The sequence below is a fragment of the Pollachius pollachius genome, assembly GCF_949987615.1.
Source record: "Pollachius pollachius genome assembly, chromosome: 9".
NCBI classification, from domain to species: domain Eukaryota; kingdom Metazoa; phylum Chordata; class Actinopteri; order Gadiformes; family Gadidae; genus Pollachius; species Pollachius pollachius.
The window spans coordinates 1,272,335-1,329,834 of NC_136942.1; the positions used below are offsets into that span (position 1 = coordinate 1,272,335).

The following is a 57,500-nucleotide window of genomic DNA, read 5'->3' on the forward strand; positions in this document are numbered from 1 at the left end:
GTCGGTATGTGTGTGAAATTACCATTAAATACATAAACAGTAACGCACACACACACACACACACACACACACACACACACACACACACACACACACACACACAAAAACACATCCAAACTGGCCTGTGTTTTGCCTCATGCTCTGTAGTAACTCCCTGTTGTTAAAGCCTGCCCTTGCTTATTTTTTATTGTTTGTTGCATTGTAGTTTGTTATGTTCTTATTTTTCACTATTTTATTTCTGGGAAGAACTTTCTGATCTTGCTGTATGAAATGTGCTATACTAAATAAAATTTAGCTTTATTTAACTTTACTCACACACAGATAAACAAACACACACACACACACACACACATACACACACACACACACACACACATACAGAAAATCACACACATTCACAAGCATACACACTTACAGATCTACAAAACACAAACATACAAATAAAAAAACAATTGTGCAATCTGATCTGCTGCCCGTTGCGACTGAAATCCACAGAATCCACATTCTGCCACGAGCCAGGAATAGCGTTCATATTCATACAAAGCAGCCTTGTCAAATCTATTCCCACAACTGTGTTGCAATTACCTCTGGGATTTTAAAATCAGCTATGAGTTATTCAATGGGAGAGACAAAGTAAACAAACACACACACACACACACACACATTGGATGCATGGACAGCCCTGGAGGCATCATGCTGGCGTTGTCCCGGTGGGGAGGACACACCGCAGACTGCCTGCGAGCTGCTCAGAGGAAATACCTCTCAATAATTGAGTTTTAACTTGCTGAGAAATATGAGCTTGGACTTTCAAACATGTTATTGGGTTTCACGGCTCAGTTAAGATTGATCAGCCAGGATTGGGATGTTTTCCGAAGTGTGTGCGTGTGTGTCCATGTGTGTGTCCATTTGTGTGTCCATGAATGTGCACTCGTTAAACTGTGTGTTTGTGTGTGTGTGTGTGTGTGTGTGTGTGTGTGTTCGCTAGTGTGTGTGTGTGTGTGTGTGTGTGTGTGTGTGTGCGTGTGTGTGTGTGTGTGTGTGCGTGTGTGTGTGTGCTGTGTATGCTTTTTAAAGTATAGTATGTGTTGTATATGTGTTCATACGCATATGTGTCATGTAAGTGTAACAGAGACCCTTCGCCTGGTCTCTGGAGACAGGCCTGTGAAACAGGCTAAGAATAGACGTCGGTATATCACCACAAAGAGGAGAGGAGGGAGGAGAGACAGGAGAGGAGAGGAGACAGGAGAGGAGAGGAGAGAGAGGAGGAATGAGGAAAAAGGAGAGAGGAGAGACAGGAGAGGAGAGAGGAGAGAGAGAGGAGAAATGACTAAAGAGGAGATAGGAGAGAGAAGAGACAGGAGAGGAGACAGGAGAGGAGAGGAGAGGAGGGAGGAGAGACAGGAGAGGAGAGGAGGGAGGAGAGACAGGAGAGGAGAGGAGGAGAGAGAGGAGAGAGACACAGGAGAGGAGGGAGGAGAGACAGGAGAGGAGAGGAGAAGAGAGAGAGGAGAGAGGAGAGACAGGAGAGGAGAGGAGGGAGGAGAGACAGGAGAGGAGAGGAGGAGAGAGAGGAGAGACAGGAGAGGAGAGGAGACAGGAGAGGAGAGGAGACAGGAGAGGAAAGGAGGGAGAGGAGGAACGACTAAAGAGGACAGAGGAGAGAGAAGGAGAGACAGAGACAAGGAGAGATGGGAGTGGAGAGAGGGAACAGAAAATATGGAGGGGGGAGGGAGGGAGAGGAAGGAGGAGACGGGAGAGTAGGGGGCAGGAGGGGGCATGAAACAATGAATCTCACCAGGAGACATACTGCCGGATATCTCTATTACCTGTCACATTAACACACACACACACACACACACACTTTGGAGACTTGCGAGGGGGATGGCTCTGGGGGGGCGGGCACCCCCTTTTTTAGAACGGGGCGTCAACAGGGCGGGAGCTTCGGATGTCACTCATCAGTGGGGGGCAGGAAGAGAGGAGGAGGAGGAAGGACGGAAGGAGGGAGGAGTAAAGAGGAGGTGAAGGAAGAGTGATGTATGGGGGCGGGGGGGGTAAGGAGGTAAAGTCATCAACATGCTTGACACATTCTTGAGTGTAGATTCATGAGGGAGCGAGGGGCTGCAGCTCCACGATTACAGGACGGTGGTCCCGTTTCCTGGTGAGTCACTGCTGCCACGGTATTCTCTTACCTGCCGGGGGTCTTTCTAAAGGCCCCTCTGAAGTCCAGGGGAGATGGATGGGCGAGAATAGCACAGAGGAGCCACGAAGACCACATATCAACGGACGGGAACAGGGTGACCTTCACGTCTCATGTGTCCCACCACGTCAGACACACACACACACACACACAAACAGACACACACAAACGTGCATACTTATGCACACGCATACACAGACACACACACACACGTAAGCGTATGCATGAACAGACACACACATACGTGCATATTTATGCACACGCAAACACACACAAACACACACACACACACACACACACACAAGGCTGCCCAAACAAACACACACACATATATCCACACGGAGAAGCATCCGAAAACATACACGTATAATGTATTCACACATTAACACACACACATACATACACACAGGGAATCTGGTAAGTCTAAGAGTGTCAAACGTGTGGGTGTAGACAGGTGTGTGTGTACTTGTCACCAGGACAACGGCAACATGAATAGCTTCATTCAGAGCGGCAGGAGACTCAAGAGGCCTGGCGATGGTGGTGGTGGTGGTGGTGGTGGTGGTGGTGGTGATGGTGGCGATGGTGGTGGTGATGGTGGTGGTGGTGGCGGTGGTGGTGGCGGTGGTGGCGGTGGTGGTGGCGGTGGTGGCGGTGGCGGTGGTGGTGGCGGTGGCGGTGGCGGTGGTGGTGGTGGTGGTGGTGGTGATGGTGGTGGTGGTGGCGGTGGTGGTGGTGGTGGTGGCGATGGTGGTGGCGGTGGTGGTGGCGGTGGTGGTGGCGGTGGCGGTGGTGGTCGGGAGGTGTGAGTGATGAGGTCTGATAATTGCTCCTCGTTGGAGATAATTGGGTAATTGGATAATGGGCCCCACCGGCGTCCTCTCTCGCCGGCAAAAACAAGTACTGGACACCACATACGGCGCCTGGGCCATCGGTAGTGTAATGGCATAATGGCGGAAACTACTACACCGGGGGGACTATTAGGAAACTACAGTAGTCCACTCCTCAAATGGACGTTCTCGTTTAAAAAGGAGGATGTTTTCATTCCAGAGGGCGTCACACAACATTAAGACTAAAGAAGAGGAAGGAGGGAAAGAAGGACTGAGCCAGGCAGTGAGGATGTGTTGCTGTGGAACAAAAAAGATTCCGGGCGTAGCACACACACACACACACACACACACACACACACACACACACACACACAGACACACAAAGCTCTGGACCCTAATGTTAATGTGGAGGATCGAGGGTTCTTCAAAGAGGAACTGAGCGAGCAGGGAGAGAGAGAGAGAGAGAGATACGTGGACTGCATTAAATATCAACCTGGCATCAAGGTCCCTCTGCCATTATGGATTTAATGACATCCTGGGTGGGTGGGATGCGCTGCATTTAACCTACTCATCTGCATAATAAACTCACTGCTGCCGTGGATACACTGTGGCAGGACGAATCCTTCCGGCCGATCAATCCCTCCCTCTCTCTCTATTGCGTGTTGATCTCTCTCGGCCGCTCACACGCACAAAAACGCACACAAACGCACACGTACGCACTCATACACTGCCATTTCCACTACTCACACACGTTCACAAGTCGGACTGAACATTAGCATACACTTAGCGTGGAAAAGGCACCCATCCGCAAATGGTGATGGGATGACATTAGCGCACGGAGCGTAGCAAATAAAGCAGCCAGTAATGGAACACACCTCTGTCATAAAATACCGTGTCCTCTAGGTTATAGTACTATTCATTTCAGATAACTACATTCAATTAGATGCTGTAACTATACGGCTGTTTGCGTTTGTGTGTGTGAGTGTGTGTGTGTGTGTGTGTGTGTGTGTGTTTGTGTGTGTGTGTGTGTGTGTGCATGTCCTCGTGCGGGTGGGTGAGGAGACAATCTAGCATCTGGCTAATGCTAGCTCCAGCAGGGTTGGGTGTTGGTAAGTGGGTCAGCCCGGTGGGGGGTCACATCGTCCAGGCACAGGGGCCAGACGGGCTCCTGGACACCGTGCACTGCGTGGACCCCAGACCCCTACGACTTAAACAGTTTGAGCCTTGAATCCAATGGATGCTACGGAACAACTGGAGACGCAGTCATGAGCCTTAAAAGGTGTAGTGTGTTTAAATGAGTGGCATGTAGCGGAACAGAAATCAAATATATTATTCATAAATATGCTTCCATTTGTATATATTATCCCATGATAATAATAATGGTGCTTTTGCTACCTTAGAATGACCCTTTATGTCTTCATAGGGAGCAGCTCCTCTTCCATGAAGGCCGCCATGTTGCTCCCCTGTTTTCTACAGGAGCCATGAATGGACAGACGGCTGAGAGAGAGCACACGTTTTCAAATCAATCAAAAATATGCTTTTTTGGCTGAGAGTTCAAGGAAGGAAGTGGGATGTGTGATCCCCATGGTTAAGACTATTTTTGATACTTTTTTTAATACTGTGCTGTTTAGGATGAGGGGGATTCTGATGATTCTTTCTTTCATACATCCATGCTTTGACACCATTCGTTTTTTTGAGGTTGTTTCGCTGACTGATGCCTAAAACTAAAACTTTCACTCTTTCAGAGGAAGTTGGTATGCAAAACTAAACTGTTGCGACACCACTGACAGGCCAGTACAGGCTACGGTAGTTGTTGGAAGGGGTGTGTGTGGGGGGGGGGGAAGCACTGGACCTTCAAGAAATGAGGCGAGTGGTGAAAGCTTCACTATTCATCAACCACATGTCTTTTCTCCGTATTTCCTTCTCTTTCATTCTTTACTTCATCCTTCTGCCATTCCCATTGTTCTCTTCTTCTATGGTACACACACACACACACTAAATGAAGGGTAGGAAATTGATCCCCCCCCCCTCCCTCCATCAAACGCCTCTCTGTTTTGATGTGACCTCTGAAGAGAGAGCAGTGAATTATACAGTGCGCCGTTCCTCCACACACTTCATCCATTAGCTCTCGCTGGACTCCAGAGGCACCAAGGCAGCGCCGCGGTGAATGTGGTCATTCGTCACCTCCAGAAGGCTACTGAAGCACCTTCATGCTGGGGGGTGCGGCTCACGCCTTGCACTGCTGTCACTACTGCGGTCTGGCTGATGCCCATTTCATTGACGAATAGAATCCGGGGAAAAGCACTGCAATGGAAGTCGTCACGCCAAATAGCTCCGAATGAAATGCGGGGACCAGGTCTGTGACGGACATCGCTCACTTGTTCACTCATTCCCTGATCCCTATATCGGGAACACTAGGAGACGATTTAGGGAACAAGTGAGGCAGGAAATAGGGGGAATTCAGACACTAATTACACACCGGATTTCTGTCGGCGTGACACATACTGGTTGCATTAACAAGACAACGCTTGTTAAATGTCACCACATGAATCTGATGGAAACCGCTATGTATTATGGGATGTGGAGGCGGAATATGTGTACATCAGTATTACACTTTATTTACGGTGCATCATGGGCGTTAAGAAGAGCAAAAAATTGGGAACAAGATTTGTATACAAAGTGGTGATTCAAATCACTATATAGTAATAGTGAACATGATTTTGGCAGAGCTCAGGTGTAGATTATAATCAAAGATCAAATAAAGAAAAATATAGAAAGAAAGAAGGACACAAACAGAAAAAAACAAAAGAAATATAGGAAATATATTGTTCTAATTCCTTTGTGAACCAGCAGGCAATAAATATAGTAAACAAAGTAGTATCTAGTCAATCTTTGCCAACTGCTCACTGCAAAAAGTCTATCTATTGCCTTGGTTCCACTTAGTACATGGAACACTATGGAAACGTAAACACATTTTATAGTAAGCCATCTTAAATTCAAATTACCTAGGCAAATAGTTTGACCCTGACGATTCGTTCGAATCCTAATGTTCCTAAAAGGATCCTAAAAGGTGAGCGTCTATTACAAATTCCCGGTTTCTTTCTGTCATCAATTATCAAAGCATACACAATGAACTCTTCCACAGCAATTCAGTATTGAATGTTGATACTTGTGGCGAATTCTTGTGGCAGCCATCATGAACTCATGAAGGTGAAGTTCAGTAAACTGACTGAAAAGCAAGAAAGTCACCATGACAACTCATCATAGCACATGGAACTGGCCCGGCTTCAAAGGCCGGACCATATGGGTAGGATTTCCCTGAGCATTAGAGGTGAACATTGGTAGAGGGAGAGAGGGAGAGACATAAGGACTGAATAAGAGAGACAAAGGAGAATGGGTTGGAAGAACAGAAGCATTCCGATGATAAATCAATTAATAGAAATGTATAAAAAACACAAAGAAATTAGCCCGGTTCAAATTAAATGACAATAAAAGCAATGGTGGCGTGTGTCTGGCGGAAAGAAGAATTCTTCGAATTAGAATAAACAAAAGACGAACTGGGGCTGTTGGCCAATTGAAAAAACCTTGAAGACATATTTGACACAATGATGAATCAATAATAAACAGTCTAAATTATTTCATAACGTCCTCCTGACCCATTAGTCATCAATGATGACGGAACATGTTTCGGTCGTCACGTCAGTGACGTCGTCCGTTATTTTGGAGTATTAAAATGGGCAGTATGAATGTAAAAGTTGGTGAAAAGGTTGGTGACAGGTAGAATAGATGTCTGCAATTACTGCTGTTTACACCTAGTTTCATATTGAAGTAAAAGGTGATGACAGTGAAAATGTAGGTATAGCGGTTTGTTCATGTGCGTTCCTTATTTCCCAATCTCAAGTTACACCTTCAAAATGATTTCTTCCATTTCCACGGTGGTTGTTTCGGTTGGAACCTGAATTGTGCCTTTGTTTCGATTTGATCATGACGGCAAAAGACTCTTAATTAATCATTTTTTGTACAAAGACAGCTCTGTTTGAGGCGTTTCACAGTGAAACCAGACCGAACATTGTGTATTTTTTTTTGACAGAACCACAGATTATTAACAGAACAACCAGGGTTGACATTGTACATTGAGGCTTAAGAACGAGTTTCCAAATATCTGTTATAATGGTGCCCTTTGAGCAGCCAGCAGAGATGTGTGTGAGGTAAGGTGAGCTACAGCACGGAGTGGGAATCCGAGGCCATGAGTCTTCCATAGTGATAAGTATTACAACTAAGCCCTTGATCTCACTCTGTGGGGGGTCCACCCCAACTCACACGTCTGGAATACACAGCACATAACACACGCACACCCATGTCCGCCCGTGCACACACACAGACACACGCACATGGAAGCACGCAAGCACACACACAAACACACTTAAACAAACACACACACACAATCTAACGGTTCTAAACCCATGTATCTACTTACAAAGGTTTCTGCAACCTTTTTTTTCCAATATTTTATTCAACCATGTTGAACCAGGTTAGTCTTATTGAGTAGACGTCTATTAAACAAGAGAGACCTGCCCGAGACAGCAGCAGCATACAATAAAACATGTATGTGTTATGATAAAAATCAGGATTAATTCCTCTCACTATCTGGCAGACAAGATAGATAGAGAGAGAGAGAGAGAGAGAGAGAGAGTGAGAGAGAGAGAGAGAGAGAGAGAGAGAGAGAGAGAGAGAGAGAGAGAGAGAGAGAGAGAGATAGATAGATAGATAGATAGATAGATAGATAGATAGATAGATAGATAGATAGATAGATAGATAGATAGATAGATATATAGATAGATAGATAGATAGATAGATAGATAGATAGATAGATAGATAGATAGATAGATAGATAGATAGATAGGTAGATGGATGGATATATGGGGTTCTGATTGTGTGCAAAAGGTCAGGAATTGACACTGGCTTGCTGCTCTAATCTCCCCCCTGGTTTGTTAGACCCTGAAGCATCTCAAGGCTTTGGTGGTTCCGAGCCAAGGCAGCTCCTAGCTGGTGACACCATGGGAGGGAACAGATGGAGGCTCAGAAGGTATAAATCTTCGTCCAGTAAGATGGCTTTGGGGACTGCTAATGGACTGCACTGTCTCAACGTTGCCAAATTCTAAAATTATACACACACTCGCACACACATTTGTGCTGAAGATTCATTAGGAGCTAAATGTATAAATAAATAATAACGATATTTTTACAATGTGATTTAATGTTATTTCATTTTCTATTATTTCCCAATTATGTGCGCTGTGCGGGACTGGTTTGCCCAGCAGTCATCTCAGGAGGAATCCATTATGTAAGTCTGACTTATGCTCTTCAGAATGAGGGCAGGGTCCCCCAATGAGCTAGCACGGCCCTATCGGAAAGAAGGTAGAATATGTGACCAATTGGAAAAACAGATTTAAAGGCTGAAGGTCAATGAGGTGTGGCATCCAACTGAAATGAGCCTCGTCTCCATTTCACAGCTTCCCCCTGGGATGGCTGGATGCCAGCAGCAATATGAGACATGCATCAATAGGTGCAGGAACTTGTGAATACACACACACACACACACACACACACACACACACACACATACATGCACATGTGCACCAATATGCAAATGCACACATACACACAGACAAACAGACACACACAGAAATAGATTGAGACTGAATTGTCCCTCTATGTGGGGAGCATTCACACACTGGTTTATCAATCCTTTCCGGATCGATAATGGTTGACTGACAATGGTTTTATGTTGACAGATTGTGATAACAATACAACTAGTCTTTACTTGTATTGTGCTGCACAGCTCAGCATTATCACAGCAAATACGCACGTTGACTTCGCTATGCACACTCACATGCAAACATTTTGTGTTTGTCATACATTTGCGACGAGCGACTTCTACTAACTGTTTTGGTTCCAAAAACATGTTGGAAGATATGAAATACATATATATATATATATATATTCTATCATATTCTAAATCTTAATTTACAGGGCAGATCATTTGTGTTAACAGTACGACACCATTTTCTCCTGCAAATCATTGTTGTGCAGATAAAGAGCAGCTCAGGAATCTCTTTGCCACGGAGAGAGAACTGCTGATCATGGGATCTAGTTGCCATGGTGAAAGCCTTTGGATTGGTAGTTCCATGGCAAAATGATTTTGCCTTTGTCCAAGTCTTACAGCATCCCATATGCTGTAACATACAAGTGGCGTGGTGACTTCAGTGAGCAAGCAAAGCAATGATGCCATTATTTAGAGGACTCCAGCTTACTGGTTTAGCTTAACCGGAGCAAACCAGATTCAAAATGTAAAAAGAACAAACTTTTCACTGAGAAATAATCATATAGAACTTGTGTTCAAGAAAGTGAAAAACCATAGAGAAGTGAGGTGTTTTATGACAAAAATACTCATACAGCAGTGTATGTGAGCTGACTATACACAGTGAACGTCACGCGTAATGGATGGAACGCTGTGGAAAATCCTCCAAGGCTTGTCAGATTTCCATGTTTGCTGAGTTCGTAATCCCCGAAATAGCAGAATAGGTTTTCTCAAGTATGTTTGTTTCCACAAGCTAGTCCAAACGCAGGCTCACACATTTTTTAACTGGACAGCTTTCCGTCTCTCTCTCTCTATGTGTTTGTCTCTGCATACGCACCACACACCTTCACTTTTAAAACCTCTATCAGTTGTTATGACCATCCAAAGGTGCTGTTACGATCGAATTAAGATACATCAAGCATTAAGTCTTTATGTATCATGGAAACAAGGACAGGAGAGGATGAGAAGCAGGGAATGGATGATTTAGTGGCAGAAGAGAAGAGATGGCAGATGATATTGGAGTATAAACTACTTGGAAAGACTTTTACTTCTAGCTTTTTCAGTAAGCTTGTTCAAGATCCTTACCAAGATCTGTTTTTGTCAAGATAAACAGCCCTATATTTGATTTGAGGAGTACACAAATCAGATGATTTGTATATATATATAAAATAATAATGGTATACAATACATCTTCAAGTATGGCCGTATGCGTTATAAATAAAAAGTTTGTGTTGTTGCAGGTGTTAAAAGTTCTGCTACTGTTTATACAGCTGGACAAATCTTTGGAAATAAATCACATCACAAAAATTAGCCAGCAAAATATTGATGGTTGAAATGCAGCTTTTGCCTATTTTTGTGGTTGAATAGCAGATTATCCAAATCACTATTTTGACTTTTGGGACTGCAAAGAAAACCTGTTTTCATATTCAGCTTCATGACAGATAAAAAAGGTGTGAAATACAACCCTTAAAAACACACTAACAGGAGGTCATTTCACACAGCTTTTAAATGTGTCTATGTGGATCGTAAGGGAAATATTTTCAATAGCGAGCAAATCCCATAAAAACAAACGCCTGCTGCTATGATTGATAAGCCCTGTGGTAAGACCGAACTTTCTGGCACTCAGGTTTGATTTAAAATGTGTCACATGATCTAAGCATGTGAATTCTTGAAGTGATCCAAGAACGCAGAAAAAATATATAACGTCTTGCTAAAATAAATAACGTTTTTAGCAGAATGCCTTCGAAAGTAACTCCTTTTCACAGTAGCAGACCCTCTGTCTCTCATTTCATGTTGTTTCAAAAAAAGGTTTGTTTAAAAACACTGTGGTTGTGTTCTCATTGAATTCAATGATGCAACTTTAATGTAAATGTACAGAATAGAAACATGTTTATCAAATCCCTGTCAATTCCTCCAAATCGATGTTGACATTTATATATGAAAATATTTTCTTGTCCGAGTTTTTTTCAGATGAATACAATTAAAAACGTAAAATAAAAAGACAAAAGCAAGCATACGTGAACTATCTACTAGTATATCAACTCATCTGTATGTGAAGTCTCAAAAACACATACCAATCTCTGTGAAGAAAACTCAAAACTATGGTCTGTTACCATGTGCAGCATCAACATTACCTCAGGCTGATATGTTGCACTAGGCCATGCAATGTCTTTAACGCAACAATTACATTTCAAATTAACAGGTAGAGGTTACACTAGATCACGAGACTGACAGACAGACAGCAACATGATGTTAAAATGGTAATAGACTCTGACACACACGATTCACATAAATATTCAACAGTTGTTATTTTAGCATATTCCCTTCCCTGCACACGCATTAACATACCAGTGTGTTTTGGCATGATCCTAAAGATCACAAGTTTTTACCAATGCCTGTACCATTACTTGGCCCTTGACATCATAATGGCGCCGTGACGCCTTGCTATGCCTCAGCCAATCAGACACTGTTTTGATCCAAGGGACATCTGAAACCCTTCTGAGGAACAGCTCTCTGTGACCCCCTGACCTCTAATGAGAGGAACATGGGGTCTGATCAGAAGCTCCGGGGAAACCAGATCTGTTTAGAAGCACAACACCCCTGTGATACCCAACACCCATTCTGCAGTGGTGACCTCACAGCTTAGGTTGAGCATTATGCACATACTCAGAGGTTCAGACACGTGGAAACTGACTTCCTCTGTGGCGTCAAGACGTATCTTCACGGACAATCCTAAAGTAAGAAAAATAACGCAATCCCCCGGTTTTTAATATTGGCCTACAATCTACGTCTCTACAGAATACAAGAATTTCCCAAAAATTTTGATCATCCATGAACTTGCATTGAGCAGCATAAAAATATGTTTTCAAGATTCAATTTTCCATAGACTATGTATTTACTTTATTCTTTGACAGGCATATTAAAAGGTTATGAAATTAGCGTTTGTTTGTGACGCATGTTTATTAATTCTGTATTCTGCTTTACCATCCAATGATTATGGTTGTGTTGTGAGTTCAGTTTGCCTAACCCTATCCAACCCCAACCAAGATATTTTCTTACTTGGTATTTCATTCCATTTACAATGGAAATAGCTGCAGCAATCTGATCCGTAGCAATTTGTTCTGAACATTTTCTGAAAAATGTGTATATATATAAAGATATATTTATATATTCTTAAAATACCAACGCAGGCCGCAAAACCACCGGACCAACCTATGAAATGTTAGGAAATAATGGTGAAATAAATGTAAAGGTAGGACATACAATAAACTGTGTGTTCGTTTTTTGTTCATCTTTGGTGGTCGCCAATGTGCATACACTTGTGTTTTGACAGCCCAACACCTGTCTTCATTGCTATCTTTATTGCATTTCTGTGTGTGTGTGTGTGTGTGTGTGTGTGTGTGTGTGTGTGTGTGTGTGTGTGTGTGTGTGTGTGTGTGATAGCCTCCACATCCTGCGTGTCCTGACACACACATCCTCCTCCATTCGAAGAGAGACGGCGTACGTCAACCAGGGAATCAGGAGAGGAGTGTGCAGGTACTCATTAAAGCAGGGGGGGGAACAACTGTTCTGAGCTCCTTTAACCATAAATCCAGACCTCGAACACCCTTCTCCCCTCCAGGGCAGCTGTCTATATCCCTCTGGTCTGGACAGGTCCCGTGCAACACAGACGTGTTCACTAGTTCACTGTCAACGCCGGGCTAACACAGACACATCTGCAACCCCGCAACTACCCTGTAATAAAGGCCCCAACGCCCTGCTGTACGGTGACATCTCAATCCCACATTCTGTTTCTTTGCTCTTTCGCCTGTAACTAACTGGTTTGATTTGTTGGACTTTTGGATAACACAGCTGCTGTCAATTCTTCCAAACTTTTTCTCCAAACTGAGCGCACTACTTTCTGATTAGTCTTTCACCTCAACATAACAGACACACAGACGGTTACGTTATATTCAAATATAATCGCCACATTTGTGTATTTATTGAAACCGGTGAGTAGATGTTAAGTGACTTGGTTAAAACCAACATTAAACGAACGCTGAACCAACCAGTTCAGTCTAATTGTGCTCACTAATTCCCATGTGCCTCCTTGATGCAATGTGAGTTTCCCTCAGCGACCCAGGGGGGCTATTGACCTGCTCCAGCTCATTACTCTAATCAGATCAAACACACGTTACCTCCGACTCCCCCCCCGCTGGGCCCGTCTGCGTGTCTCTCTCCGGGTCGGTTCTCGGTAGCCCTCCTGACTCATCGCCTCACCCCCCTCCCAGGAACCCCAGCGTGAGGCCCAGGTTGACGTTGCTTCAAACGCACTTTGTCCTGGGCTTTGGTCACGCACAGAGCAGAGGCGCGCCGTCCGCACCGCCTGACCTGCAGAGCATCCCATGAGCCGTTGTGACGCCAAGGAAAAAATCCCAGCGCATAATGGCTCCCTTATGCCAGGGGATACAGGGCGACCGTAGGTGCCCTCTTGTGCTCGTCCTTTTGTGCAATGGGGCTGACAAGGTTGCATCACCCAGGGGTGGTTTGCAAGGCAACCGAAGGGAAGGGGAAAGTGTGGTCTGTCTGTGTGTTTTAGTGCAAGCTCTTGTTGGAAGCGTTATCATTTATGGAGTCAATTCTCAAAAATGACTGATCTATTCAACAAGGAATTCCCATTCACCTCATAAGGACTCACCTCCTCTTAATGGGATGAATGTGCTTTAAGGTGAGCAGTGTGCAGCCATGTCAGCGAGACATGTGTGATTGGCGTTTCAAATTGTGATGCGGTTTTGTGCGTGCAGGGTTGTGGTGGTGGTCTTGATGTGCTGATTGAAACAATGTTATCCCTGTCTGATGGGCAGGACCAATGGCTGCCGTACAGCACGCACACACACACACACACACACACACACACACACAGTTCAATGTAGCAGAGCCACTGCACACACATAGGAATCAGGCCTATGGCAATATGCAAATTCATTTTTTTTATATACAGTATGTTTCCTTATTTGGGTTAAGTGGAGTTAGTTTTGTGTATCGCTATAATGAATAAACAATGAGCATTTTCAAGCAGTCTGAAATATTCATCCTTCTTTGTCACACAAAGCTGTACAAGTAGAACATTACAGAATTGGCAGAATAATTTAACTTTGGCATTCTCATTTTTGCCATCTCAGTCCTCAATACAATGCAGCAGTGTGTAACCTCAGGTTATTGTTCCCATGATCTATGAACTATGACCAGCTTTTTTACAGCCTTCGTTGGATTTCCTTGAAAAAGGAGACACAGATATCCTTGTGGCATTAAGGTTAAGGGCTGTGCAGCATCATGAGGGGAACACTGGAGATCCCCTGATTACAGAGCATCCAGAATGCTCGTCAATCAGTTCTCAGAAACGATGACGCTGGACCTCTGGCAGTGTGCTCAGCATTGGTGCATTCTATAAATTGTAGATTTGGCCTAAAGAATATTTCTTGACGAAAGAGTGACACAGTTGTTTTTTGCTTGTGTTTTTGGTTTTCATTTTAAAACAGTAATTTTACAGTAACGAACCGTGCTCTACAAATGCTGTCATAAATAAAAAAGAATTAACAGATAGAAAGAAACAACTACAAAACGTAACAATACTACAAGAGTTTTTATAAAAATATCACTTTGTTTACCCACACATATAATATATCATGATAGTCATACAAAAGTCAAACATGTCCCAAATTGGCCTACATTGAGCAAGCTGCATCTCCTGTACAGACTCAATAAATATTTACAGATATTCAACATGAATGCGTCTCACATTACTAAATAACAGTTTTACCATCCAATCGTTTCATAGGTGACATATGTTTATAAAATGACCCCTGTGCTGACTTTACTCAGTGCAACTGGAGGGAAGGTCATCGGTCTCACTGAATATAATTCTGAAAACGGGTATTATTCAGTTAATATGTGACTTTAAGGTGTGCTCGAAAAGCTTGACCTTTTAAATTTCTTTCTCCTGAAGTTTCCTCTTCCAGAATGTGAACCATTATGTTCCGTCTTTGTTTCACTTTAGTTATCAACTGTTCTGAGCCTTGCCCATAATACTGCTGCCTTCCCTGAACCAGCCCAGATCCCCCCCCGCGGCCCTCTGCCTACGCTGCCTCCTACAAGTGGTGCCTCCTGTTCCTGCTCTTCTTCAACTCCTGGATGTGCTTCCATTTACCCGCCCCCATGGCCCGCCCCCGGGCCATGATTGGCTGCTTCTTCCCCGGCAGCGTGGCGCAGTACTCCTCCAGCGAGCCCAGCGGGGAGTTCATCACCCGGAGGTAGTCCTTGTAGCGCTGCCGGGACTCCGCCCCGCCGCGTGGCTCCGCCCCGGGGTCCTCGCCCGGCCTGGGCCGACCCTCCAGGTGCCCGTGCGGCACCAGGCGCAGCGCGAGCCGCAGGAGGGTGCGCGTGAAGTGGGCGCGCTCCTCGGCCACGCAGGAGTACAGCCCGGCGTCGGCGGGCCGCAGCGAGCGGATCAGGAGCCCCCGGCCCGTGTGCACCACGCGCTCGTCTGGTACCACCTACAGGGGCCGCACGGCGGGCCAACGAGAACAGACCCCGGCTTTAGCACACAGGAATAATGCATGAAGCGTAGCCGCAGAGGGCGTGGCGGAGGCACCGTGACGGGTGAAAGACTCCCAGAATACACCCCCCCGCGCCCCAGCGACCAGCCCCGCAAGAAGAGCTCGCCGTCGGGCTGAAACCTTCAGCCGATCAGAGCGGCAGACCAATGAGCTCAGTGTCCTCCGACGAGGCCCTCCCCCCCCACCGTAGCCTGCGTTCACCCGTGTGTGTTTTCATGGCTGGTTTGAGGCCGAGGTGTGAAACCAGATAAGCTTAGAGGGGGGGTTGCTAAGGTCGTTGAGCGGTGTTGAGGTGTTTAGAAGCATGGGTCACTGTTTCAGTGTTAAGCTTTGGCAAAGAAAAGGCACATCACTCCATGCCTGCGATAGGCGCTCTTGGGGGGTCTGCGCGATTGTCTACCATGTGTGCGTGAGGTTTGGCTCGGAGGTGAGGAGAGGGTTAACGTTTAGGAACTCTTTCCGCTCCGTGCACGTGCACGTGCACATCGCCCGCGATTTATCAGGTGTCATTGGATGATGTCAGGAACTGAAAAAACACAGCTGGGTTCACATGGTCATTATATTGAACATGCGTGTCTGTGTGTGCGTTTGTGTGTATGGGTGTGCGTGTCTTTGTGTGTGTGGTTGTGTGATGATGTGCCAATGGCCGCAGGCCCCAATAGCAGGAACCCCAGCTCACATGAGACACACTGATCTGCATCTACGACAGCCTGTTCTTCCACTCAAAGCAAGGAAAACACAAACACACACATCAATGGACCAACAACTAGTAGGCATCTAAAAAGAGAAATGTCTTGTGAAACATCTCAAGACAATAGAAAAACCTTAAAATACCTCATGAAATAACCACGCGATAATCAGCATGGTTGTCTGCGTTCGGTTTGAAATATTCTGTCCAAGATGAGTGCATCTGTGAATACACTGCACAGTTAAACATTCAACCATTCTGCCCAGCTGGCACGACTTGGTGTGCACGCGTGTGCGTTTGTGCGTGTGTGTCTGCTTGTTTGTGTGTGTGTGAGCGCATGTGTGTACACAAGCACCACAGGAGACCACAGAGACTCGGTAAGTAGCTTACAGGGATACGAATCAAAGTCCGCCGATGCGTTCTAATCCCGGAGAGGCGGGTACTTCCCCCCACCCCGGAAAAAGTCTGGAGGGATCCGAACGGAGAAGTAAGGACGCGAGAGAGGCTGAAGCCACAGCCGCCGGTGTACGGATCACACATCCAACCACACGGCAGAGAACCGAGTGCAGAGCTTCTAAATAATGGTGGTTACATTTGTTGACATTTCGTTTGACCCGAGTTGTTTCTGAGGTCTGGCGGTCTTAGAAGTTGTAGTGACATTTCCCCCCAGACCCCCCTTCAGGGACGAGGCCTGGCTGTGTGAGATCTTAGATGCTTACATCTATAACCGCACACGCACACACACACACACACACACACACACACACACACACACACAGCATTCTTGTAAAACACCAATGTGAAAAATCCCCAACTTTATTGGTGTGTGGAGTGAATCCAAACTCCTTCAAACTAAAATAAAGAGGTTAGGTGTCATTACATGGACACAATTGACCCATAAAAATGTGATATTTAGCAGACATTTGATCCCATTTCACTTTTTATTGTGTATTTCCATTCTATTAGACACAGATGATGGATTAAGATTCAAATTGACTTCCATATTGTTCTCATTATGAGCCTTTTATTACCTCCCAGGGCATGGGGAGGTATTACAAAAGTCAAACTCACAATCTTACCCAAATCACACTGTGTGTGTGTGTGTGTGTGTGTGTGTGTGTGTGTGTGTGTGTGTGTGTGTGTGTGTGTGTGTGTGTGTGTGTGTGTGTGTCTGATCAAGAAAGAGATTAATAAAGTTAAAAAGATCTCTAGTTCAGTGCTTCAGAGCAGAGTTTTACAAGATATGAGACATTGTACACATTGTGTGCATGCGAGTGTGTGTGAGTGTGTGCATTTGTGTGTGTGGAAAGGATGAGGAATGTAGGCAGAGGAAATGCAGGTGCCACAGCAGCTGGGGAGAGGTGTTTTGAATCCAAACCAGTTAGGGGCCAGACAATATGAGGGAGGGAGAGGAAGGAGAGACAGACGGAAAATAGACAAAGACACAGAGAGAGACACAGAGAGAGAGAGAGAGAGAGAGAGAGAGAGAGAGAGAGAGAGAGAGAGAGAGAGAGAGAGAGAGAGAGAGAGAGAGAGAGAGAGAGAGAGAGACAGAAAGACAGACAGAGAGAGATCGAGAGACAGACAGACAGACAGACAGACAGACAGACAGACAGACAGACAGACAGACAGACAGACAGACAGACAGAGAGAGAGTGAGGGAGTGAGGGAGAGAGAGAGAGAGAAAAGAAAGGAGGGATGGAGAGGAAGACACAAAGCGAGACAGAAACAAACAAGACACAGAGAGACAGAGACACAGAGATGGGGAAAGACAGACAGACAGAAACAGAGTAATAAGGAAACAGGAAGTGAGGAGGGAAGGAAAATAAGGACATCACCTGTACCAATACTCCTGTAGAACCTACCCTGAGCTCTGCCTTAACCTCCCATTAAAAATACAAACTCAGCCAGAATGAATTGCATTACTCGCTGTTCAGCGATCCTGCTAATAAGAACCAGACCCCGTGGGGGGCCTGAATTAAAAAGAAAGGAAGAAATAACAAAAGACTTTTGTTTTTTGACACTACAAAGGTCGTACCTAAATAACACTACTTAATTACCAAGTGGTCTGTAATATATTTTCTGTAAAATAAATGTAAGTCCTTATAACCATGGTTGTGTCCACTGACTAATGCGTTCAAAGCAGTGGATATTTGTTTACTCTGCTTTAAGGGAGAAAGGGAAATGTTTGCGTTACTCTCCTTTGTCAATTAGTACAGTTGTGTACATATGGCGGTATTCTCAAACAAACAAATAGCCTCTTGTGTTCATAACCTAAAAAACATCTGTCCCTAGATAGTTCTGTTTTATGATTGTTCACTGTGGGGGAAACACACACGCATATACACACACACATGCATAGACATACACACACACGGACATACCATCACACACAAACTTGCACGCATGCACGCACACACACACACACACACACACACACACACACACACACACACACACACACACACACACACACACACACACACACACACACACACACACACACACACACACACTGTGGGTTTCCCGCCTGCGACAGAGCACGTGAGTGTTTGGCAGCCTCTGCACCTGTCCCTTTGTTTACATCTGGCCCTGAGAGAGAACCCTGGAGGCCGGGGGGGAAGCATGTAGGATGGTGACCAGCAGAGAGCTCTGGAAATGGTGAACCCCCCCCCACAGGGAAACAAAATAGCACCATACATCCCAAGGCCTCAACTCTACTGCCTCCTAGAATCACCTATTGTAAGTCTACCTTTCCCATGTCACTAAACAATACAAACGTCTACTAAAAAAACGCCCCGTCGACACGTTTCTGTTGCACTGGTTTTGTGCCTCAGAAGGTGTTCTGGGGAGCTTGTCAACACCACAGGCCTTACTGGGTGAGGTCGTCTGGACTCAGTCACTCCTCACCTCCCGGCAGCAGAGCAACAGTCCGTGATGGGTTTGGGAGTAGCACAGGACTCACTGCCGATAAACATCGGCCATGGCTTCCCTCAGCCAGGAAATAAAAGTCATGCACATTTGTGCGGCGCAACGCAACCGTCCCGATGTTTTCCACGATGTTAAAACAATGTCAGGGTTGTGATGCTACATGTGGCTTGATGACAGCCCTGAGCAGCGCTGTGGAGGATACAATGCCCAAAAAGCTAACCAGCTAACACAACATGGCCTTGTAATTGGCATTGTAGCGGAGCCAGCCGTGATTTTGCGGCGAGATAACACGTCTTGGGATGCAGAGACCGAATCTACGGCTGATTTGCGTCTTTTGATCCCATGTGATTTGTTTTGATTTGGATTTTTACCATTTCAAAGAGTTTTGCTAGAGTCACTGATGAAAGAAAACAAATATGTCTTGGCTTGCCCACAATTCAAATAAAGGAAAAGGTTCAGGCAACAACTGGCCCGGCTTGTTTAGCAAACCTGGCCAGCTGATTCCAACATTTATAACAAAGTAAATCAATGATTGTGGCTAGATGCTTATTAGAGTCTGCAATAGAGCAGAAACCAGAACGAGATTCAAAGGAGGCCAAATATGGAACCCCTGTTTTTTTCATGTCACAAAAGGCCCTAACACCTTGTAGGATTTGTTTGTTAAAGCCTTAACTATTGTTTTAGATATCTGATTCTGACAGGTTTTTTTTGCACTTAATCCAAGAGTAGTGAGGAGTAGTGAAAGGAGAGAAGGCAAACTGGGGAAAGTTTGGACAAATGAATGATGAAAGAGGGTTGTAGTGCGTATGTGTGCGCACGCGTGTGTGCGTGTATGCATGTGTGTGGTGCATGAGTGACTGTATGGGTTAGTGGTGCATAGGTGAGTGCAACTCGGAGTGCATGAGAGTACGTGCCGGCAGCGGGCGAGTGTTCTCTGACCTGGTCTCGGTGTTCGACGCCGGGCCTCTGGATGTACCAGCGGATCTGGGCCTGCTGGGATTTAGGGATACACTCCAGGAAAGTGGAGTTGTTCTGCACCCCAAATAGAACTCTCTCCTCCGCCGTTCCCCCTCCCAGACCTGGGGAAAGACGAGGCACCAGAAAGCAGTCACTTTGGATGAGGCTGTCAAAAGAGACCGATCCTGGTGACCGTCCGAATGAAAGGTGATCATGTCCGCCGGCGAGTGTGACCTACCGTCCGCTGAGTCCCAACACTGGCTGGCCGGGTCGCCGTGCTTAATGTCCTGTCTCCGGGCCCGCCTGGGTGTGGGTTTCAGAACCAGAGGAGAGGTTTGGGTTCAGAGGTCAACAGGGATAGAGAGAGGGTCTGCAGGCGCTAGCTCTTGTTAGCAGGCATTATTTTAAACTGTGGTTTATGTCCTGCCGCCGCTTATTGACAACAAACCATTTCTCTTGCTGTTTTTTTTCTTTTCTGACACGTTTCAGCACCAGCTGAATAGTGGTACTCATACCACAAAAAGAAAAGAAGGTAAATGATGGGGCCAAACCAAAGCAAATCTCTTATTGTTGTTGTGTTATTCCAACCTATTTAGTGTGGTCGCTCCTCACTCAACATTTTGCCAGCCTGCGGGTCACGTGAAGCCCGTTCTCACCGACAGAACGGAGATCAGGTTTCAAAGGGCCCAGTGGGCTAGAAGCAGACCTCCTCTAAACAGTGCATTACAGCGCCTACAGCCTAGACCAACCCAACAATAGATATACAACAATTCAAAATGATAACTTTCATTTTCGGCCAAGAGCACAAAAAGGCAATCTAGAAGTTTAAAATGAATTATGAAATACAAACATTAGTATGGTGATAACTACTCATATCAGCGTTAGTAACCCTTATAACCTTAATGTATGTCTGTCGTCATAAATGTCAAATGTACAAAATGGATTTTAGATATGTTCTTCATGTGCCTGTGACGGGAAATCAAGACGAGAAATGACAGAAGGATACTGGGGAACAGAATTTCCCTAAGGGAACAGCTAATGAACTAACTAAACTAAACTAGCATTGCCCCGGTGGAGCCCCACACCTCCACCTGTGCTGGAGACGACCCCGGTGGGTTCAGTTCCCCGCTACGTGTGGGATGCGTGTGGGATGCGTGTGGGATGCGTGTGGGATGCGTGTGGGATGCGTGTGGGATGCGTGTGGGATGCGTGTGGGATGCGTGTGGGATGCGTGTGGGATGCGTGTGGGATGCGTGAGGGATGCGTGAGGGATGCGTGTGGGATGCGTGTGGGATGCGTGTGGGATGCGTGTGGGATGCGTGTGGGATGCGTGAGGGATGCGTGAGGGCCTGTGCGGTCACCTCTTGGAGGCGGGGACGTAGCGGGAGCAGGCAGTGCCATCCCAGGCGCAGTACGGGTCCCGGGCCAGGCAGCACTCAGAGCAGCCCTGACCGTACAGCGGACACCTGCTGAGAGACACCTGGGCCAGGCCCTCGATGGACCCCACGTACAGCTGCTGCTAAGGAGACACACACACACACACACACACACACACTCAACACCTCGAACGGAACCAAGAACTTCTCTCCAGCCGGGGGGAAAGAAGTGACAGTGGGGCCGTGCGATCCTTAACGTTAAAAAAAGGATATAAATGCTGATATGGATTCTGCTTTGTTGCGTTGGGTTCGTCCCTGTGCACCACGATACGGGAATATATCCTGCAGGCAGCGTGACACAGGAGACGACGCTTCTCCAAACACGATAGGAATAACAAGCCGCCTCGCAACTCTGTTGTTTCTAACCATAACAGCAGCCCTAAACCAACTCAGCACCTCTCCAAAAGCCCCGCAAACGGTTTACAGGGTTGGTGGAATTTTTAGGAGGCCATCCATTTCAATAGATCTGCTGTGACTCGTTTTCAGCAGATTCCAAAAACAAAGCTTCAAGAAAATGTCCAAAACATCATAGCAGGGAGAGTGAGGATTTAGAGGGTAGTAAAACAAGCGTGCACAAACTCTCACACACACAGGGTTGAAGATGAAGGAACTGAGTGATTGGAAGTGAAAGGTCTACTGAAGCCCCTGACCCCCACATAATGAGTGTTGGTCAGCGGGGGGGGGGGGGGGGGGGGGGGGGGGAGAGAGACTGGAGAAAAAGAGTGGGAGAAACTGGATAAAAACATCATGAAGGGAACAGGTAAAGGGTCTGTATGATCTGCATGACATATACCCAGCACACACAAAACAGGAGTGTGTGTGTATGTGTATGTGTCTGTTTCGTCTAACCTGCTTGGATGACAACTCCATGCTCAGGACGGGAGTTGGAACCTAGAAAGGTAAACACAAACCAACATCAACCCATTACCTCCTCAGCCAATAAACAACTGGGCTGAGCCTCAGAAGGGTCGGCTCTGAGGAACATCAGGCCCTGACGTGCCTCGACCAGACGGATCAGGCTGCTTCTGAACAGTGCACAGAGGAACACACGGAATCCGCCCTGTTTCTCCTTCTTTTTGAGAGACATTTCATGAATATTTGAGTCTTTGATGAGGATACAGGGCGCCGATGAGCAGCTGGTTCTGTCTATCAGAACACAAGGTTGTTGACTGGAGGGAACACGTTCAGCGTTCGTGTCTGTGTGTGTGTGTGGTTCACTGTGTGAGTCTCTTTTTACTTGTATGTGTGAGATGTGTTTGTGCAAGTGTGTCTGTGTGTATTTGTGTGTAGGTGTGTTTGTGTGTGCCTGTTGTTGCCTGTATCTCTGAGATGTGAGTTTGTCTATGCTTGAGATGGTCCTCCTGTGAGACCTGTGTGTGTATCCACGTACGTGTGTGTGTGTGTGTGCTTGTGTATGCGTTTGAGACACAGTGTGCGTGTGAAACAGACACGCGTGTACATGTGTGAATTCTCATTACGGCACCTGGAACACTTGGAGCTCCTCGAGCACCACTTCCTCCCTGGACCAATTCTCCTGAGCGATGCTGACCGCCTTCAACACCGAACCAGCATCTGACACCGACAGACAGACAGGCAGCCGCGGTGAGATGAGCAACAACCGCACAGCCGGTTTGATTCAAAACAGTGTTGACAAATGAATGACGCAGTCGGAACCTTGAGGCAGTCTGCTGGTACTTTCAACTTAGTTTCGGTTATCAGGCGGCCATGTGCATGCAAAACCCTTTGCATATTTAAAAGAACAATCCTTTCATAGATTGTTACGTTCTACTGCAGACTCCGAAAACTGGATTTAAAAACAGGATTGTCGTGATCAGTAATAAAGGATAAACATCACTAAATCGTCTCTTAAAATCGTTCAGTAATGCCGCTTCCAGTTTAATCACAAGGAAGCCTTTGGCTGGCACACAGACACAAGGGATCGAATGGTAACATAGTGTCCTCTGCTGGTACATTCTGGAACTGCAATTGGAAAGAATTTGAACAAAAACGTTTCAAACTTTTCATTTACATGTTCATTAAAATTGCAACTGGGTTGGGGGATAAGTGTGTGTCCGTGTGGGGGGAATAAGGATGTGCGTGCGGCACCTTGACATGGCGTGCACTGCGTGTGCGCCTCACCTGTTCCGAGGAACATGACCTCGTACTGGCCGTCCTCGGCAGAGACGCGGTCCACCACGATCTGCGTGAGCGTGTAGTCGGCGCGCACCAGCTGGAAGACGGGCCGGCCGTTCAGCGGGAGCACCGAGCCGTGCATCAGCGGGTGGAAGCGCACGAAGCTGACCACCTCGTCGGGGAAGTCCTTGGTGGTCTTGATCTTCGAGTCGTACGTCTTGCTGGGACACTGAGTGGTCGGGAAGGAAGAGAGGGTGATGATCTCGTAAGGGTTTTCTTTAACTGAGCGTTTTCTGCGAGTTATTGTTAGTATTTTGGGTTTAATTTGCGTTAATGCATGTTCACAGTCGTCGGTTTACTCTTCTTAAAGTCGGGTAAATGGAAATTGAAATTGACGGTTGACTTGGCAACCGTGGAGAACGTCGCCCTCTCGTGTCACGCTGCAGAGTTGCAGAGAAATGCATGTTAAATAAAAAACACCTGGGACATGCCCCCTCCCCCGAAGAATCTGCGCTAAACGTGAAACTTTAAGTGAATATGTATCCATGCTATGAACGATAAGCCAATCTATCATACAATATTGGTACATAAAGTTATAAAGTTTATGTGTATGAATGACTCTTTGTCTGCCTGCCTCCCATCCGGATGGTAACACACACACACACACACACACACACACACACACACACACACACCGTCCCGGGGCGAGGGTAGGGTATCCTGCCCTCGTATTCGACCCAGCGGTGGTCGGGGCCCTCCTTGTGGGCGTAGGGTCCGTTGAACACGGCCCTTATGTCCGCCATGCTGTACACACACACCGCTGAGCCCCGGAAGATGGAGCTGGAGAGGAGAGCGAGAGGAGGGGGGGGCAGGGGTTTAGGGGAGATCCAACACAGAGCAGTGGTGTGATGGCCCTTACACACCAACCCGATTATTATCGTTTGTCGGACATTCGGGCGAGAAAAGGCAGTCGGACCGGTTTGGTCACGGCCGATTCGACGCGTGCAATCGGCTGAAAAGATCACCGGCGGCTTTGACGACGGCCGATCGCACAGCACACGCCATACAGACTCAGGTCAGCGATCTCGGCAGACTGTCCGACGACCGATAATCTGTTTGGTGTGTCAGGGCCTTAAGAGAGACGCCGGGGTGGGGGGTGAACTCACCTGGAGGTGGTGAAGACTCCGTACACCAATGGGTTCTTATCGTCTCTGGTGGGAAGCATGAAGATGTCCTCTGTATATTTGAAAAGACACACTCAAGATACACCACCGAAATATAAAACGGTCCTCTGCTTCAAAGGAAATACAAAAAAAGAATGGAAATTCCCTCCGTGGGTGAGACTGCTGATGAGTGGCCAGCTAGTCCGTGTAAAACCGATAAGGCTGTTTGCCAGGTTGCTGGATTCACAGGACACCACAGGCTTGCCAATGGCACCGCGGGGTAAACAAATATTTCCACTGAGACCAAAAAATGAAAGCTGGCCGCTGTACAGGTAAGAGCCCACCTGCCCATTGTGTTGGCTACTTCACACGCCAGGGAGAGTGCACGGACGGAGAGATAGAGATCAGAACAGGACAGAACTGAAGCAGGCAAAGTGGTGTGTGTTCGTCCATGTGCCTCACAGCATTGCATGTGGTTCGAGGTAGACGCTCGTAGTGTGTGCGCGCCTGTGTGTGCTGGTGTTGTTGTGTATGTGTGCGTGCGTGACTTACGGAGCTCATCAAAGTGTGTGTCCACTCCATCAGGCCCAGGAATGGAGCACACCAGTCTGGCTTTGAGGAAGGTGGTCCACTTGTTGGTCAGACTCCTCAGCCCACCCACGTCATTCTGCGAACAAAACAACAACAAACGTAACTGCCGCACTGTCTCGCTTTCCATAATGGCAACGGTAATCCACAGAGCTATTACACTAGCAAAACACATGGTGACCCCAGTTAGTGTAATGGGATGAATGCATTCGAGGACAAACCCTTCCAGACCGGCCTCTACTTTCAGCACTGAAATAAACTGATGGATCACATGCCCTAAAGATGCAAGTTATTTAAATAGCAACAATTGCACAACATCTTGCGAACATACCACTAACCTGAAAACAATGAAACACAAACACGCGATATGAAACCAAGGGATAGAATATGGAGAAACTATCAAATAATAATGTGAACAGATTAATGAAAGAGAACTCGGACATCAAACGAGAGACCCCATTAATAATGCATTTGCTGCGGTTTGCATGTGAATGGCTTGTTTGAAGTGGCAACCTTTGATGGGGGGGGGGGGTGGTGCTAGGACAAGAGCACTTCAGTCCAGGCCTTTGTCTTGCTGGAGAGACGGAAAAGTAAACCTCCTTATTAACATGGACAGGTGGACTAACCCAACAACAGAAAGGGGAGCACGCCTTTATGGGTCAACAAGAGCAAAAGGAAGTGTGCGCCTGAGAAAAGCAAACCCGCAAAGCACTTAACGAGCCTTGCTTCCCCACGACGAGGGGCTTCAAAAGACCCCACCGAGGTTCTGCTCTCTGGTTGAAGGGGCGTCTCACAGTGACAGAGCGAGACCGACAGTGAGGGGGGGAGTTTGAGACGGACCCAACAGTAGAATAGCGGTGGAAGCTCTTTATAGTCCACATCTCAGCTTGCTCCCAGGTCATAAATGCTCTGAAAGCTTTTTAACTGAGAATTTAGCAACGGGTCTCTGAATGCTTTGAAGGCACGACTGTTTGGGATAGTTTTTAGTGTCTTTGCTTCTTTCCATTAAATGGCATCTATCATGCTTAAATAACATGATTTACTCGACTGCAGCCATATAGATACTGGTTGTGAAGATGCTCTGTGAAATGTCTAATCAAATGTTAACAATGTGACCGGGAAGATCCTACTACACATAATTGTGTAATAATTTATTCAAGGCAGCATCAATAATTTAATTATACTTCATTTTGTCGGCTGAGCATTCATTTAATAATCTTTGGGATTTATTCATTGTATTCACGTCTGCACCAACATCCAGAGTATTCTATCTTACTATCTATCCAAATGGCTCTCAGTGGAGCTGGGGAGCCATTAGGATGAAGGAGGAGTGCATCTTGATTCACCCTGCGGACAGCAGGACGCATCTGAACACAGGAAGCCCTCTTCCCAGTGGGTCATAAAACCCATCTGCACTGGCCCACACAGCAAGGATCTGCTTAATCAGATGTATGACTTCCACATACCCAGTCAGACATCCTCCCATGCTTGGTCTTTCTCAAGCGTTCCTAGGCTCTAGATCCATCTTATCGTTGCTTTACAGCAATAGCAAGGACGCCATGGCTAACACTTTCTCAACATTTCTCAACACGATCGCAATCCTCTCCATCCTTCTTCACTTATTTTGTGTCACATTCTCAATTGAAATCTCACCTTGCAGACGCGAGCCACGCGGGACAGAATGCTTTTGTCCTTGCCCTCCCGGGAGACTTCGCGGAAGAAAAAGTAGATTTTATCGTCGTCCGGGTTGTGGGTGTCGGACATGGGATGAGCCGATATGAAGCTGGCCTCTGAAGATATTGACATAAGGAGATGATGGCCCCGGTGAAACCAGCAACAAAGCACTTCAGATCAATGCACGCTCTTCACACAAACAAACACAAAAACACCATTGATGGCCTCTGCGGAAAGCGACAAGCATAATAAATCTTTGGGAAAGGCATACGCATACAAAATGACCCCGACGGGGGGGGGGGGGGTCCCGTCCGTTGAGCTAAGTGTTGCGGTGACATTATATCAACATTAGCTCAACCCTTGGGGGCCGGGGCCCCGACACCCCCAGGCTGGGTCCCTGACTGGGGCTGAAGTGTTTACTGGGTCACTGGGTAATGCACGAGGGAACAGGAACAACCAGTGCACACCGAGGTCACATCAACAGGTTCCCAGCGTGCACGCACATAAACAAACAAACAAACACGCATGCATCCAAACATTCAATTCAACACACACACAGAAACTCTTCATGACAGACACACACGCAGCCATACACACACACAAATGTAATCGTCATAACAGGCAAGCACACACACACACACATGGCCACACACACATTGCCACACACACACACGGCCACACACACACACGGCCACACAGAAATCAACATACACACACACACAGACAGACAGCCATTCCGTCGTCTGGAGAAGAAACACCATACAACACAAGGCAACCCACAAAGCGAAAAAAAGACAGAAGGAGACGGAAGAAAATAAAGGAGAGTGAGGAAGACAGCCAGGAGACATAAGGACTACAATATGTCACAGAAACAGTGCGTGTGAGAGTGTGTGTGTGTGTGTGTGACTCAGTGAAATGTGGAGCCCATGTGTCAGGAGTTAAATCTCAGTGACAACTGTTGATCCTCTGCAGCCCATCACGGGCAATAAAGCTGTCTGGTCAGCAGGCGTGTGTACACAAGCAGAATAACGCAGCGCATGCATTAGTCCGTGATTGAATGTGCCTGCACGTCTGCCCATATTCCTGTGTTGTATTTTCCCTAATTGTATTGTTTTCGCTTCGCTTGTTTATGGGAATTAAACTCAATGCCGTGGACACGGCCCAAAAACTGATGGGTAGGGCCGGGCAGCACTATAGCGTTTCATTGGCTGTTTAAACACCGTGTTTTATCACAGCATTACTTTTTATGCCTCTACTATCCTCTACAATCGACTTATTTATTCCTAATGGGTGTGCGGCCCTCGGGGAGTAGTCCGGGGCACTGCCTTTCTATCACACTATAAATTACCCCATAGGTATGGCCCTTATTTTACTGTGGCGTTCCAATAAAAGTTCCTTTTTCCATTAAATGAATCAATGAGTTCCTTTTCTGCACGGCTGGAATATCCAAACCCACACAAGGTCCCTTGTGTTAGGCAGAGTTTAGGTATATGACGATTAGAAGGAAAAACTTAAGAGCATAACAAGTTGTGACAGCACTTAGCTGGCTGGTGAGTGTTTGGCAGAGTGTGTGTGCGTATGTGTGTGCGTGTGTTTGTAGGGGTTACCATTGATCCAGTAGTCCTCTGAGATCTCAGTGCGTATGTAGTTCTGGTCGGGCGTTGGGCCCAGGGAGCGAGTGAAGGTGGTGTCTTTGCCCAGGAAGTCTGAAGCGGTGCCTGCATACAGGTACTGGTCTACAACAGTTTCATCAGAGTCAATATGAGGGACATAACCACGGCTGAATGAAGCCTATTTTTGAACTATTTTGTTATTGTGTTCAGATTCAGCAAACATGTAGAAAGAAACCCTTGTCCAAGTAGTGCATGATTAATGATCACATTTTTGGTTGAAGAACCATGCTTGTATATATTTGACTTCACTGGCTTACCTTATTCAAAACACAATAAATAGGAAAACTACACACACACATACACAATCCACTCCATATATTTATAATTCTTTGCCAAACTCATGTTTTTATAAATTTTCAATTTTTCCGTTAAAACAAGCACATGTTTCCCCCTCTTGTGCAAGGAGAGCAAATCATGACGGAAAGACGATTGTTAGAAACAGATTCACTCAAACATCTGTGGGGATATGCACAGATTATTGTATATTTAGAGCATATGTGCTTGCAGGATCTAGATATGTGATAGACATACAGCATCCATCTCTCACGTTAATAATTGTCTCACCTGTGAGGACTGAGGTGAATGGTTGCCGGGGATCAAAAGGACACTTTAATCTCCCCGATTCAAACGTACTGGGGAGCAGCTGGAACACCCCGCTCTGAAATACAGCGACCGCACTGATATATATCACATCCATCAACACATGATGCCCAAATCATTTTCACCCCTGTCCATGTAACATGCTAGCTTTGTGAGACCATCCAGGAATCATGCTTGAGTTTCACAATGAATCTCAGTCAGGCTGGAAAGCGATTGAGTTCCATTTATGGGCAAGGGCTTGTTCAAAAAACGTCAGCCGATCAGATTATATTACTGTGACACTCTTTATCCCCTGGCTCTTGGCATATCCAGTGCAAACTAAAGCAAAAGCAGATTCTCCTCCTCTGGGAAAGCATTCCGTGCACATTTCTGTTAATCTTTACACATTGTTATTTAGTCTATATCAGATAAAATGGCTTTCCTCCATCGATTGCCACACCTCCCTTGGGGCCAGCCAAAGGGAGGTGTGGCCCTTCTACAGTCAGTGGCTCTCCTTGCCTCGTTATTAACTGAAACTCCCTCTCCAAAGTGATGGTCCGGTCAATTTTTGGAGGGATAGAATTTCCACCGGATCGAGATCACATTCGGAGAGAAACACAATGCGAACTCGGATGGTCTCACAAGGCTATTTGCAGGCTAGCATGCTATCCTATAATACCTCTCTGTTGCCAGTGAGCTCAATGAAGGCGCAGGCGGGGTGGAAGGCACCGGTGCCACAGGCGTACACGTGCGTGTGGTTGTAGTTGTGGAGCACCCGGACAAAGTTGGCACACTCCAGCTGGGTTCAGAGGTCAAAGGGGAGAGAAAGTAGGGGGGGGGGGGGGGGGGGGGGGGGGATTGATGCATGTAGATCCATTCGAAAACAAAGTGGAATCCATCAAATCAAATGCTATTTTTTTTCTTCTTTAGACTCACATTTACATTTCTCCCAGCCAGTTTGCACATCTTCACTCTGTCAAGAGAAGCAGGCCAGACGATCTGAGGATAGACAAAAGCAGGGTAAAGAATGATCCACGCTGGACTTTGACATGTGGTTCCTTTGAACTAAAATAAATCACATACTTTGTGTAAGAACCATTCTGATCCAGGGCTTTGGAGAGGTGATCAATGGCATTAGCTTGGTGGTGGATACTGTCAGTATGAACACCTCTGGTTCAGAGGTTGAACACATCAGAGTGACCACGCTAGAATGGGCCTTGAACACACCGCTCCATGTCCACATGTGTTATAACAGGCTTATGTGCTTAGCATGTTTCCCCACAAATCCCACCATGGAGAGCCATCGCCTTCGCTATTTATGGGTCAACAGAGCCTCAGCAAATACCACCAGTGTCCCGTGGTGCTGAAGGCTTGCATGCCGCAAAGGGCCATTCACAGCACATTGATGTATCGATGGAGAACAGTGAGTGGCGCTCAGGAGGAATTTCGCTGTGAGGTAGACTTCTGAATCAGATTGAGCATTTGAGAGGACCAGGGCATTTTTTCAACATTATACAATAGAGAGGGCTTATGGTCAATATTTGGCCTGGAAGGAATGATCACCGGCTTTTGTCTCCATTATACTACACTACTCAGACTACTCTCTGTATATAATCAATGTTTCAACAACTGATGATGGTGGTTTCCCTTGAATCGCCACCGGAGAGAGTACAGAAAGGCAACACTTTAAGAGCTGGAAGTGAGAGTTAAACCAACAAGATAAAGATCAACTTAATACAAATTCGTCTGCCCGCGGATCAACCACAGCTGCGTAAACACAGTCCGACTCTCCAAACCTTAACACATGTCGCCCATGGCTTTTAGTGTGCTGACATCGGAGTGCATCTGGGGGTACGCGTTGGACATCTTTTTGCATGCATAAATGCAGTTATCGGTGCCGTGTCTGTGGGCCAGCGTAAGCTCTTAACATGTGATTACAGTGAGCGGCAGCACACAGATCTGTGGGCCAGAGCGCATTCCATCTTTGCAGTGCACCAGGCAGCAGTAACGGAGAAATACCTCGCATGACCTCGGACAGGTATGCAAGGATGAGGAGATAAGTCAGGTAATGAGGACGTGTTCGCAGAGCACGGTGTGAGGGCGTGCCGACGTCTCCAGTGACTCCAAGCATGCGTCTGGTTGTCTGAGGGTGGGAGTAATTATTGTGCTTGTGTGTATATTATGGTCCACAGAGTACCCCGCTCCACTCTCTTCCTGCATATTCCCCTTCTGCCGAGGGTGCAAGGGGTCTTGAGACTTATCTAAACATCTCCAAGTATAGATAAACACCCTCCCCCTTGACAGACCACGAGCAGTCGCAGTGGTAACCTTCTTTTTGGCGCATGTTTAAGATGGTAACACTTTGTGAATCAGAGTACTATACCTTTCGGGGGGCTCTGGAGAGGTTGTCGGGGTCAAGGAGATAGACATGATCCCTGGCCCCCAGTAGAAGGCGACCCTTCTCCTCATCCAACAGCAGTGTGTGGGAGTGGAGGCCCCCAGAGGCCCCCATAAACACAGACACACTGCCACTCTGCACCAGCTCTGAGAGGGGGGACGCAGGGGAAGAAATGCATGTAGAGCTAATTTCATATTTCTTCAATTATTATTATTCATTCATTCTGAGAGAGCACATTGCAATCACTCACAATTTCTATTTTCAAATAGAGTATAGTAGTATTAGTAGTATAATTATAAAATAAATAATTGAAATAACTAAATATAAAACAGAAAAATACCGTAAGGAAACATAATATAAAATGAAAATATAGCAGTATCAAATTCCGAAATAGTCAATATTATTTCAGGGATTATATTTAAGGGATTATATTAATCAAACGCATACAAATAAATGTTTTTACAGACACAAAACAAGGAGTGAGTAGGAGTATTGTGGCATTTATTAAACCATTTTCAGTATTATGGAGCTGATTTCTGCCAAACCTCAACAAACAATCAGAACTTGTTACGTCTGTGCAGGAAATAAGCTCCACAAGAGCATGATCTTTTATTCAATGGGATATGAGAATCCTAGCAAGTAATCAGCTGAAGCATCACAACGGAAACTCAGGAAAATAAGGAATATACACAACATAATAAAATTGAGCTGTTTACAACAGCGCCATTGGCAAGTACATTGCCTGTTGTGAGCCTGACTAGGAGAGTGAAATATCCCTATCCTGGCTGTATCGAGCGTGGGTCAGTACAGAAGCATTCCCAAAGTAAACACTGGCCTGATGCGCAGGCGACCGCCAGTGGGAGTCTCTCTGAAGGGATTGACTTTGTGATTACCCTCTCGCTGTGAGGGATTGCCGGAGGTTGCTAACCTTCACTGTTTGAACTCCCCGGACCCCCTCTAGTCAGTGGCCCACGCACGGCTCTTTAATGCCCCCTTCTATACACACACCCCGTGCTCCCATCTTCACCTCTGTGCACTCTTACACACATTGAAAGACGGCACATAGACGCACACACACAGTCAGACACAAATGTATTCAGAGACCCACACAAAAGACACAAACTCACATATATGCCTGCATCTAAAATGCCTCCAAAGACCCAGAACCACACACACGCACACACGCGCACACGCGCACACGCGCACACGCGCACACACGCGCACACGCGCACACATACACACACACACACACACACACACACACACACACACACACACACACACACACACACACACACACACACACACACACCAACCCCTGTACCCCTCTCTCTCTAAAGCCAGAGCTAAACCTCACAGAGAGATTAGCGATGCTAGCCTTTGGCTAACGCTAATCTGTTCTGTAAACACACAGCACTGTGAGCCCATTGAAAAGGCATTGGTTAGCTTTTACAGCTTAGCATAAGACTCCACACCTTTCACTGGAGAGCACAGCCTGCAGCAGCTCCTTTCAACAAGTCTTGGTCGTTAGCTTCAAAGCTAAAGCACTGGAGCACTTTAATCGTCACATTTATTTGATTTAGAGAGCTCAGGCGGGCGTGCAGTCAGTAGGTTTAATTCGGAATCAATAAACGATTGATTCCAATTTTTGCAATGTGATACTGTGTTGTATCAAACAGACCGCCTTGTGCAAGTAAAGAGATTGGTTCTCAATTCCACTTTGTCTGACTCTAGTGAAACTTTGATGTATTTCTGCAACAACACACGATGACGATTCACTTTATGCCCTATCAAATACGCTCATGAAAAGCAACATATTTTCTATCTAAAGATCTACTCTAGCTCTGCTTCAATCCATTCATCAATCACAGTGAACTGACTTCTTGGCAACAGAAATCCAAAATATAAGCATCAGTTTCAACAAAGCGAGATTTTATGAGGCTTGTCAACTCTCGTATGGTGAGGGGACCGCGGGCTTGACCCCGGCAAACTCAAAACTGAGGATTTTCTTTGATCGGTCACTTTATTATTTACTTGTGCAAGCTGTGATGTTTAGAGAGACAATTTGAAAAACTAAGTGACGTTGATGTGTGACTGAGGTTGTGATCAGTGCTAGGGAAAAGAGTTTGGCTGCAGTTTTAACTCTGTCTTGGTAAATAAGAGTTCAACATGAACACATTCAAATGAACTTTGCACAAATCAACCAATAAGGTGCATAAGTGTCTTAGATAATGAGTCACTTATCTTGAAAGAATATTCAAATAAATCTGCATTTCATTTTTTTTATAAATAGCGGCCTGCAAAAGGCACAAGCAATGGGTCACGCTGTAGCTAAACTGCAGCCTAACTGCTAAGTAAATAGCTTCAATGTATTCCTGCTGTATAGTTGTATTTATTTTGGAATCGGAGGACACGAATGCACATCTATTTCAAGCAGAGCTGGTTTAGGAAGCCCTTAAGTGGCCAAAAGTTTGTGCAGGGTTGAAGGCAGAGAAAATATACTTTGAGGTCGCCATGGGGAATCTACTTTATAGAGCAGCACCAGTGTGTGCTGTCCCTCCTTGTCTGGTATTCTAGAGATTAAGAAGCCAGCGTAGAATGTGCAGTTAAAACAAAGTCTGCAGTAAAGTTCAAAAGGTTTTTTTTTTTTTTTTTTAAAGGGAGCTGTAAACTAGCTTTTCTATGGTGGAACTAAGCAAACAATTCGGGTACCATAGCACTGAAGCACATGGAACCCAATGCAGTCCAGGAACAAGTTGATATAAACATGAAAAACTGAGCGTAGCATACTCTGAGTGTAGCCGTAGAGTATATTGTTGTATTTCACTTAAATATATACATATATACATTGACAAACACATTCAGGGAAACATTGTTTTGATGTTAAATCTTGTAAGAGATAACAAAAAAAAAGTGCGGAAATCATATACTTTAATCCGTCTATATTATGAAAGCCTAAAAAAGGCTAACAAAAAAATAAATATAAATATATACACACACACACATATTCCCAATAGTATTCCACAATCCCTCAACATTCCCAATCTCCATCCACCCAAGGTTGATATGTGGCCTCCCTACCTTTGTGGCTGAGCCGGACCCTGGGAACCCCCTGCGGTGTGGCGCTGGCTGCTGATGGCAGAGGAGCCACCAGGACCAGCAGCTGCAGCAGGCCCAGGACCAGCAGCCTTGGGTGGGAGGCTATCCAAGACCTCCCCCCCTGAAGCATCCTCCGCTGACCTGGGAGGCCGCGCGTCTCCTCCTGGGAGAGGCTCCCGGCACCAGAGCCCCCATCCATCTTCCTGGTGGGTGGGTTCAGTGTGTTAGGCCCGGTGTTTCAGCACTCACTCCAAAGGGCCCTGAAAGAGATACACAGCCCTTTAGTCATGGCAACACTGTGTGTGGCTCTGTGTGTGTGTGTGAGCTCAGTGATGATACTTGAAGTAGTTAAGCTGGAAAGTATACCCTAGCAGGAAATGTACACACATCGGTTGTTGTGGGTATTCATTCATTTCACCATGGAGTCCCGCAGGCATGTGGCCTGCCCTGCTACTTGGCTTCAGCTGTTGTCTTGCAACAGCCTATCCCATTGTTTCTCATTTTAAACCTTGTTTGCTCAAAACAAAGTCACAAAGAGTCTCTCTCTCTCTCTCTCTCTCTCTCTCTCTCTCTGTTATATTATAAATGGACCATGTCCTATCCCACTGTTCATGCTACATTAGACAGACCAATGCTACAGACATTTGTCAATCTACACTGACGGCTACGAAGTATATCAGTTGATTAAAACAGCATAGCCAAGGGGAGCGTACATGTTTGTGGTGTTCTTATTATCTTATTCTGTATCGTCAGAGTGAATGAGCCGGAACACTCATTGTAGCATATCACTGAAGTGTTAGACCGATGGCAGTTGGTTTTCTTTTGAATTGTGTTTTGACTGAGAAATGTATTATTCAATGGTTGTAATCGTGTGAAAGACATGTTGGGGCCCTGGGCTGAATCTCAGAGGGGATCTTGTTTTTTGGTTTCTTTCAGAGACGCGTCTCAGCGCTGAACATCCTGTCAAGCTACTCATTAACTTGTCGACGAGTAAGCAACAACTTAATTAGAAGAAAAATGAATGAATCCAAAGAATGTGTGACCTCCGACTCACTCGTTCCCCTCCTCTCTGCCTCTTTTCTTCATTCTTTCTCTCCTCTCCCCTTTCTCACCCCTTCTTCATCACCCTGTCCCCCTCCTCTTCCTGCCCCATCATGAGATACATCAATATGAACCCGTCTCAGGACAATCTAAACATGTCAAAACAAATGAATGGATCCCCTCAATGCATGCACATGTACGCACTCACGCACGCACGCACACACACACACTTATAACAAACCAGTTTCCGCCCTCTGGGAAATACTTAACCAAGAAAAACAACCAACACCAATATTGTTGCAATTGAAGCAAGTGGGCGTCACTCACACACGCACAAAAAATATACTGTGTCTGCACGCACACAACCTGTGCACCGTGGCAAGCAACTCATATCTGAGCGAGGGGGTGAGCCTCCTTAACCAGGAGAGGGCAATGACACGATCTCAGTCATGTGAGAACAGTTGATGTCAAGCGTGCTCCATCATCTTCTCAGCGCCGCCGCGCCCGAGACGTCCATCACAGGCAGCGGGGATGGCCGCAGGGCAGGGGGCTGGCTCCACAAGCACCAGGGAGGCCACAGTGCACGGCAACACGCTCCATCTGCTTTCGATGGCTGACAAGGAGCCGTCAACGGCGGAGAGATGCCTAGCAGATACCCGCTGTGGGTGGATCTCTCTCGCTGTCTGTCTCCCGCTCCGGAACATTCAGACATTGAGTTTTGGCAGATGCACAGAGTACCTCAGCCACCCTCCTGCCTTTACTTTTACTACTTCTTTAACTGGATGGAACAGACTCGGGAAGAGGGTGACGTAACGCATTGCACTCCTTTATAGACGACTAACAAGCAGCGGGTATATTTTCTGACGTTGGGTCTTGTCTTCTACATTTTATTGTGATGTCTGGCATACCTGTGATCCCAGAAACCATAATGTTGGTTGCAGCCCAACACAAAGAAGCAGAATGTACAAAGAAAGGGTTGAGCTTTGTTCCTCTCCTGATTAAATATAATACAATAATGAATGATCCCCCCTGTAGACAATTATTTAATGCATCATAGCATCCAGCTGGCAGTGTGAAGTTAAAAACACCAGAGAGCGATGGAGATTGACGGCGAGAAAGTGTGTGTGAGTGTGTGTGGGAGAGAGAGGCGAGAGAAAGAGATAGTCAAATGCCATGCAGGTCAAACTAACAACCGGCTGTTTCCTACAATCGCTGTTGTCTTTGGCAGCGTGGCACACACACACACACACACACACACACACACACACACACACACACACACACACACACACACACACAAACACACACACACACACACACACACACACACACACACACACAAATGAGGTGGAGTGGGGGGGCTGATCTGAAACAATCCTGAGTGTGATGGTGACAGACCGAATCCGATGATCTCAGAGCCCAGCAGAAAGCAGTTTAACCGCTGACAACCGGGGTTTTGGCCCGACATCAAACACAACGCATGCGGCCATAAAGACATGCCATTCCCAAACACAACTATGCAGCCAGTTCATATTACCACCATCAACCACACTGTATATTATACTAACCCTAAACCTTTGGAAGCGTACTCCCAGTGTGGAGGATCAGCTAGAGGTGAAGAACACCACTGCTGAATCCCTTAAAACAGGAAGCCTCAAAGATGAGAGGCAGCAGACAAAAGGCAGACAGGCAGCCAGATGGACAGACAGAAAGACAGGCAGACGGACAGAGCAGCCCTAATGAGGTGTCCTGTGAGCAGAGAGAAGGAGCCCGCTGGCAGGGTACTATCAGAAGTCCCCATCCCTCCAGGACTTAATGCCCTGCCGTCTGCCTTGGTTCCCTGACCACAGGCAGTGGCCCGTCAAAATAACACAGCTAATTGTTTCTAGCTCTCAGGACATTAGCTGCTTTTCTTGGCAACCGTCGGCCACCTCGTTTTTTCTACTTTAGGTTCAAGCGAGCGGGCTAGCACCCCTGTGAGGCTGTGTGCGTTCTACCAGGGTGAAATACAGCACTGACACTGGAACATATAGGAGTCTTTGTGTTGGGACCAAAACATACACTTGGACAGGAACAAAAACAAAAGTATACTAAAGTAACTATAAGTTAAGTAACTATAAGTTACTTTAGCAAAGAATAAGAGAAAACATTGTAGCTCAGGTAAGTGTTGAATACATTTAAAAAGAGATTTCATAGAAAAGTCAAACGATGTCTAAGGCTATTTAGCCTTAGACATCGTTTGAGCTCCTCTTAATTGTTACTTTCAGTTGAATTGTTAAATATTAGACCGCTTATGTCCGTTAATAGTGCGACTCTATTTTAAAATAGAGTAGTTTAATCTTAATTTGACTTTTCCTAACTAAATGAAAAATAAAAATGAATTAAAAAAATATAATCAATACAATGTATGCCCAGACTAGAAGAACATTTCCGGCAAGGTCCTCCAAATTGGAATTGTGAGTACAGCACACACGTCCTGGGTGATAATTATTCCAACTATAAAGGTCAGCCAGTCTGGCTGCCTACGTTTCCCCCGTTCTCCGCGGTCTGTTGTCTGAAAATACATCATCATCATCGTCATATAATACAGCCGAGCACAGTTGTTAAGGTAACAGGAAACACTGCGGCTTGCAGACAAAACTTTCCCTCTGCCTTTGTCGGAGACTAGCTTTATTATTACCGTTACCTAAAGCCGCCAGCGCCTTCAGTAGGAGAGGACACCAGCTGACACCCTATACCCCTCCATGTAACTGAACCGGGTTGAACGGAGGGCGACTTCTAACACATATGCAGGTGGGAAGCAGCGAGGAGGGGGGGGGGGGGGTGTGAATTATACCGGATTAGGGGTCTGAACCTCTTCAATGGTTCAGTGTTCAATCAGAAAGAGCCAGAACAAAATTGAAACTAAGTTGAATGGCTATTTGATATGCCTAGGATGTTCAGTGGCTGCCCGTAACTATGGCAACGCATGATAGATAAACATATGGAAAGACTTGCTGACAGGAAGGACTACGCAAGTAACTCTACACACCCCGTTACTGACACAATCTGATCGGGGAAATCAGGGCTTGTGCAATGCAGGGGTTATGAGCTGTGTCTGCATGGGTGTTTGCATGTATACAGTGCGAGCGCGAGAGAGTGTGTGTGTGTGTGTGTGTGTGTGTGTGTGTGTGTGTGTGTGTGTGTGTGTGTGTGTGTGTGTGTGTGTGTGTGTGTGTGTGTGTGTGTGTGTGTGTGTGTGTGTGTGTGTGTGCGTGCGTAGATATAGGTTTGGTATTTGTGTTTTAATGCATTCGTGCGAAGCGTGCTGATGTGTCAATGTGTGCAACGTGTGTGTGCGCGAGTGTGCGATCGTGTGTGTGCGCGAGCTTCTATCCGTGTGTGCCACGTGCTCCGTTTAAAGGGGTGTAATTTGATAGCACCTTAAGGTGGGCAGATGGGGCCAACAGAGCATGGTTTATAATTCAGTGACATGTCAAAGTGCTCTTGTTCTGCCTGTGCATAGCCTGGGGCCAAGAGGATCAACTATTGCAGTCCTTAAGACTGTTTCCTATCAGCTAGAAGCTATTGAGCGAGAGCTCGAATTCTCTCTGTGTCCGGGAACCTGCTCAAAGGGTCTAGCAGAGTGAAATCCAGTAGTGTGGAGGAACAAGGGAGGGGATTCAATGCAGCCAGGCTGCCTCTCCGCCAGTCATCTGCACCACCGCCGTGGGCCGTCTAAAGATAGTAACATCACCAGCCCTCTAAAAGCACCTTTCCTCGCCCGAGCCACAAGCAGGGAGACCTGAAGCCAGACCATATAAGGGATGGACTAGAATGACGCATAACAGCCTTTTTATTTTTTCCTTACACTCTCCACAGAGACAACATACATACGCATACAAAACCTGCAGTGTTGAGAAAGCCAATGTCTGAAGTTTCGGTTTTCGGCGCAGTGGGACGGCAGAGCCAGTGGTACGCGCCGTAACACAGCCAGCCGTGGTGAAATGAAGGCTGCGGGCCATTTACAACAGAGCAGAATATTGATGCTAGAACTGCAAGGAGCTGTTGGATCAGTCCGGGCATGCCAGACTAAGCACGGGGGAAAGGTGAGACACGGGCCACGGGGTGGATCTGACACAGCACAGCTATGTGAGATGAAGTGGAAATGACCCGTGCCCTGTGCTGTTTTCAATACCCCCAGCGCCAGTTATCCCAACAGAAACACCATTATCAAGCACAAACCGCACCGGCCAACTGTCAATGCTTTAGTTTCAGCCACAGGGGAATATAGTGTGGAGTGTTTAAACTGTGAATTTGGAAGTAAGCTTACCTGTGTGTGTGTGTGTGTGTGTGTGTGTGTGTGTGTGTGTGTGTGTGTGTGTGTGTGTGTGTGTGTGTGTGTGTGTGTGTGTGTGTGAGAGAGACATCAGTGCAGTGGAGCAGTGACTGGATGGAGCTCAAAGTCTATTCAAAGAAGGTTTTCAGAGCCCCCCCCCCTATCAGGCAGAAATGATTTATTTATGCGCCTGACATGCTGGTCAAATACGCTGCAATGTGCCAGAAAAATTATTATCCGAAACACCCCAATCACTCCACCCTTGTATTAGCTTTACCCCAAACTTTGTATCACTGTTCTCTCTCTCTCTCTCTGTCATTCTCCCTTTCTCTCCCCCTGCACTTGCTTTCCGCCTCTTCCCTCCCAAATGTAGCTTTCTGTCTCTCTGGTGCTCAAGATGTCTATTTGCATTACTTCTCTGATGTTGATCCGGGTAGAAGTAAGTAGTTTAAAATCCTCTTTTAGAAGCAAGTTTGTCCTCTGCCCCGTCAGTTTAATCGTGTGTGAGGCTGACTATCTGGGCAGCAGTACTCCTCAGGCCCTTATGACTGAGGCTCTTCCAGCCCTCCTGCACCACACACCCACTGGCATATAGTAAAAACAAAGTGCTTGTGAATACTGCATAAACGTAGGATGGTTTCACTCAAGGCCACACTCAGCACTGTATGCAATGTTTGGCTCAGTGACACGTTGTTTAACATTTTAAAATCGTAATGTTTAACATCTTGATGTCAAATGACAAAACGCTCTATACTTAAGTGCAATGTCAGTTGTAGTTTGAGCACGTGTGCGGCCCTCTGAAAGTATACGAAGTTACAAACGTACCCTCGGCCTGTCCAAGTATATTTCTCAACTTGAAGGGAGGCAGTCATCTGCAGAAAGTTTGCCCTCTAACTATGCCGAACATCTGGCTTAAAGCATACAGTTTGGATTACACCACTTTCAAAAAAAATGATAAGAGTAATTTGAGGCACAATTCCACAAAGGTAACTGAAACACGAAAGCTGGAGGAAGAGGCAAAATAGGCACATAAAAGTCAACTGATTCATTATATTAGTAAGCTATTGTTATTCAAATAAAAAAAACAATATATTACCAACAAATAAAAACAATACTTGGTGCTGGTTTACTGTCTAAATCGAAATGAAACATTGCAGTTTATAAATAACTTAGAAGTTCACCAAAATTACCAACAATATGATGTTACGTCTATAAGCATAGTCAAATGGGCTGATCCAAATAAAAAAAGATTTGGCCGATGTTGTTTGGCAAAGGCCCAAGCCCCTGAATCACTACTACCAGTGACCAGAATAATGTCTATTATTTAATTCGACATATGTTGTATGTTGTATTAACAAAGGCTAAAGGACTATGAGAACAGTTTTTTGTTTCGTTTTATATTTGTTGGTATCCAGTTGTTTGATTTTGGACTACACAGAATGACCAAATGCAATGTAATTAACCTACCCCAATAACTAATAATGGGCCAATAATAAATAATAAATGTGGACAACAATATTACAAACTAACGTTAGGCATATGCCACAAAGTTAAGCGACAACAGGTCGCACAGTCCATGGGTCTGCTTTATGGAATCGATACGTCCATCACATGCAATTTTAACATCATGTTCATCAAACTATTTCCCAAACGCCACGCGTTGACGCACCGCGGCAGGCTGTAGCCTACACCCGCAACTCTACACCCGTCCAGGGAGGAAGGGTAGCAGGTGAGCAGCTGCGCTGCTAGTTGAGCCTTACCTGTGTCTTCAGCCAAATTAGGTGTCAACTCTTTCCCTCTGCGGCCACCAACCTCTGACCAACAACTAAAAGAGCTCGGTCTCACTTGATGGCACTTGTACAATCGCATGTATTCCCCTAGCTCCTAGCTTCGTTTATTTACGAACTGTCCGACAACGCTCTTGAACTCTCGGTGCACTCGCGCGTGTTGGATGACTGGATCTGAAAGCAGCTCGCGCCGGGAGGGAGGCAGGCAGGCAGGCATGCTGCAGACGCCCAGTCCTCCCGGAGGGGAGGGGTTAGCGAGGCCTCAGCATCTGCGCTGGTGCCAGGTCTCCCTCCCTGGCCTTGTGGTCAGCTCTTCATGACGTGAGGATATATTGTATTTAAAACTTCAGACCTGAAAATGAGTCATTGTCTTGGACGACCCGATATAAACTGCTATTTGAGGATGTTCCGATTATTTATTTTGTCAATGAACAAATTTGACTTGAATTCTAAATTCCAACCACACATTAAACATCCTCCAAATGACGATAAATTGTTGTTTTAATTGTTTTAAATTGTTTTAAATTGCTTTGAGTTTCCCCTAATGTTGTCTTTATGTGGGCCAACAAAGCCTGTCTAATCTATACTACACCCTGTAAATATGGAAATGCTTACACTGTATAACTGCTGTGCATCAGGAATTGCTGTCTTGTTTAGTGCTGCAGCAGCACACAGGTTGAAGAAAGACAGACTTCTTAAGGCTGAATAATAAACAAAGAAGACGAAGACGCTGATGTATAGATACATATAGCCGATATTCTTGGTAGGCTTTCAGTCGGACTGAAGGAGGATGTGAAGGAGAGCAATGCTTCATGGGAATAGGCAAGGGGCTATCCGTCTCTGGTTGGCCGTGCTCCGGTGTTGGCTCCCTTCTGAACAGTGGCGTGAGGCAGGCAGCTGTGTTTGGGTTTGGGCTTGCAGACGGACCGTTCCGCAGGGCGGAATCCTTTTGGCTGCCTGTCTCCTAGACACATGGTGCGTTCACAATCCGCTCTGTCGCTTTGAAGTAAACAGTCCCTCCTGCGTGGAGGGTTTGCACATGGGGACACAGTCAGGGATTAAACCCAAACACACAGAGCAACACACACACACACACGAATGCGCGCGAGCACACATATGCGCGCGCGCACACACACATACACACACACACAGCTTGCTTTCGTGGCCAGGTCATTGCCAAGTGTATGCAGAGGTCACGTCGCACCCCAGTGTTAAAATAAGGTCATATGTCACCCGGCTTTGAGATTCTGTTGAGTAAACAGAAACAGACGGCTTGTGTCTCCCAAATATAAAAGATAAGATGTTGATAAAAAAGCTCACCTATTGGCCCTACCTAACAGCCAATGTTTAGGATGGGTTACATTTGAGTGGGCCGACATCTCAGCTAATAGCATTTTGTTAACGAAGTTAGGGTGGTGTCCGGCCTCCCTGAAATGTAATGTTAGGCTGTGCCTATTGAAATGGATTCTCTCTCTCTCTCTCTGTCTCTGCCTCTGTCTCTCTCTCTCTCACTCTCTCTCTCTCTCTGTCTCTCTCTGTCTGTCTGTCTGTCTGTCTGTCTGTCTGTCTGTCTGTCTGTCTGTCTGTCTGTCTGTCTGTCTCTCTCACTCACTCACTCACTCACTATTTGACTCTTCCTCTTTGTCTTTCTCTTTCTCACTTTCTCTCTCTTTCTTTGGTGCCCACACATACACAAATATCACACACACACACACACACACACACACACACACACACACACACACCTCTCAGTCTCCCACCCCACCAGAATTCTCAGGAGGATGGGCTGGGATGGAATGGACAGGAGAGGCCAACATGTCTGTTTGTTTTACACACTCGGGTGTCGTCAGCAGCACCGCTCTTCCCTTCGCCCCCCCCCCCCCCCCCCCCCCCCCCTCTGGATGTCTCTGTGTGCACTCATCGCAGGCCTTTGTGTGCGTCAGAACCACAGGAGCGGTCGCACAGGGACCCACCTCCATGTTGGTATACGTAAAGACAGAAACAAGCACAGAAGGGCGGCTCATGGGAACAAATCCGATGGTGCCCGTATTATTTGCTAACCTCTGTCCCTCTAGCTCTAATAGTGTGAGACAGGATGGGGTGGGGTTGAGGAAAACAAACTCCGTGTGGCCGAACCCTGAAGTCCATTCTCAGCTCTGCAGGGCGGGATGTCTAAAAGGAAATCTTGACACTCGATGGGGTGGGAAACTGTTGAAATGTAAGGGCTGTGAGGGACAGTTTCCAGATCAATATGAGGCTCCCCTTGGCGACATATTCTCATTGGGGAATACATAGTCTCCCAAGAATGTATTGATTCAATATTTCTTCTGCAATATTTGGTATTTCATATGAAATTTAAGTGGGATTTTCTGTACTGTAGATCACTTCCCCGTGAGGTCTATTTTTGGCTGATAGATTATTATAAATGCTAAGCCAGCATGCAGGGTAAGAATCAAGTCATTGGTGTTCTATCAGCCATAATGCAGTGCTTGTTTGTTTAAAGTATGAAAACAGCCTTGCTCACCACCCTAGTGTCAGAGACGGAAGAGTGTTTATACACACATTAGTGCGCATTAGGGTGATTCAGAATGCAGTGCAATCTGTGAATAATGTTTGCCAGTAATCGTGTTATCCTCCAGAGAGGAAAATCAGTCTTCCAGGCCTTGTTATACACACACAAACACACAAACAAACACAAACATACATGCAAGCACACAAACACTCTTGCAAACACACACACACACACACACACACACACACACACACACACACATAATTAAACACAATCACACACACACACACACACACACACACACACACACACACACACACACACAAGTTCCCCTGAACATTAGACCTAATAGAGTTGTGGTGATAAACTGATCATGCTGGGCTCAACTACTGGTTTGCGATAAGAGTTGAGGATCTAAACAATTGAACAATAAGGAAGTTATTTGGCCGCCCATGGTGCTGGAAAACTGCTTTCCCTACAATGTTGCTTTTAGCCATGCTGCCGAAAGCAAACATGCCCGCAAGATCAGATAAGGAAGTATAGCTGGGAAATAGTGCTCTTTGGAAGAGTTTTAACTGTAATTTGAATTGGACTTAAGCGGCAATTAAAATTATTTAGTGGATTTACTGTTATATCGCTCATGACTACTCAACCTCCGTAGGCATTGAACGTGGAACGTGTATGTATCCAAACACACACACACACACACACACACACACACACACACACACACACACACAGAGAGAGAGACAAACACACGCACACACACACACGCACACACACATATATGAACCCGCCGTACGCATGACACATTAACGGGCAAGCTACTGTACAAATGTTCTATAGGACAGGTTAACATAAAACAGTTAATGTTAAAGGCCGTGTTGCAGGGTTTATTTTCCAACGAATTTGTACAATTTGCTTGTTGGTAATAAAGATTTAATCTGTTATCCATTGTATTTAATGTTGTTAGGTATCACAAAACGGAATGTAATACGAAAAAGTAGGTACTATTTTAGCTGTTTGCTATTGATTCTCATTTCCCCCAGAATGCATTGCATGACGTCACGTTGGGGAAGCACGGACCAAAGCCGCATTGAGACCCTTGAGAGTAGAGAATAGTAAGAGAGTGTTCAGCAGATTATACAGCTACATAGATAAATACATAGATATTATATATAGTTAGTATATGCTACACTGAACCTCCTAAGATGGCGCAATTTGATTGGTTCACTATCTCGGGTTGGGCAATATCCCATGATTGACATCTCAAACTTGATATTGTTTTCATCGCAAAATGTCCGCTAATAAAAACAAATAAACCACTAATAAAACAAATAAATCCCGGCAAAAAGTGTTATCTTGTTTATTTTTGGGGTGTTCACGTGTAGTATATACTAAAACATTTAGTATATACTACTTTGGCGAATAATTGTTAATTAATAGCCTAGATAGATAGATAGCCTAGTCAATTCTTTATTAATACCAAAGACAGAAATCGTCGGGAATTCATGTTGATGATAAAACGGATTGTTTTGCATAAGATGAGTGTGTGCGACTGTGCGTGTGTCCTTTTCGGCTTTGGCATACTGCATGGCCTTGTGGTTAGTTGTGGTCTTAGTGAAGCAGCCTAGCCTTGGAGTTGGATAAGTTGGAGTGATTGTGTACGGGCGTGCGAGAGTGAGAGAGAGCACACCCGCCGTGGTGATGTTTGGCTTGTTGTGGGCTGTCTGTCAGCATCCACCGGGTTGGACGAATGTGCTTTGTGTAATATGTGTTCAATGTTCATCTGTCTGGTCGTATTTGCGGTAGATTGATGGTTAAATAATGTCACACCACGATCGGTCATACTTGCAGGCACTCAATTGCAAGTGCACTGATTGCGTGTCCGATACATACCATTTATTCAGTTGATTGCTCTTCTAAGTGCGCCAGATTGGTGCCAATTATTGTCGTGTTTGCATTGTAATACACAACTTTGCCTCTCCTTGTTATAAATCAACGTGCATCCATACAACTTTAGCCAATGCAGCCTCTTACTGTATGTCAGTGTTGCTTTATAGAATATCGGATTATCAAAAAATGTCATGTAGGCTGATTGTCTTGGCTTGCATCCATGAAATATTGTAATGTTATAGGCCTACTGCAAAATGTATATCGGTATTGCGCAACAATCGGGAGATGGGGACCCCCGAATATTGACGGGTATTTCGCACACTGGGTAAAATAAAACTTTGAAATAAACACTAGGCAAAGGTGTTGTTACTGGAGCTAGCTACCATCAAAACGCGGGATAACTAATCGGAAATCTGTTTACGACGTCGGGGGTAAGATATAATTAGGGATTATCTGGGGGGGATTTCACAGGTGGGACTAGCAAATTAGCCCATAGCTAGCATTATGCCTTCTATTTCTAGATCTTCTGACTAAGTTTACCGGTACTTATCTGAACGACATAATCGCTGTCACTAGATATAAAGAAAACGCTGACTTTCACTCTGTGCTATTCCCTGACAGTAAACCAGGTATTTCCTGGTTTGTGGCGCAAGTGGTTTCTGAAACTGCAAATTAGCACCAGGGAACGTTTGCGGCAGAACACGCCTCCTCCTTTCGCCGAACCGCTCGTTGGGCGCAAGATCATTCCCTAATTTACCGACGCGTGGCGCAGGAGGAAAAAGAACGCTCTGCGCGAGTTGCAAACTCGCAACGACACATGCGCCAGCCAGTGAGAAAGTCAATTGCGCCGGATGCAAGATAGGGCCCTCTATGTTGAAGAGGGGGGAGCAACTCAAGTGTTTTGGGGATACCATAATATGAAAAATGTCCATTTAATTTAAATTGGCACATGGCACGATTTATCCAAGCCTGAGATCGCCGTACCTATTCGCAAATGCGTATTAGCCTGGAACCTGTCATTACATTTCCGATTTCCAATGACACAATTGGATAGACCTACAACCAATCAGATGTGACAGAAAAGTGTCCATCTTTGTTGTTTATGAAAAAGCCTCCCCCAGGGCGCTCCTCTGTACAGGCGTCTTATTAAAACCGCCCCGTATCACACTGTGGTTGATGCAACCCGGGCCAGTTCTGCTGGAGATCTGTCTGAACCCGACGGCCAGACTGAAATAAAACATGAGCTCCTAGATTTGTTTGGTTTCCAGGCATTCTCTTGCAGAGAGTTGGAATGATGAACAATAAACATTGATTAACACTCTCACGCGGACATAGCTCTGTTGGTTATTTTGAGCATGAAACTTCCCATCAAACGTGTGTCATGTCTCATTGGCACTGACAAACAAACACTGGTGTGCCCATTGACCGTCTCACTCTCGTACCCATCCCACTGTCCTAAACACAGCCTGGGCCGCAGCAAAGTGCCCACACACCACCCTGCCCAAACAAAAAACAAATGCAGATAAACATGCCTTCACACAGTGAAAGCCCAGAGCCTAAACAACACAACCCACGGGCCATTATAAGTGTGCAACCAAAAAAAGCACATTCTACACAGCCACACGGTCGAAGGTAAACATTAAACACTGCGTCTTTTTTGAGCACCAAGTCTGCTGCAAAACCCACCAATCGGGGGTTAGACGTGATGAAAGCTGATGAAAGGGCTGCTTGTTTATGTCTGAGCGTGTTAGTAAGCAGAGAGCGCCTGAGCATAGACTTTATTTATTTGTTTCCAGTTGAAGCGTGAAGCATCACGGCTTATGGATGTTTCTGTTTTGTTACCCTCCCATAATGCATTGCCGTCCCCAGAAATCTTCAGAACATCAAACCCTAACCTAAACTTTACAATCTTTAAAATAACACCAAAACCATTTTGAACTTGATGCATTAACCTAATCATCCAACCTCAATTAAATTCCAAAACATAATCATAACTCATGCATGATTGCAATAATCCCCAAAGAATTTGTATTTTCTTCCACTCTGTTGCTGAGGTGAATAACGTTTGATTTATTAATGCATTCTGCATGTGTGTGTTTCTGATTTTCTGATGGACTCAAATGTAGTAAATCAAACATTAAAAAACGGTAATCCCCCAGTGCACAACATTCCATTTGGCATCTGCCTCTTTATTCCAAAATGATAATTACAAATACAACAACACAATACCATCTTCTTTTCCATCTAGTTGATTTGTGCCAAATATCTCCCTTTTCATTAAAGTAATGTGATATTTTTCAGACTTGGCAGAGAAAAAGGACCGGAGAGATGGGTGTTTGCGGGGTGTTCTTAGGAAACACAGTAACAGCCTGTTATTGAGCCTTGGCCTGTGAGGGTGGCTGACACCAGTCAGACGGGGCAGCCTCTTTTTTCCAGAAGGATAATTACAAAGAAAACAACACAATACCATCTTCTTTTCCACCTAGTTGATTCGTGCCAAAAATCTTTTCATTAAAGTAATGTGATATTTTTTCGACTTGGCAGAGAAGAAGGACAGAAGAGATGGGTGTTTGCGGGGTGTTCTTAGGAAACACAGAGACGGCCTGTTATTGAACTCTGATCCGTGAGGGTGGAGGACACCAGTCAGAAATGAGCTGGCTGTAAGACAATCATTTCACGGGTCCTACCCTACCCACACACTCACCACCAAAACAAACAGGAATGTAGGTATGTATTGTTACAACAAGAAAAGAATTGGATAGATAGAGGTTTATTTTGGATGTATTGTCTATCTCTTTAGGTCACGCATTGCACATGATCTTGCTTAATCTGGCGCGCGCCCCGCTCCCCGGCGTCTGGCCCTTGTGGCTAGTTCTTTGGGGTTCTGTCTGTGTTCTATGTGTGTGATGTTACAGTCTGGACACTCAAAGCAGTACAGTGAAAGGAATGAATTGTTGCTTAAAACATATTGCCCCCCTTATTTGTATCACTGAGCGTTATTGTCATGTTGTAGAATTATTTTAGAAGTTTTTTTTTTAACGACACTGAAACATAAAATTGCATATAATTGCATACAATCATAATTACAAAAATACAAAGGCTCATTTGTGCCTGAAGAGCTCAACATAATCTCAACGAAGCTAACAAGTAGCAATTTGACGTAGCAATCTTGAAATAATTACACTGTTTCTTACAACTACATTTTGTCAATGCAACAAGATTCGCAATACACCAACGAAACACAGAAAATATACAGAAAATAAAACGATTCCAATATCAGATTTTCACCTCGCATCTCAACCTTGCAACTTTTACATTTCAAACACTGCAGAGCCAGGAAGATGTTTGCAAAAAAAATAAAAGATTCAAAGGTCATCACAGTATGCCAGTGTTGACGTGCAGTATGACTATAATCCAAACAGCATTTCGACTTCCTCACTCTGGACATGTAGGAGCTTTCCCAGAGGACGGAGCCAGAGGAACTCTGTCAAGACATCAGTTTTGCTCCGTCGTCCCAAAGTAAACACCAGGGCCAGCTTTTATCTGTCATCCTGATTGGTCTTTGAAATTCTTCTCGGCTGACACACATCTGTGAATTTGATCAGCCAATAGGAGGAGGGTTAAACGTGCAGGACAGACTGACAGATGGATAGAGCGAGTAAATGAGACCTTCTGGGGAGGAGCTGGACATATGGTCTCAGATGGTCTGGAAACCTTTGAACGAAACATGCCAAACAACATCCTCCCTAGTGGACTGTGGGTGTGTATATGTGTATGTTGTGTGTGTGTGTGTGTGTGTGTGTGTGTGTGTGTGTGTGTGTGTGCGTGTGTGTGTGTGCGTGTGTGTTTGTGTGTGCATGAGTGTGCTTGTGTGTGTCTTTCAGTCTGTCTGACCATGTTGGTGTGGGTGTTTGAATGTGTGTGTATGTGTGTGTATGTGTGTGTGCGTGTGTGTGTGCGTGTGTGTGTATGTTTGTGTTTGTGCGTTTTAGTATGTGTGTGTGTGTGTGTGTATGTGGTACGTGTGTGCGCATGTGCACGCATGTTTGTGCGTGTGTGTTAGTGTGTGATTGCACATTTGGTGTGAGTACATGAGATGCAGCACATCTGTAAAGCGCCACATCTGTGGCATGTTATGGAGAAACCCTTCTACTCTTTGATTATGTGATTATGTGGGCAATAGATCCCATTAATACAGTAAAAGATCAAAGACAGAAACCCTATAAGGAAATAACGTAACCTTCTGTTTTCCTTTCTCCATTAAGGTCTGTAGACAAACGCCCAGTCCAGATCTTAAGATCATATAGGCGTTTTCATTTTCTTTGGGATAAATAGGAAAAATAAACAAAATAGATTTAAGTAATATAATAATATAAGTTTTGATTTTGGTTATTCCATGTGTCTTTATGGACACATGCTTTTTATATATATACAGTATATATATATATATTTTTTTTTTTCTTACAAGTATACATGTATTATGGTCAATAAGGAAAGATATACAAATATGACCATAATATAATTTCTTTCTTCATTGGAAGTCATGCAGGAACTGACTCATACTGGTGATGTTGTAAGTGCTCGTGGGAAGCTTGTAGTTCTGGGCTTGTCATCAGACAGGGTCAGCCGTGGGCAGCGGTCACTGACAGATACAGGAAATGGAGACCGGAGCCACAATCGCACTGCTTCCTGCCAACACACGCATAATTGTTGGGTGCCAGTGGGGAGCAAAGGCTAGATATGTAGATACTCCCTCATTCTCTCTCTCTCTCTCTGTCCCTCTCTTGTTCAACCCTCCTTATATGAGAGAGAGAGAGAGAGAGAGAGAGAGAGAGAGAGAGAGAGAGAGAGAGAGAGGGGGAGAGACAGAAAAGTATCTTGATATCTAAAATAGAGAGAATAACCAATGCCTGTGGTCCGCACGTCTAATCTGTGACCACATGGTCTCCCTACTTATCAGCCATCAGAAAGCACTCTGGCTGGGCAGTGGGGGGGGCAGACTCCGGTGGTCCCCAATCTGCTCATATTGAGAAAGGTCACCTTTTACATATGTTGTTGGGAAGTTATGGACGCCCGGTGACAAAGAGACAACCAAACTGCGAGCAACTAAAGTGAATACATGCAATTACCTTAGGACCTACTGCAAATTATAAGTACCGAATGAATATATGACGTAAAGCGAACACATAGTGAATACCTAAGGGTTGAAGGGCTGAACACGCATTTAATGTTGTCTTTGGGGTTTAACCAAATTCATTTGCCGCATTACGAAGAGGTAGCGGTGTACGCGGGTGAAACTGCGGTTTCCATGCGGTTGGGGAAACAGCGGCAGGGTACAGAGGGCATTCGTATTTCCCTGTGTCAGCTCGCAGCATTCTCTAAATGAATCAGTTTAAATGATCGCTGCATCCTGTGTTGGCCGCAGTATGTAATTGCGGTCAGTCGAGCATTAAAAGCGAGGGTGGGTGAGGGAGAGATGGAGGGAGAGAGACAAAGGGAAGGAAAGGAGAACATTGTCACCAGAAAAAGAGGCAGAAACAGTTGTTGTTCAAGGTCAGCAATCTGGGAGCTACAACAGGACACGTAATGTCCTGGCTTCCTGATTGAGGTTAAAGCCGCAGAGGAGTACAATTAGTCTGACATGAAACATTGTAATTTTAGACTCTTAGCTATAAGTAACAATAAATTAAACCGTGCATTCACTTGTATTGATTATAATTATCATTTATATTGTCTTGGCTTTTGTTTCACAGAAGGGATTTAGCTAACGTTGTCCATATTGGGGGTAGGATTTTTGTATCGAGTTGTACTGTATCATCTTAAAATGTAGCATTTTTTATTTAAACATTTCGAAAGAGATTACAGCTGTCCACCATAGAAACACCGTGTACCTATGATCGACAAACCTAGAAAGGACGAACAAAATTAACATTCTTCCACATTCTGCCGTACCATACCAAGGTGGTTCAGACAGATGCCAACCACTGATGGCTAAACTTAAAGTGAAACAGCCTCTTATAATCCACCCGTATCTACTCAGCTGTTGTCGTTAATCTGCTTTTCCACACCACTGACTCGTGCATTCATCCGGCTATTATTAAGCTTATGATTCCATGCAGATTCAACTATAACAATGGCATGCATTTACATAGCTTTGGCTTGCACTGGGAATGTGTTATGTGTAGAATGTGTGTGCATGTCAACACTGAGTTTACATGCATACCCTCACAACTTGGCTGGCTGTGGTGTCGACAACGCACGTATTAGGGAAACAATCCCTGGCTATATGCTTAGAAGCTGCTCAGAACCGGCTAAGCAGGCTTTGTGTTTCTATATGAGTATGTGTAGGCCTCTGTCATGCACCATGGTGCTTGCACTGTCTTTCACACAATAGGAAAGAAATTAGGGGTAGTTATCCCCTCCAATTGCCCACATATGGTCCAGTTAATGTATGAACAACACCATCATAGAATCTAGCGTCTAATATAGTTGCAATCATGACTTAGGAGGTGACAATGTAAATCATTTAGCGAAGGAAAGGAGTAGACTTAACAGATCAATTAGGGGCTAATTTGAAAACAATTGCCGCCATTTAGAGGTCTCATAAAACTCCTAGCACCATTCCTGGCCCGGCAGTTAACAGGGTGCCAGGTGGAAGACTTGCTGGGAGCCTGAGAAGGACACTAATTGCAGCAATTATTGGGATATGTATGTGAGACAGAGCCAGAGTGGTGTTTCACCTGCACGCATGAATGACTCCTTCTTCTCCCCGGCCAAGGGTCCCCCAGAGCGGACCCCGCGTGGTCCTTAACTGCCGCCGGGGCGGAGAGAACCCGTAAGAGCCCCGCTCCCGTCTTCATCAGCCCATAATGGGCACTGTGTCGGGGCTCTGACAGCGATGATGCCGGCTGGCTGGCTCCTACCACCGGGGCGCCGGCGTTCAGCGGGAAGGAAATGAAGAGTGATGGGTACGCGGCCGCAGTCGGCAGGGGAGTGGGAGGAGAAATTACAACCCAACAAAAGTGTCCTCGCATTGTCGCTCCTGCAGAGGAATTTGTGGCTCGTTTGGGCTTTATTGGCCACTGATTGTGTGTGTGTATGTGTGTGTGTGCGTGTGTGTGTGTGTGTGTGTGTGTGTGTGTGCGTGTGTGTGCATGTGTGTGCGTGTGTGTGTATGTGTGTGCGTGTGTGTGTGCGTGTGTGTGTGTGTGCGTGAGTGTGTATGTGTGTTTATGTGTGTATGTGTGTGTGTGTGTGCGCGGGTGTGGGTGTGTATGTGCTTGAAAGAGGTGGTGAGTGTGTGCCATCTAAATTTGCCAGTAACCATTCACTTGTTTACTTATGCTGTTCATGCTAACCAAGGTAATGGTGTCCATGGTGATTAAGCTCATGGTGTTCGTGTTTACTAAGGTATTACTGTATACCTTATTTAACAGGGTTAGGGTTAACCCTAACGCCTGAAAGGGGCGCTCATAACTGCACACAAGGGCATTAAGGTGTACATTACGGGGATAAAGCCAATGAGAGTGGGTCATTGTGGCTCCATGCGGAACAGGGGTATTCATTATCAGCTTCTCATCCGGCTGGAATCACTTGAAGGTTAGTTAGCTGTAAATGTAATGTGTTTTCCCCCTTGAATAGCTCATTAGTGTTTTGGCGAGAATGCTGCACACTCAAACCAATTCCATATGCTCAAAGCAAGAAACAGTAAATTAGCGGGCCTGCGCTACAACGCAAGGTTGTGTTGGCTCCAACCGGGGCAGATGGACAGGAAGACGGAACCGCTTGGAGAGCAGAGGATAGGGAACGGGGGGGGGGAAAACTGGGAAAGAAAGGGAGAGATTGTTTCCATGTGTGTTTGGGAAGAGGACCAGCGTTACTTCCTACCTGAGTTGAATGGAAATCCACGTAATCCCGATGTGTTTATATTTATTACATCCATATATTTGGTTTGGATTTCATCCCACATTTTTAGACCACCTCGTAATGTCTGCTGGTTAAACTGGACAGATATAATGACCAACCCCTGATCTGCTGACCATGATACCTCAATATTTTATATCCTGGAGGCTATACTTTACTTATAAACTGGGTGTTTTCCCAAACAGGATAAAACAATGCAGATGCTTGTCGGGATTCTAGCCAATGACACAAAAAATATCCTTCAACATTCCAGATATTCCCTCCGTCTTTTTGTCTATCCCATTGGAGAAAAACCCAATGTCACCTGCCCAACTGAACCATCTTATCATGTGTCACCCTTATGACCTATGACCTTGGCCTGGTGATTTAATAACAGGCAAATTGTAAATTTGTCTGAATGATCAAGTTGTAGGAAGAAAGAGAAAGAAGCAGAGAGATAAAGAGAGCCACTGGCTAGTAATCAATCATGATTGACATTTGACTTGCATACAAATGGCAAACATTGTAGTGTGTGTGTGATTGTGTAATGCTGGCATCATGACGTAACTTTAGTTTGATGGTAAAACTAAGGGATCATTGCGTAACTAAGGCAACATGATGTAATTATTGTTTCATGGCGTAACTAAGGCGTCAGGGTATTTCTGAGTCATGACGTTACTATGGTTTCAAGGCATAAGTAAGGTTTTGTGGAATAACTAAGGCATCATGGCGTAACTATGGTGCCCTCGCGTAAAAAAAGGCAACGTGGTGTAAATAAGGCCTCATTGCTTAACTGAGGAATCACGACGTAATTGATCATGCCATGACTACTTTTTCACGGGGTAGCTAAGGTTCCATGGCGTATCTAAAGTTATTCATTACTCAGTGGAAAAAGAAAGAGACAACACCTCAGACTTCTAATGGGAAACAGACCGTGAAAAGCCTAGAGTGGGACATCCAGGCGAAGACTCAGGGGTACTTATCACAAATAGTTTTGCTTTAAAATACGTTGGTTTCATTATTTCTGGCCCAGCTTCTACAACAAATGTCATTTGTGATAAAGGCCCGCTAGCTTTTGTAACTTTCATGAGCGCTGTACAAATATTACAGCAAACAGTGTTTTTTAAACTTGTTTTCAAAATTGTAAATGTGCTTTACATATTTTGGTTGAGGCTTTAAAGGATTGATATTATTGGACATACTTCTCCAGGTGTCCATATCACTGGCAGTCATTTATTCTAATGAGTTATTGTATAAATCCATTAATAACCCACAACCCTGTATGATTAAACAGGGGAACACTGGCAGACACAAACAGGAGAGAACCATATCCTGAACTTTAAAGCATGCGTCATTAGTTAGGCTTGAAATAGATTTGTCTCCTTTGCAGAGAGACTGCACAATCACTTAATTTCCCGCGACACATAAGTAATAAATCATGTGGATAGTGTAAAAAGTATATCTAATTAGGCTAGCTTCCTGCCTATACAGGCACACACATAAATAGATAGAAACACACACATACACACACACACACACACACACACACACACACACACACACACACACACACACACACACACACACACACACATAAACTCATAAGCAAATACACAAACATACAATTAAGAAATTCAAACTAGTTATATATATGTTGACGCACATATTAAACTGTTAGACAATGTTTGTTAATTTTAAGAAATATTATAAAAACAACCATTTTTCTTTTGTGGCCAAACACGTCTGGAATAAGAAGTATCACATTAGGTTCAAAAGACTTTTGATAAGTAATTTGTTTTCCCCACTGAATTGTTAATGTACTCTGAGTATAACGAACTACACGGTGGTCTGAAAGGTGACAGTGTCTACAGTCAGCTAGTAATCATATTAGTATACAGCAGTACACCAGTTGTATTATGCAGAGCGAGAGAGAGAGAGAGAGAGAGAGAGAGAGAGAGAGAGAGAGAGAGATGTGCAATATGGCCTTCCAGTGTAATGTCTGTGTATTTTGTTAAGACTATAAAAGCATTGTAATCCTACGGAATGCACTTTACCCGGCTGTAGGCCACCTGCAGTATATATCACTGTCCTGAGTGATTGGGTTCACTGATATCATTCATCAAATAAAATGAAATACAGAAGATTTGGGGGATCCTTTGCCCCTTCTGTTTATGAAAAACACTGTGAGCCCCCTGGGATCTTATAAAAATCCTTTGTATTCCCGCCGCACCCTGATCCTTAAATTAGCGGTTGTTGATAGGCCGTTGATGAGAGCGCACCATTCGTCTCGAAAGGTCTGCGTGTCTTAGCCTACCTCGGCTACAGCACAATCAGACCTGATGAGCAGGGAGAGCTGTTTACAGCAGGAGACTCCTTCCGCTCTTCAAGCCCCGCAGTGATGGATCATTATTAGCTTTATAAGGAAATCCACGGTGGAACATCTCGCCCTAATGACAGATACTGTCCCGCTGCCCAGGGGCGTTCAACACAGGAAATGAGAGAAGGGCCACAGGGTGAGGAAGGAGGGAACAGCTTTGATGTGTAGTCCAGGCTTTGTGTGTTTGCGTGCGTGTGTGTGTGTGTGTGTGCTTCTCTGTTTTTGTGACTGTGTGTGTGCCTGTGTGCCTGTGTCACAGTTTCGGATAGATTTGACGCGTGCAAGCCGCGAATTGGAGGTCAAGCATCGAGACTAACAACAAACACCTGGGCCAGTCCAGAGACAGCCCTTAATTTGACCGTCATGTGAAGCCACATTCTCACAAACTGCTGACTCTATTTAACAACTCGGTTCAAGAGCGGAAGGAGGCTGTGCTGATCGAGGAGGGCTCAACAGTGACAGAGGTTGTAGTTTTAAGGGCATGATTCAGCCATGGAAACTAGCAGCTTTTAAGCACCTTATCGACTTGAACTACCTACCAGAGTAGAGCTCTTGTCATTTGTAATTTAGGAGGAAATTAGAAAAAGACAAACAATTACCAATATCTCCAGAAACTTGTAGTTCCAGCCCCTATCGTAAGAAACAAGGAAATGCACAATACAATGCAATACTTCAAATCAATAGTGTTATCAGTGCTCTGTTAGAGGTAGCTAAGTATGATAGTAATATGATAATGTCAGAATCCGGCCTCTCGACACCACAAACATAATACATAGATGTCTTTTTGAATTATTTCTTCACATTCTGTAGATAATCATATTACATTTGACAATGTTTTGAAGTAATAATCGTACATGTTGCACCTTTA

General features: G+C 45.3%; 1 protein-coding gene across 1 annotated transcript; it reads right to left on the reverse strand.

Moving 5' to 3' along the window:
* Positions 1-14,429: 14,429 nt before the first annotated feature.
* On the reverse strand, positions 14,430-42,087 carry sema3d (sema domain, immunoglobulin domain (Ig), short basic domain, secreted, (semaphorin) 3D). Its single transcript, XM_079744144.1, has 18 exons — positions 41,919-42,087; positions 34,782-35,059; positions 31,686-31,846; positions 30,239-30,301; positions 29,982-30,101; positions 29,288-29,381; positions 28,658-28,786; positions 27,030-27,166; positions 25,341-25,455; positions 24,792-24,861; positions 24,321-24,465; positions 23,632-23,854; positions 22,976-23,064; positions 22,342-22,383; positions 21,418-21,575; positions 20,295-20,359; positions 20,039-20,178; positions 14,430-15,417 (listed from the first exon to the last, which is right to left on the reverse strand). Exons 2-18 carry the CDS (start codon positions 34,996-34,998, stop codon positions 15,013-15,015), a joined length of 2,373 nt encoding a protein of 790 aa, XP_079600270.1. The 5' UTR covers positions 34,999-35,059; positions 41,919-42,087; the 3' UTR covers positions 14,430-15,012.
* Between the last annotated feature and the right edge of the window lie 15,413 nt (positions 42,088-57,500).

Bases quoted from the DNA above. Each gene is read 5' to 3' on its own strand.
- sema3d (XM_079744144.1), bottom strand. From the start codon at position 34,998: ATGGATGGGGGCTCTGGTGCCGGGAGCCTCTCCCAGGAGGAGACGCGC. The intron at 27,167-28,657 runs GTAACCCCTACA...CAATATCTTCAG, and splicing joins AGAGGACTACTGGATCAATG to AGGCCAGCTTCATATCGGCT. The intron at 20,179-20,294 runs GTAGGTCACACT...GTCTTTCCCCAG, and splicing joins GTGTTGGGACTCAGCGGACG to GTCTGGGAGGGGGAACGGCG.